General features: G+C 37.0%; 2 protein-coding genes across 2 annotated transcripts; one reads left to right on the top strand and one right to left on the bottom strand.

The window, feature by feature from the left end:
- Positions 1-26,224: 26,224 nt before the first annotated feature.
- CT83 (cancer/testis antigen 83) lies at positions 26,225-26,708 on the top strand. The gene is given in 3 exon segments (XM_027089536.1): positions 26,225-26,248; positions 26,464-26,488; positions 26,491-26,708. Coding segments are annotated over 3 exon segments (267 nt in total).
- Positions 26,709-29,114: 2,406 nt separating this feature from the next.
- Positions 29,115-52,825, bottom strand: SLC6A14 (solute carrier family 6 member 14). The gene is made up of 14 exons (XM_027089547.1): positions 52,650-52,825; positions 51,503-51,668; positions 48,001-48,132; positions 46,484-46,645; positions 45,543-45,681; positions 43,927-44,059; positions 42,198-42,338; positions 36,674-36,902; positions 34,831-34,956; positions 33,506-33,624; positions 32,858-32,957; positions 32,490-32,599; positions 30,384-30,551; positions 29,115-29,679 (listed from the first exon to the last, which is right to left on the bottom strand). Exons 1-14 carry the CDS (start codon positions 52,695-52,697, stop codon positions 29,533-29,535), a joined length of 1,920 nt encoding a protein of 639 aa, XP_026945348.1. The 5' UTR covers positions 52,698-52,825; the 3' UTR covers positions 29,115-29,532.
- Positions 52,826-72,089: the final 19,264 nt, after the last annotated feature.

Below are 72,089 nucleotides of genomic sequence, written 5' to 3'. Positions count from 1 at the left end.
CCTAAAAAGAAAAAGCCTTGAAAATTCTGCCTTCAATCACTTAAAATGCTGTCTTGAAATTGACATGCTGTTGAAAAAGACCAGGATTAAAGTCTCTGTGAAGAGAAAGGTCCAGCTATCCCAGCTGTTCCAAATGAGTCAAGCCCCCTGACAACTTGTCAGCTGAATGCAGCCACATGAGTGAGCCCAGGCAAGAACAGCAGGATAGCCCAGTCACTTCACATTCATTAAAATAATAAATAAAACCTTGCTGTTTTAAGTCACTAAATTTGGGGGCGGGGGTTACTTTTTACATAGTGTATTAGTTTTCTACTGCTATTTAAAAATTACTCCAAAATTTAGAAACTTAAAACAGCAAACATTTGTTACATTACACAGTTTCTGAGAGGCTGGAGTCTTGGAGCAGCTTAGCTGAGTGTTTCTGGTTCAAGGTCTCTCATGAGGTTGGAGTCAAGTTTTGGCCAGAGCTGGGATTGGAAAATCTGCTTCCAAACTCACTCACATGGTTGTTGGCAGGCCCCTGCTCCTTCTGGCTGTTAGCTAGAGGTTTCAGTTCCTCATTATGTGGGCCTCTCCATAGGCCAGCTCATAGCATGGCAGCTTGTTTTTCCTGGAGTGAGTGACCCTAGAGGGAGAGAGTACACAAGACGGAAGCCACAGTGTTTTTAACCTAATCTCAGAAGTGACATATCATCAGTTCTGCTGTATGCTATTGGTCACATAGGCTAACTTTGGTAGCATGTGGGAAGGTACTATCTAAGAATATCAGAAAGTGGGGATCATGTGGTGTCATCTCAGAGGCTGACTACCACACACAGCAGTAGAGAACTGAAACAGATTATCACAGAACTATTGTTGGTTTGTTCGCTGAGAATTACATTATGTTTCTCTTATAAAAAGTGATGGGCAGGGCTTCCCTGGTGGCGCAGTGGTTGAGAGTCCACCTGCCGATGCAGGGGACAAGGGTTCGTGCCCTGGTCTGGGAAGATCCCACATGCCGGGGAGCAACTGGGCCCGTGAGCCATGGCTGCTAAGCCTGCACGTCTGGAGCCTGTGCTCCGCAACGGGAGAGGCCACAATAGTGAGAGGCCCGCGTACCTCAAAAAAAAAAAAAAAAAAAGTGATGGGCATAGGGAGTACATTGTCTTATTCATGTAGGCTTGAAATTTTTCTCCTAAAATTTTCTTTTATTATTTTGTAATAACTTTATTTTTAAACTAATTTTTATTGGAGTATAGTTGATTTACAATGTTGTGCTAGTTTCTGCTGCACAGCAAAGTAAATCAGTTATACATATCCATATATCCACTCTTTTTTAGATTCTTTTCCCATATAGGCCATTGCAGAGCACTGAGTAGAGTTCCCTGTGCTATACAGTAGGTCCCCATTAGTCATCTATTTTATATATAGTAGTGTATATGTCATTCCAATCTCTCAATTTATCCCTCCCCCCGCTTCCCCCTTGGTAACCATAAGTTTGTTTTCTACATCTGTGACTCTATTTCTGTTTTGTAAATAAGTTTATTTGTCCCATTATTTTAGATTCCACATATAAACTCCTAAAATCTCAAAATCAACATTTACAATGTGCCAGAAATGGAATCCTTTCTAACTTTTTAAACTTGGGGAAATTTTTAGATATCAACTTAAAAATGTGTGGGAGTACCTACTTTTTTCAAATTTCTTTTAAGGGTTATGCAAGCAAAACATAAACAAAGACTGCCAACATAAGAAGACATTGAAGGTGACTTTTCTTTCTGCCTTTGAATAAGTATCTGCAGCCCAAAGCTGAGAAAGAAAGGACAGTTAAACTCTCCACATTTTAAGGAGGCCCTCCAAGGCCCAGTCCGTAACTGGGGCCAGATATCTCCCTTGGTTACTATAAAGAAGCTGCAGAATTGTCTCTGTGAGCCTAAAATACCTCTGCAGGCCACTGCCAAAATCTATAAGAGCAAAAGACTAATGAGAGGTAAGGCAAGTCAGCATTTAGTAAGCACCTTAATGGCAAGTTACAGCAGCTTTTTTCTCTCCTTTCCCTGAAGGTATAGGAGGATAAGTATCACACTCCTTGGCATAATGCTAGTTATGGCCTGCCTGTGACGCTGTTGTAGGAGTGTAGTGGAGGGTGGTGAGGGAGCTTATGGGAGAGCATGGCATGCACCTCCTTGAGAGTGTGTGGTATATGTAGACATAGCTATTGTTGCCTGTCTCTCTACTAGAAATGTCTGGAGGCAAGGAGTTTGCTAGTACAGCCAGAGCAAGGTGGGGATGTCGCGTGGTGTCCTTGGTAAGAAGGGGAGAATCCTCACACAGAACACTACCCAGTACTCAGTAGCACTGGAGTGTACAGAAAAGGACCTCAGCGGTTCCCTTGAATCCGCACGAAGGAGTATATGATACAGGAGGGACAGCTGCAGTGGGGCTACCTAGGCAGCCAAAAAGTGAGGAAACATCTCAATCAGAGAAGGGCTTGGGATGTGACTCTATAACATATCAGCCAAGTAGGAGGCTCACTGAGATTACACTGTACTCTGTACACTGCCCCAACCTCCACAAAACCAAAAGAAAAAACAACAAAAACGTCTGTGGTAAGCATTACCATTATTTACCAATATTCAAAGCCTTTTTATCTCTGTACACATGGAGCGATTGCCCATTGAAGCTGTGTGGTGTGGCCATGAGGTGTGAACTGCATTGACCAATGAAATGTGGGCAGAAGTAGCATGCATCACTTCTATATTGAAGGATTTAATTGCCAGTGTTTGGTGCTACAGCCTACTTTTGCCCACTGCAGTGATTGTGGAAGCATTTATTGATGAGATGCTATGTTGACTGAAGCATCCTGGAATGCTGAGACAACATATGGAGGCATATGAGCTGAAGAGTCACCTAGACTCCAGAAGACTTTGTAAGATTAATGAAAAAGGGGTTTTTTTTTGCAAGGCACTGAGATTTTAGAGTTGTTTATTACTGTAACAGAGCCTCAAAAATCCTGTTACTCCATCAATGACGACATATTAGCAAAAGTCACCAGCAGCTGACAGAAGACTAGTTATGTAAGATGATCCCTGCAATCTCTCTTATTCTTCCTTCTATCTCCCAATCCTATAGGAGTCTTTTTTGTTTTGTTTTTTTGCTTGGCTGTGTCGTGTCTTAGTTGTGGCACGTGGGATTTTTCATTGTGGCGGGATCTTTCTTTGTGGCGCGCAAGCTCTTCCTTGCAGCGTGCAGGCTTAGTTGCCCCCGCGGCATGTGGGATCTTAGTTCCCCCACCAGGGATCGAATCTGTGTTCCCTGCATTGGAAGGTAGATTCTTAACCCTGGACCACCAGGGAAGTCCCTCCTATAAGAGTTTTGCTTGAAGAGGAAGAGGTCGGGTTTCCTGTCAGTGGTGGAGAGATGTCTCCTGATATCATTCTGAGGAAAGAACTGAATCCAATATGAGATTCAATATTGGAGTATTCAAATTAGATAACTTATTAAAATAACTGAAATTGGCCAGTGACCAGAAAGCTATGGCATCTGGTCAAGGTAGTGTTAAGGTATTTGTCACCTATTATAGAAGGGATATCAGAAGTAGCATAGTTGGGAGCAATGATGAGAGAGAACAAAAGTTCCATAATTGTAACCCACCAAGATCAGACTGATTGCGAACAGTAAACCAGTTACATCTCCTACAAAATTCAAGAATACACTATATACAGAGAGAATGAAAAATAGTAGGTACCTTTCTGCTTCTACCATCTGAAGAATATGTACGATTTTTTTCCATTTCTTTTCCAAAAACAACATCCTTAGGATTCATAGCTTTCCCTTTCCTAATTTCACAAGTATTAAAACAATATATCCTCCAATGAAAACCTTTTCAGTTGAAACTCCACAGTGCCCACCAGTGTTTTTTACATCATGTCTAAGTAAATGTCTATGACATCTTTTACTAGAGGACAGGGAATCTCAGGATGCAGACTATCTATGGAATAGTCAAATTACAGGTACAAATCTCATCATTTATGCTCAATTGACTTAGTGTAAATACTTACTCAACATTTCCTGCTTTTAATACTTGGTTCTTGTTCGAGATTTCCCTTTCAGCCTCCTATGTGGGTTCACACTGTCCTCTCTTGATCATGTACTTCTATTTCTACGTGGCAGCCTAAGCTATTTATCTCATCTCCTACTTGAGGAAATGTTGTCCTTCCTGAGTATCTGCCTCTCACCACCCCCCCTCCACCCACCCCCCCCCCCATCATTTCAGAAAAACTCCTCAACTCAGGGGCATGCACAGCCTCAGTATGGAATATCCTTGAACTTGCCTCTTTCCTTTAAGATGCATCTCAGCTCCCTGAACTATCCCTTCTCTATACGTATGTGTATCTCTTGCCCCTCTTATCAATCCTTTCAACTAGGAATTCGACTCCCTCCCCGAGTCACACACACACACACATGCTCTGGTCCTATCCGAGCTGAGATTACTCTCAAAATGACATGTGATTTTAGGGCAAGGTTTTATGGATCCTAACAGATAATAAAAATCTCTCATTATAGCTAATAAAAAAATTGTACGGAACTTTTCAATTTGCTGAGTCATTTCACAGTGCAGTAGTTCTATTTATTTACAGGGATTAAAACATATTCTTGAATCTATGTACTCCTTGAAAAGACTCCAGCTGTAATATAAAATAAATCTAAACTAAGTATTCACTGCCAATACCCTGCCATTTTCTTTTAACACTAAATCTCTTCTTTCTTTTCTTTTTTTTTTTTTTGGCCATGCCTCACAGACCAGGAATCGGGGTGGGAGCATCAAGTCCTAACTGCCTGACCATCGGGGAATTCCCTAAAGCTCCTTATTTCTAGTTTATAAAATAATTCTAAATAGTTTGTAAATATTAATTGTGTTCTTGCAGTTTGAGTCAACTTACTTTCGGAATTACTTGTATAGCTTTTATAAAAAGTCATCGAGGGCTTCCCTGGTGGCGCAGTGGTTGAGAGTCCGCCTGCCGATGCAGGGGACTCAGGTTCGTGCCCCGGTCCGGGAAGATCCCACGTGCCGCAGAGCGGCTGGGCCCGTGAGCCATGGCCGCTGAGCCCGCACGTCTGGAGCCTGTGCTCTGCAACGGGAGAGGCCACGGCAGTGAGAGGCCCGCATACCGCAAAAAAAAAAAAAAAAAAGTCATTGAGTTTATAAATGGTAAATATAAACTATATTGTATCTTGTTTTTTCATTTGTCTTCCTTCCTTTTTAGAATTCTCTTCCTCCTCTGTTTTGGTGACCCAGGCATTTCTTCTCTACATCTTTGCTGCAATTCAAGGAGCTGCCACCAGGTGTATGACAGCACCAACGCTATTAGATGAAATTGGCTCAAGAGGTTCTATTGTCATGTGTGACGGAGGGAAATTAATACACATGACCTAGATTATGTTTTAAAATATATTTGATATAGTAACACAAAAGTATTAATGTACCAATCATATCCAATTATCTCACAATTGCTGAAGAAAATCAGCTGGTAAGTGCTTCATAGGGTTGGAAACCCAGGAAACCAACCTCCAAGAGATAAATAAGTAAAGACAATAAGGCAAAAATATATGATTTTACAAACATGCTATAGTAGACAAGTTCACTTATATGTTAAATAATGCCCCAGAGGGAACTGCCCCATCTTTTTTTGTTCGTTCGTGCTTACATATTGGTATTACCTATAATCAATGTTTTCTTAAATAAATACATAATTTTCCATTCAGAAGTGCACAATGTAATCCATAAATGCACTAAAATGAGCACACGGATTGTTACATGTGGCAATATGCCAAAAGCAACAGGACACCACTGCCTTCCCCTCTGCATAATGAAATGTCTGCACTTCCCTAAAATGTCATGTACCACATGTAGTATTTGACCATCTGACATGCAGATCTAGTGAAGGTGCCTGTGTCAACCTATAATACTAAATTTTGGTAAACTTTCATTTTTTGTTTTTTCTTAAATACACAATTTATTACTAACTTCCAGCACCCAAGTGAATCTTCTTGTACACTTGCTAGCATGCGTGTACCCACTTTTAAGACCATGGATTTAGAGCATGGATTTGCTCTGGCATATCTGGGTTCCAAATCTCTATTCCACCACTTACTAGCTGTGTAACCTCGGGAAGACACGATCTCACTGTCTCATTTTTCTCATCTGTAAAATGAAGATGTTAAAATGTTTATCACATAGAGTTATGAGAATTAAATGAGATAACGTGTGTAAAATAATTGCCACCAAACCCAGCACATAATTAATACACGATATATTTTATCCATTATTAGCAAGATTACTTCTGTAGGTTTGGAATCTCCAGAAATGTGTCATTGAAAAGTGATGGGAAATATCTACTACACGTTAGCTGGAATTGTCCTCAGAGGACAGCCATTTGGGATGGGACTCTCTCCCAAACTGGCCATGCTTAGGGAACCGATGAGTTCACAGTGAATAAATCTATTGGTCCGTGAAGAGAATACTTTCATTACTGCTTACTTTCTGAGATATCATCTACTTCTCTGGCCTGTCTATTGCCTGGTTGATGCTTCCCAGAGAGGTAAATTTATACTTGCTTGTTATTCTTCATCTATACTTTTTATTTGATACAGAAATTTTGAAGATTTGGCGAGGGTTAGGACAGTAAGTAAATGAATTTCAATCGTGTTTTCTTAGAAATTGTAATGGCTCACTCATCTTTTTTTTTTTTTTTTTAATAAACTTTCAAGTTGTGTTGCTCAGTAACACATACCGTGAATGAAATCTGTGTTAGCCTTGCAATTTAGTTTTTAGGTGCTAATGTTTATGTTGCCTATTCATGACTTTCCCCAGCGCATCACAGCAAAAATCACCCCATGGAGGAAAAACAACTCTTTCACACAAGATGTACAGTAAGTTATTCTACCATCTTACAGTTTATTATTGTCAAATGCTGTGTGTACTATTTTTTTTTTTTTTTTTTTTTTTTCGGTACGCGGGCCTCTCACTGTTGTGGCCTCCCCCGTTGCGGAGCACAGGCTCCGGACGCGCAGGCTCAGCGGCCATGGCTCACAGGTCCAGCCGCTCCGCGGCATGTGGGATCTTCCCGGACCGGGGCACGAACCCGTGTCAACCACTGCGCCACCAGGGAAGCCCCCTGTGTGTACTATTTTTGTACTGCTGATGATTCATTGGGCTGTAGACAAGAGTGAACTGAAAACTAGTATTTGAAGACTAGTGAATTTGATCATAAGAGGGGATTTCAGTCAATTTCTCCACTTTAAAACACCTATACCTCACAAATCAGGATTGCTATTCCTGTCCCTGCTTCATCTCTGCTAAAATCCCTGATACTGAATCATCACCAACGCTGCCTCAGGAGTCACTATGTCACTGTAAAAAGGTATTCTGTTGTTGTTGTTAACACAAAAATAATAAAAGAGGAAGAAGCTAAAAATCAGAAACATCTTAGAGAAAATGTCTCCTGAGAGAGAGAACCATTCAGGAATAACTAACCTGTTTGGTGGCCTCCGGCTTGGAAAAAAATTCTGCCTGCACTGCTTGAATAGTTTCACCTCATGTTATTAACACAAAGGAAGTCTGTTAATTAGTGATATTTTTGGATTAACACAAATTCTCTTTGAGCAATTTAAGCATCGATGCCAATAAAAAAGGGATCATTGATCATCCACGCATTAAAAGAGACAAAGCAGATTGTTTTCCTCTTAACATTGGGATATAAAATGAATTATCTGAAAGGAAATTATGGCAGTTTTATTAGAGGCAAACAAAATAGATACTGTTGGATCCTGCAGCATTTTAAGAAGCAGATCAGGCCTGTTTGGAATCCCACAGTAGTGGGCAGAGGGCTATGCAGGGCAGCCTGAGGGCATTGAGTTTTATGTGGCTCTGAAGACACTGGTATGTGCCCCAAATCAAAGACCAAACTTGCTTGTTTTAAAATTTTACCTTGAACTGATCATTCACCCTGGAAAGAGGGTAAAAAAATTTCTTATTTTTCCTCCCATATCTCATTCCTTTATTTCATGACCCAAAACCAGGACCTCACACTTAGTTTTGCGTTACAGTCCGGGCTTGGAAGTTGACCTGTGTATTTATTTTGGAAATTGTCTTTAAAGAAAAACGTATTACAAATTCTAAGCAACCAACATACAATGAAATATTGGAGCCCACCCATTTTCTTTAGTTGAGGACTACCTCAATTCCTATATCATGATTCTTTCTGGGAAGATATAAATACATTCCTTGCTGGTATTCTAAAAGCAGAATATTTAAGACTATTTTGTCCATTAGGAAAAGTGTATTAAAGCCATGTTAAAGTCAAAATTATTCTCTCCTCTGCCTACTGAAACGTTCCAAGAAGTGTATGCAGAATGGTTGAATATTCTTTTTAAATATTTGGTCCATTTGTCTCAAATTGTTAGTCGTCTTGTTCTCCCTTCTAATGAGTTGTAACCTGAGAGGCTGGGAGATTGAATCTGACCCCATTCTGGGGACAAGCTAAGGAAGCCTGCTGAGAGCTTGCAGTTCTGTGTATCATTTTGATGTTTGAGGTAAAATATCAAAATAAATTGGCTCCCAAAAGAAAGATATCAAATGCATACTAAAAAACTTGCCGTCTGCCATTCCCATCAAACTCTAAGCAATGCTGCAATAAAAGTGACTGATTTGTATTCCCTCATATCATCTTGCTTATTCTCTCTCTCTCCTCAGACCATCTGGTGGGTTTCTGCAGACAATACCCTGCCCAGTTACTGTGAATGGAGCATTGCTTGTTGGGGAAGAAAATCAATTATCAGTTTCTTTTTCTCTTTCAGTTGGAGGCTGGATTGCTCTGTTCCATTCAAGAAACCTTCCAGTGAACTATGTTGTAGCTTCCATTATATAAAGCTTTTATAAGGCTTAAGCTCTAACGCCTCAGCTTTCCTCATTCAATGCTGTCTTCATTCCATTTGTTCCTCTTGTACACTGCTGTGCAATATTTCTTCAACATTTTAGGTGCTTTCCTTATTTCTTTTCGTCTAGAAACACTAAATCATGTGCTAACATTTTATCACAAACTTCTCTTCTCTCCTTTGAAGCAATAACTACAAAAGATTCCTCCTCACCCCTACCCACACATACCAAGTTTTGTCAGGGTTTTTATGTGCATGGGTGGTAAGGGAGGTCTTAATGACCAAAGTGCACTGTCCCAACGGAGTCTCATATCATGTTCTGAACGGTATTCTCTTTGTTCACGACAAGAATGAGTGTGTAACCAACTTGGTTTATTAAATTCCAGCTGTCAGTCTATGCCTATGGACTGACCAGAGAGAATGGTTTCTCTGATAGCTGCCTTTGATCTAAGGGCTGGATTTCAAGAGATAGTTCCACCCTGAACATTGCAGCAGAGGGAAGAAACTGAATGACTGGGAAACTTGGAGATGGACCTGATATTTTCTCAGCAGAAAGCTTGCTATTTTACAGCTAAGTGCTTTTATCCCAGCCTGAACTGCTGCTCTCTAACTTCACTTTAAAAAGAAAGGAATCTATGCTTAATGGGTATGAATTTTTCTTTTAAGATGATGAAGTTCTAGAACTAGAGAGTAGTGTTGGTTGCACAACATTGTGAATGTACTAAACACCGTTGAATTTTACAATTTGAAATGGTGAATTTCATGTTGTATATTTCACAACAATTAAAAAAAGAAAAGAATCTGGAAAAAAAGAACAGGACAAAAATTACAAAGAAGACCAAGTCATCCTTGGTAAATCACAATTGCCCTTTTCCAACTCATCTGTCAACTTCCAGTCTACCTTTCCCTAATTGTATGATGATTCTTGCTATGCTCTGTCTACCCAGAGCTACATTTTTCTGCCTCTTTTAGGTCTGGTCTTGCTGAGTCAGTGCTACATGTCACTCAGATGACACCTGCATTATCTCCTCAACCTTGCCAATAATCACATAAGTTCTCATTCTGCTTACAGTTGGATGAAAATGTTCCTGCTGAAATTGTTCTGTGTTTCCCAGAAAGATATCAGTATGGAACACTGTAGTGGAAATCAGCAGAATTAGGACACAGCATGCTGTAAAGAAGCCTGGGGTTTAGGTGACTGGATAAAGATATATATATATCTTTATATTTATAGAAAGTATGTCTCATATATATGTCATATATGTATGATATATATAGAGAGACAAGTACTGTGGATTCTAAAAAACAAAACAAACAAAACAAAATGAAAACAAACTCACAGATACAGAGAACAAAAGGGTGGTTGCCAGAAGGGAGAGGGGTGGTGGGGTAAAATAGGTCAAGGGAATGAAGAAGTACAAACCTCCAGTTATAAAATAAACAAGCCACAGGGAGGTAATATACAGCATAAGGAATATGGTCAATAATATTGTAATAACTTTGTATGGGGCAGATGGTTACTAGACTTATCATGGTGATCATTTCATAATGTATGTAAATGTCAAGTCACTATATAGTACACCTGAAACTCATGTAATATTGTGCATCAACTATATTTCAATTTTAAAAATCGTACAAATGTTAATTTTGTTAGCTTTTTGACCTTTTTCATATAACTAATTATTTCTGGATAAGTGATTTCTGGATAAGGGAGAATACTGTAATTATAATATAAATAGAGGTAGCTTATTTTTGCCATTCTACCTGGTCTGTTGCCTTAATTTGCCAAATAATCATAATTATAAAATATTACTGGCTCTACAATGCAGCGCCTGGTTTATTTAATTCTAGTTTTGCTATTTAATTGAAAATAAAGCATTGTGGGGAAAAAATCATGGGGTTTGAAATCAAATAGATCAACACTCCACAACTTACTATATAGCATAGGAAAAGTGCATTATCCTCCTGGAGGGGTGGGATAGGGAGGGTGGGAGGGAGGGAGACGCAAGAGGGAAGACATATGGGAACATATGTTTATGTATGACTGATTCACTTTGTTATAAAGCAGAAACTAACACACCATTGTAAAGCAATTATACCCCAATAAAGATGTTAAAAAAAAAGTGCATTATCCTGAGCCTCAATATTTTGTCTATAAAAATGGGGTAGCATCTATCATGTAGTGGAGTTGTGACATTTAAATAGAAATATGTTTAAAGTGTTGTCACATACAAGACACATTCAATAAATATTATCCCTAATTGTCTAGTTCTGGCACTAACTAAATGTAGAATCTTCATCAAGTCTTTTAATCCTTTTAGCTTCCATTTCTTCTGAGTAAAATGAGGAAGAAGATCAATGGAGCATTATTATTCAAAAGTAAGACAGGGGGCTTCCCTGGTGGCGCAGGGGTTGAGAGTCCGCCTGCCGATGCAGGGGACACGGGTTCGTGCCCCGGTCCGGGAAGATCCCACATGCCGCGGAGCGGCTGGGCCCGTGGGCCATGGCCGCTGAGCCTGCGCATCCAGAGCCTGTGCTCCGCAACGGAGAGGCCACAACAGTGAGAGGCCCGCGTACCACACAAAAAAAAAGTAACACAGAAGATTGGGCAGATCTTGAACAAAAAAAGAACTTTATCTCTGTAAATTTCCTCTGGGTTATTTTTATTTTAGATCATGCAGGATGCAGTAGTGTACAGACCCAAATCCTTATGGTTTAATGGAGAGTGGGTTCATTATGTAATTTTGTTTTATTTTATAAAAAGGCAACCTGGAATTTCCAAAATTCACATAGAATCATATGCTATGACCTTGAATTATAAAAGCAAATCTGTGCTTTTATAATTGTGCACATACCTTTCTTACAATAACAAAACAGATAGATGGAGCTTCTAAAATGTTTGGAATTTTTCTTGTTCAAGTAAGCATACATAAACTCATCTAAAGAGTCTTTCATCAAAACTAGTTTACTCAATTTTTTGTCCCCCTAACTTGAGAGAAAATGCATAATTTTACCATTATGTATTATGAAATACTTGGAATAAAAATATGTGCGGTTACCATTTAATCCTTCATATGTAAATATTTTTGTACCAGTAATATATACTACTAATCTTAATGAGTTACTGAAAAGTTCATTTTTTTTGTGTCTATTCAACCACTCATGTAGAAAAATTGAATCAACTAAAAATGTACTGAGTTCCTATGATTTTCCAGGTATCGTGTTTCCCTGCCCTCATGGACTTGGTGGTCTAATAGGACACGTAGATATTAATCAAAGTGCCATGCAAATTAATATGAAATTACACTTTAAGACATGCTACAAGGAAAGGTACAGGGTGCTATGAAACTGTATAACAGGGAGATTAACCTAAAGTCATGGGTGTCAAGAAATGCTTTTTATTAGGTTATCTCTTCACAATGACACATAAGTGACACGTTAAGCATCAATTAATTTTTATATTCTAAGCTGGATAATGGTATTCCTGTTCATTCAGTCACCTAAACTTGAATTTCACAATCATCATTGATCTAACCTTCTTCCTGGACTTCTCTTACCCCCATTCAGTCCCTATATCCTATCCTTCAGAGCAATATCTCACACATCTTGGCTTTTCTTTATATTTCCATTGTTGCTGCCCAGTTATTGGCTATTGTCTTACAACTGGACTATTACCTCGGTGTTCAATCTTTGGTCCTGCCTGTACCCTTTCCACTCTCCACTCCCTTTTAATCATTGAGGCCAGAGTAATGTTTCTTAAATTACCTCAGTGTCTACCTTTGCAATCTGTCCCTAACTCCGTGATTTCAACACAGTGGGCCTCGGATCACCTGGGAGACCTTTTCCAATAGAAAACTTTCTGGGATCCCCATCCCAGACCTCTTGAATCAAAAACTCTTAGGATGGGGCCCAGGAATTTGATATTACCAAAAGCTCTCCAGAAGATTTTGATGTGTAGAATTGTTTGAAAACCATCTTCTCAACACACCTTCCCAGTCCTATCTCCTTCTGCTGCACTACACATAAACAAGACTATAGCAATTCCTTAAATACCATCTGCCTTTCCTGTTTATTTGTATATACTGTACTGTTCTCTCTGCTTAGAATGCATTCGCCTCACACGTCTGCCAATTACAATCCTTGTTTTTGAAGGTTTTATTCCAAGGCCACTTCCTCTATTGGGCTTTGGGACTTCTCCTAAGCTGGAATTGATTTCCCACTCTCTTGAGAGCTCCAGAAACATTTTGTTTATAGCACTTATGCATTGTATTAGAATGTCTTGTCTCCTCTACTAGACCATAATCGCATAAAGTCTTTTTCTAAGACAATCTGTAACCACCATAATGCTTAGCTTAGTTCTTTGGGTAAAGCAAGGGATACAGGGTATATTTGCTGAAAAAGTGAAACAAGTTTTACTATTCTGCAAAGAGTAAGATTACCTGTGAATATACTGCTATCAGAACATCTCCTCCTTAACTACAAAAGCTATTAAAATATACATTACCAACCAATGTTTTTCATAAAAGTAAATATAGCTATAGGTATTAGACATATGGATATATGAACTCATATGGCTTCAATATACACTATTTTCATTAATAAAAAAGTCCCAAGTCCTTTTTGTCATTCACTCAATTTTACCTCACAGTCTGACTTCTAATTCATCCATTTTTCAAACAACAAACGAGATGATATGCCTTCTCCAGAAGGAATGCTGCTGATGCCATGCTGTGAATCATTGAGAAAACAGCATTGGAGCAGAAACTTCTTGGCACTTCCTTCCAGAGGTCACAGCCAAAGTTTGGTTATTTTTAACTTGTGTTCTCATCCGATGAATTAATTCACGTTGTGGACTAAAATTCAAAAAAGAAAAAATAAATGACCATGCATTACAATTAGTGGAATAATTATTAAAACTTCAGAAAGATTTTGATTTATACAAAGACATAGATCTCATTGACTGGATGAAATCAAGTACCTTTTCATAAGTGGGCTCAAAGCCAATGGGTTTTCAGGAATAAGGCTTTAGAGTAGAATATGTCTTAGATTTATGTACCAGAAGTTATCAGGCATTTTATGCTTTGTAGGATGAACGTGAACTAACATGTAAATTTGCTCATGGTTCCAAGGCCTCTAGGATGTTTTACTAGCCTACAAGAAATTGTTCTTTTGAACTGATAAAGATTTAAATAAAAATGAAAATTGTCCCTGTAGCACTTGGAGCACTCTCTCTGTCATTCTCACTGTTTTTTCTTTTTCCTTCTTCAGTTTACTAATTCTCTTTGTCCTGAAGGATACATCCCTTTAGGGGTTGGGAAATAGGTTGCATGTCCCTTCTGCAACCCTCTTTCTGTCTTTTCTCCTTGGTATTTGTCTTCCTGCTCTCATCTGAATGTTCACTCCCTCTACTATGGTAATTGTCTTCTTTCCTGCCCAGACTTGAACCACTTTCTCATCTCAAAAGGTATCCCATTTCTCCAGAAGTCATTCAGATAAGTGCTTCTCAAACTTTAATGTGCATATGACTCACTGGTATCTTGTTATAATGCTAATTCTTATACAGTAGGGCTGGGTTGGGGCCTACAATTCTAACGAGCTCCTTGGTGAAGCCCACACGTGCTTGTTTGGGGACAGCACTCTGAATATCAAGGTTTTAGGGGACAGAAAAATTTTTTCATAATATTTTACTACCTAACAATGTCCTCAGAATTTTACCTTGTTCAGAAAAATGTACATTTTTAAATAAGCCTTCAATAGCCTGTATGTAAATATAATATGGAAATTTTAAATACTACGCCTATATCCATGGAAGAAATATTTAGGGATAATTACCATTGAATCCCTCAAATCATGTGACAAACTAGACAGATGCTTTGCTTATAACCACTCTCACCACTATTATTCAACATAGTTTTGGAAGTTTTAGCCACAGCAATCAGAGAAGAAAAAGAAATAAAAGGAATCTAATTTGTAAAAGAAGAAGTAAATGGTCACTGTTTGCAAATGACATGATACTATACATAGAGAATCCTAAAGAGGCTACCAGAAAACTACTAGAGTTAATCAATAAATTTGGTAAAGCAGCAGGATACAAAATTAATGCACAGAAATCTCTGGCATTCCTATATACTAAGGATGAAAAATCTGAAAGAGAAATTAAGGAAACACTCCCATTTACCATTTCAAAAAAAAAGAATAAAATACCTAGGAATAAACCTACCTAAGGAGACAAAAGACCTGTATGCAGAAAACTATAAGACACTGATGAAAGAAATTAAAGATGATACAAACAGACGGGGAGATATACCATGTTCTTGGATTGGAAGAATCAACATTGTGAAAATGACTCTACTACCCAAAGCAATCTACAGGTTCAATGCAATACTTATCAAACTACCAATGGCATTTTTCACAGAACTAGAACAAAAAATTTTCACAATTTGTATGGAAACACAAAAGAAAGACAAACAGAGCTGGAGGAATCAGGCTCCCAGACTTCAGACTATACTACAAAGCTACAGTAATCAAGACAGTATGGTACTGGCACAAAAACAGAAATATAGATCAGTGAAACAGGATAGAAAGCCCAGAGATAAACCCACACATATATGGTCACCTTATCTTTGATAAAGGAGGCAAGAATATACAATGGAGAAAAGACAACCTCTTCAATAAGTGGTGCTCGGAAAACTGGACAGCTACATGTAAAAGAATGAAATTAGAACACTTCCTAACACTGTACACAAAAATAAATCCAAATAGATTAAAGACCTAAATGTAAGTCCAGACATTATAAAACTCTTAGAGGAAAACCTAGGCAGAACACTCTATGACATAAATCACAGCAAGATCCTTTATGACCCACCTCCTAGAGAAATGGAAATAAAAATAAACACATGGGACCTAATGAAACTTCAAAGCTTTTGCACAGCAAAGGAAACCATAAACAAGATGAAAAGACAACCCTCAGAATGGGAGAAAATATTTGCAAACAAAGCAACTGGCAAAGGATTAATCTCCAAAATTTACAAGCAGCTCACGCAACTCAATATCAAAAAAACAAACAATCTAATCCAGAAATGGGCAGAAGACCAAAACAGACATTTCTCCAAAGAAGATAGACAGATTGCCAACAAACACATGAAAGAATGCTCAACATCACTAATCATTAGAGAAATGCAAATCCAAACTACAGTGAGGTATCACCTCACACCAGTCAGAATGGCCATCATCAAAAAATCTACAAACAATAAATGCTGGAGAGGGTGTGGAGAAAAAGGAACACTCTTGCACTGTTGGTGGGAATGTGAATTGATACAACCCCTATGGAGAACAGCATGGAGGTTCCTTTAAAAACTAAAAACAGAACTACCATATGACCCAGCAGTCCCACTACTGGGCATGTACCCTGAGAACACCATAATTAAAAAAGAGACATGTACCACAATGTTCATTGCAGCACTATTTACAATAGCCAGGTCATGGAAGCAACCTAAATGCCCATCGACAAAAGAATGGATGAAGAAGGTGTGGTACATATATACAATGGAGTATTACTCAGCCATAAAAAGAAATGAAATAGAGTTATTTGTAGTGAGGTGGATGGACCTGGAGACTGTCATACAGAGTGAAGTAAGTCAGAAAGGGAAAAACAAATATTGTATATTAACGCATATATTTGAAATCTAGAAATATGGTACAGATGAACTGGTGTGCAAGGCAGAAATAGAGACACAGATGTAGAGAACAAACACATGGACACCAAGGGGGAAAAGTGGGGGGGTGGGTGGTGGTGGTGGTGGTGGGATGAATAGGGAGATTGGGATTGACATATATGCACTAATATGTATAAAATAGATAACTAATAAGAACCTGCTGTATAAAACAAAATATTCTAAAAAAAATGGACAAAAAAACAAACAAAAAATACCCATATTTTAAACCACTTTTCACATTCAGTGTATCTTCCAATAGTTACCGGGCTAGATTAATGTGGAGACCAGAGGACAGCAGTTCCTTTCAAATTTATGTGACTTCGGTCAGGGCTTTCACCATATCTTCATTGGATCCACCTTAACCTCTTCTGTCCAGAGCAGGCTTTCATGGAAAAAATAATGAACTGTGCAAAACCTGTAGAATGTATGTGTCTAAAACATCATCTGACGTTTTGTAGAAACTGTGCCTTCCAGACAATAGAAACAGTGAGCTCTGATCCTCATCTTAGAACCTAAATACTACACTAAGACACCACAGAAAAAAATGTGGCCCGACCCCTACCCATGATGGCAAAGGCCAAATGGGGAACCTAGACATCTACACTCACAAGGCTGTAATAAAGCTCTCCAACACCCCTGATTAGGTGGCTCAGAGAAAGTCAAATAGAAAACAGGGACTTTCAACACCAATCCCTGCAACGAATCCCATTCCCATGGCATCAGTGGTTACTACATAGGGGTCCTGAGCTTACTTCCCACCCACCATTAATGAGATGCTGTATTCCCTCCCTGCTGAGGTTGTGTCAAAGGAGGTCTAGTGGAGAGTCAGGACTTTTACCATTACGGAGAGGCAGTGAAGTCACCCCTACCACGGTGTCAGTGGAGACCATGTGGGGAGCTGGAAGTCCACTCCTAACAGCAGAAATGAGTTCACCCTTCTTCAACACTCAGATGTCAATGGAAGCTAAGTTGGGAATCTTTACTTCTACTCAAACTGACAGTAATGAGGCAGCATCTCTTCTTTCACTGCCAGAGCATTGTCAGAGAAAAGAGAAAATCAGCAAAAAATCCTGAAGGTTTCAGTGCTATCCAGAATCTTATAATATGAAAATGTCCAAATTTCAATAGAAAGTCACTCATCATACTAAGAAGCTGGATGATCCCAAACAGAACAAGAATAGACAATCAGTAAATGCCAAGTCCAAGAGGATAGACAGAGATGTTGAATTAACTAAAAGGAAAAAATTGGCAACCCCATAAATGTATATCCAGCAAAAATACCCTTCAGTAATAAAGGGAAAATCAAGACATTCTCAAATGAGAGAAAAACTAAGAGAATTTCTTGCCAACAAACATACTGTAAAAGAATGGCTAAAAGGGTTCCTCTAAAACAAAGGGAAATGATAAAAGAAAGAACCTTGGAACATCAGGAAGTAAGAAAGAGCATGGCAAGCAAAAATATTGGTGAATACAATATGCTTTTCTTCTTCTCCTGAGTTTTCTAAATTATATTTGATGGTTTAAAAAAAAAAGTAAAACTGTTTGATGTGGTTTTAAATGTATGTAGAAGAAATATTTAAGACAACTATATTGCAAAACAGGGAGGGAAAAGGGACATAAAGGGAGGTACTAGTTCAATATTTCACTCAGAATGGTAAAATAAGGACACCAGTAGAAACCGCAATTAAGGGACATTCTACAAAATACCTGAGAGCCTAGAGGAGCATAAGGAGACATGATAGCTAAATGTATTGTACTTCCTGGATGTGATCCTAGAATAGAAAAAGAACATTAGATTAAAAAAAAACAAACTGAGGAAATCTGAATAAAATATGGAGTTTGGTTTAAAATAATGTACCAATATTTGTTCATTGATTGTGGCAGATTTACCATACTAATGTAAGATGTTAATAATAGGGGTACGGATATATGTGAACTCTTTGTACTAGCTTTGCAATTTTTCTATGAATGTATAGCTATTCTAAAGTTTAAAGTTTCATTTAAAAAATTACTAGGCCATAAAGAAAACCTATGCTAAATGACTGATTTCATTCTCCAAACACAATACAGTAATAGAACAATAGAAAAGCGACTGTAAATATCTAAAATGATTATAGAGATTATAGAAATAAATGAAAACCACGATGAAGGCACAGATTTGTAAAAAAAAAAGAACTTTTTTTCTTAATCAATGGTTCAAAGAAGAAATCATAAAGGAAATGGTTATATATTTAGAATTAAATAATCACAAAAATACTACACGTGAGAATTTACTATACAACTATAGTAATTAAAACAGCGTGATACTGATGGAACCTTTAGACTAATGAAACTGAAATGAAGCCAAGTGTATATGCATACATTTGTACATATATGAAAAATCAGCATATAATAGAGATGTTGTTAAAATTAGAATACAAGCTTTCCAATAAATGGTGTTGGTTCAATTGAGTATATATGAAGAAAAATAAAATTGGAACCCAACATCACATAATAATAAAAATCAATTCCAAGTGGATGTAAAAACCAAATATGAAAAAAAAACTATTGGAGAAAATATAGAGGATTATCTGTATGATTTGTGGGTGTCAATGGCTTTCTCATACAAGAACCCAAAGCTAAAACTATACAGTAAAATGTCAAAATTTGAGTATGCAAAAATTTAAATTTCCATATGACAAAAGACAAGGTAAAATTAGAAGATACAACTGGGAGAAGACATTTCCAACATGTATAACCAATACCAGGTTGGCGGGGGTCAAGAATCCACAAAAAACTCCTATATATTTGTTTTTTAAAAACACTTGTTAAAAGATGGTCAAAGAATATGGACAAGTAATTCACAGAGGAGGAATATGAATAGTCAATAAACATATGAAAGATCATATAGTACCTCTAGTCTTAATTTTTTGAAGCCCCTCCATATTGTTTCCCATAGTATCTGCACCAATTTACATTCTTATCAACAGTGCGTGAGGGTTCCCTTCTCTCCAATTATTGTCAGTATTTGTTGTTTCTTTGATGATAGCCATTCTGACAGATATGAGGTGATATCTCATTGTGGGTTTGATTTGCAATATGCACCCCTATGTTCACTGCAACATTATATACAATAGCCAAGATATGAAAACAACCATGAATGGATAAAGAAGAATGAGTATCCACATTTATCATCGAGGATTAGTTTCTTTAAAATTATTAGTGACTAATAAAATATTAGTCACATATCAACATATACACCTCACTTTAACTTTTATTTCTTTGATTGCTAATTAGACTGAGCATTATTATTATTATAATTTTTTGTCAATTGTTTTACTTCTTTTTTTATGTTCTTACCAATTTTCTACTAGAATATTCATCTGTGTTCTGAGATTTCCAGTCTCTTTCCATGTCGACATATTCCCGTTCTAACACCACATTGTTTTAAAAAGTGTTTCTTTAATACATTTTTATATAAGCAAGTATCTTCTCTTTATTTTTGTTCTTCAAAAATTTCTTGGCTGTCTTATATTTTAAAACTTCCAGATGAATGTTAAAAGCATTTTCTCAAGTTTCAAAAATCCTCTTGAGATTTTGATCTGAATTACAGTAAAATTACATCTGAATTTTTCAAAACTTGGCATGTTTATATTGTTTAGTCTTCCTATCCAGGAACATGTTATTCTTCTACATTTATGTAAATCTTGTATCTCTCCCAGTAAAGTTTTATAATTTCCTTCAGCCAATTTTTTTTCTGGGTATTTTGTATATTATATTGTCATTGTAAGTGGTCTTGTTTTCCTACTATATTTTCTAACTAGTTATTACCAGTATATAAGAAAGCTCTTTAATCTGTTCATTTACTTTGCATCCAGGCACTTTACTAAACTCATTAGATCTAAGATTTTTTATGTAGAATCTTTTAGATTTTCTATGCAGATATTTCTTACTGCATTCACTGGAATTTCTATAGCATTATTAAATGATTATAGTGATGGAGCACAGTTGTCTTTTTCTTGATGTTGATTATAATGTCTCCAGTGTGTCACTGTTACAGATGTTGTTGGTTATTGTTTTCATCTCAATATCCTAATATTAAGGACCTATTCTTTCATGCCCAGGTTTTTAAAAAATTAATGTTTAGTTTGTTAATCCAGAAATGGGTGTTGAAATTTAGTAAATGCCTCTTTTGGGCGTCTATTGAGATAGTCTTATAATATCGTCTTTTTTTTTTTACCTATGGAAATGATATACTAAGAGATTTCCTAATGTTGTCATCCTAACATTCTGAAATAAATTATATTTGGTGATATTATTTTTTAAATATTGTCCATATTTTATTTGCTTAGTGCTTTATTTTAGATTTTTTTCATTTTAAGAGAATCAGTCTTTAAATTCTCTGTGCTATATTTGGCAAGATTTTATGTCAGGGTTATGTTAGTTTCAAAAAATGCTTTATGGAGCCTTCCCTCTTTTGCCAAGATCTGACTTTTTAAATTACTGGCTAATTAAATATTACATGAAAATCTGAAAAAAAAAACATAAATAATCAGTCTGAGAATTTGAATATAGCTTCCCAATAGAATATAAGCTGCAAGGAGGATTTTTGTCTGTTTTGTTCACAGCTGTATCTCTACTGTTCTAGAACAGTACCTGGTATTCAGTAAACGTTTGTTGAATAAACGGAAAGTAATGAATAGTCTCCCGGACCTTTGGTAGAGTTGTTTAGAAGGTTTCCTTTTCCTGATTTATCCCGTGTTTTGCTCTATAAAGCTCTTCTAGGGCATCACTTACACACACACACATATACCACCCCTCAAAAAAAAACACTGGTTTATTTTAGGCAACTCAAGTATATGTATTACTAGAAAAATCATGTATTATACTTAAATTTCCCACTGACATTAAGAACAATTATTATATTTTCCATTATTACAAGTTATAAAAAGCTGCAAATTATATTTTAATAAAATTTTCAGGTTGGCATTTCAAAGTTTCAGTGACAAACATAATGAATTGTTAAAGTCTCAATTTGAGATGGACATTGTAGCTCATTCTGTTAGCAAAAAAGCTAAAAGCAATTTTTCTTCCAAGCCCCATAATACTTTCCAGAACATATTACAGTTCTAAAGGTCACTTAAAATAAGCTGTAAATGTCACTTAAAGTAAAACAATGCCACTGAAAATAAAATACCAGATTTAAGCATCATCAATCAGATTATATAATCTTTTTATTTTACCTATATTACAACATCAGAGGTGATATGGGGGTAGAGGAGCAAAAAATGTCTCAGGTTAGGGTTGATTATAACATACACAGCCTTTATCCTTTTTCTTTTCAAATAAAAGAAATATGGTCTAGTAATTTTGACTCAAATATGATTAATTTGAAAGGGCATGTTCTCAGCAAAATTCTATGGCAATTTATATGTAGTGAAGTCTGGATTATGGTGTCACAGATCAATGATCTGTGCTATATTTAACAAATACAACATACCACTTATTTATTTGGCCCTGGATAATATGGTGCAATTCCAAATGAAAGGAAGCTGTAATTGAAAAGTACAGAGCAACCAAAAAAATGAAATAAATCTACAATGCCCTCTGTTGATGAAATATGTGACTAGAGAATGCATGATCAGAAAGAAAAAATTCAGCATATGTTTCTTAGTTCATTTTTGTTTAGTTTCTCTAAAATATGTCCTAATTGAATTTCATAAAATAAATGTTTTATGTTCTTCTGTTTTTACAGCAATCAGCACAAAATTATGTCAGTTAATAGGAAAAAGTATCAACATATAAATGGTTAGTGCAGTAGGCCCAGTCACATGGCCTTGAATAGGTGTGATCTACTCGGAACTTGTTCTCGAAGAACAACAATTGGAAGGGAAGGACCATTTTTAGACAACTTCAATTAAAGCAAGGTGGAAGATGTAGATGGGTGGAATTCTGAACAAGCCAGATTGCTGTCTTCCCCCCCTCGTTTTCCCTAATCTTCAAATATCAGCCAAGTCCTTACAAATGATGGAGTTCATGTGTGTCTTATGGGTGCAAGGATGGTTGGTATCATGAGACAAATTCTAAATCCCCTCCTCTAGAAGATGTCACAGAGATTGATAGACATCCTTCAATAATTCCTCATCCTCTCTTTCTCAGTAGCATAACCATAAATTTTGATTGGGCTTATCAGTACCCAGAATAAATACTATATTTCTTGGCCTCCTTTGCAGCTAGATTTGGCCATGTATCTACATTCTGGCCAGTAAAATGAAAGTGGTAGTATCATGTGCAACTTTGGGGAAATGTCCTTAAAAGAAAGGAGGCACGTCCTTCTTCACGTTTTCCACCAGCCTGGTAACAGAACAGTTCAGCAACAACTTGGACCATGAGGAGGAAGATGTATGTTGAAGATGACAAAGCAACAGAGTATAACAAACCAGGGTTCCCAATACGTTTATGAATCTCCCGTGCCCACACTGAATTGCTTGTCTTTTAATCAACTCTTTTTGTTTAAGTTATTGTTGCAGTGAAATATTATTCAGCTTTAAAAGGAAGGAAATTCTGACAAGGGCTACAACATGGATGAACCTTGAAGACATTATGCTAAGTGAAATAAACCAGTCACAACACAACAAGTATTGTGTAATTCCACTTATATAAGGTACATAGTATAGTCAAATTCATAGAGACAGAGAGTAGAATGGTGGTTTCCAGGGCATGTGTGGAGGGGAAAATAGGAAGCTAGTGTTTAATGAGTACAGATTTTCAGTTGGGAAAGATGAAAAAGTTTTGGAGATTGATGGTGGTGATGGTTGCACAACAATGTGAATGTACCTACTGCCACAGAACTGTACACTTAAAATTGGTTAAAATGTTAAGTTCTATGTTTTATATACTTTATGCCAATTTTTAAAAAGCCAGAAAAAGTCACTGTTAACAACAGTCAAAGAGCATGATGAGAATATTTTCCAAAATCTTTGAGGTGCTCCCTTGGATACCAGTAAGATCAAAATTCAAAATTCTATTGTTAGAGACAATGTTACTGGGCTTCAGTCAATTTTATTTGAAGAAATAAGAAATTAAATGTTAAGATAACCACAATTACCTGCCAAAGGAACTGTTATCACCCAACTATTAAATATTTAAATCCTTCAATGCTCTATTCTTACTTCTCTTTCAGTTTGTACGCCCTACACTGACATGAGGGAATTTCTTACACATCTAGAGCTTCAATTGTCATTTATATGCAGATGCCTCCCAAATGTATGTTTTCACTTATTTCCCTGAGATCAATTATTTTACGTTTCAAAGTCTCCTCAAACTCAACATGTCCAACACCAAATTCATGATCAGCATCCCCATACTTGGTTATTTCCCATCCATTCAATTGAGTAGGCCATAAAGCCAGGACCTTCAGTCTCCTTTACATCTCATATCCTATTATAAGCTCCTGTGCCATCATGTACTTCTTGTTATCACTTATCTCATTAATACTTTTACAGGATTTCTGTGAGTATTTGATTGATTAATGTCTATCTCTCACACTAGAGTGCACATTCCAGGTGAGCAGAGACTTTATTTTTGCTCAAAGTCATATTCCCAGAATACAGCACAGTGCCCACCCTTTATGTGGGTGTTTAATAAATACGTGTTAAATAAATCTTTAAGCTCTGAACTCATAATTGGGAAATAAGTTTGACATGAAAACTGTATAAATGTAATTCCTCTCCTTCCTGTCTACATGAAGATTTGAGTTATTCCCCAAGCAGGGTTAGTGGATTACACTTTGACACTCATCTTGAGATCACTCTGGCTATTGCTTTTAATTCTGTGTTTTAGTTCAGTGCCATTTTGTACATTTACCTGAATTTCTTGAATGCTTCTAACTTGTCTAGTACAATGATTCCTGTATCTATCCCCTCTCACTATCTAATCCAAATATACTGTTCAATTCCTTGGGTGGAGAATAGTATATACTTGAGGCTCACAAGTGTAGGTAGAGGTCCTGGGGAAGGGGATGAGGGTAAGGGAATGGGAGAGTTTATCTCAGGACTCAAACTCTGTGGGTTCAAGTCGTGGTTTTGCTGCTAGTTTCAAATGAGTTTACTTAACATCTGAATCTGTTTCTGCATTTCCAAAAGTAGACACAGTATTAAAAATACCTATAGCACAAAATTATTGTGAGAACTATGTGGAGGAATGACCCTGGAATTACTTTTTAAACTGTACAGTGACACAAATGTACATTAACTATCCCAGTGTGAATAGGGTTGGAGTGAATCCTAAAATAGCAGCAGGGATAGGGAGGAGGTATTTGGCCAAGACTCACAATTTGCAGGTAACTACTTTTACAGCATTTCTACTTCGTTTTTTTGTTTTGTTTTGTTTTGTTTTTTTGCAGTACGCAGGCTCAGCGGCCATGGCTCATGGGCCCAGCCGCTCCGCGGCATGTGGGATCTTCCCGGAGCGGGGCGCGAACCCGCGTCCCCTGCATCGGCAGGCGGACTCTCAACCCCTGCGCCACCAGGGAAGCCCTAATTCGTTTTTGGACTTGTTTTTGAAATGAATAATGGAGTGGTTGCAGCAAAGATAAATTTATCTTAACAAAAAAAAAAGGGGGGGAACATTTTTAAAATATAGTATTTAACCAGTCAATTTAGAGTCTGTACTTCTACCATGTTTCAGCTTCCCGAAAACCCCAAACTCTCCCATCGTCTCTAACTCTGTAACCAGGTGGGTGGTTAGTAGGCACTGCCTGGTTTCCTGAAAGCCGGTGTTATGCCATCAGGTAGTGAGTAGCACCCCGCTGCGTGTGCTTAATTGTGAGGTCGCAAGCTCACTCCAGTATATAAGGCTGGACGCTGCCGCGCGTCCCAGTTGCATCAGGCGGTGTGGCGCGCTTAGCGTACTGGTCAGCGGCTTCCGTGGTCTGGGCAGCTAGCAGCCCCCTGTTTCCCAGGTGCCAGCTGAGTGCTTCGTTGCCCGCGAAGTGAAGAGGCCGTAGAGGAGCCATGAGCCTCCTGTTCCTGCTAGTGAGCTGCGTTCTGTTCGCCTTCAAGTTTGTCTTCTGGAAAACCCTGTTTCAGATAAAATGTACAAGAGCAATTGGAATTGATGAAGCTCGATGAATACATGGACTGGGGAGGGACCGTGTTTAAGAGAGTAGAAAGATAGTAAAATAAGAGTAAGGGGGAGGTCACCTCATTCCTTTTTCTTTTGAAAGGGCCCCAGATGTTGACTCTTTACCCACACACTTCTCTCATATTGACCAGTGGTTCCACAGGTGAAGTATGTTATAAAAAGCCCCAAGTCACTAAGTGATATGGTCAGCTTTTCACCCACTTGAAAAGTACAGCAGAAAGCACCCACTCCCCAGCACCACCTCCCATTTTAAGAATCTGTACTTTCTCTCTTCTTTGGCTTCTACTGCCACGTGTTTCTGTTTGCCTCTTCCTCCCTTGTATTTGCCTTTTCAGCCATCTTTATAAGAGCTTTTTGGGGCATTCACAAGTAATTAAGGTCAAAATGTGGGTTTCCTGGTAATATTTAAAGTTCCAAGTGAGGTGCCTTTAGACAGGAATCAGACAGGATCCAAGTATAGACCTACTGGAATGCCCAAGAAATGTAAGCCAAGGGTATGGCATTTGGGCATTAAAAGGCTACTTTAATTTTTTTTTTTTCTCAGTCTGTGTTTGGGAAGGGCATATTTCCAAATCAGTGTATTCATTCAACAGATTTTTAATCTTGGGGATGGACAATCAGTTCATTTTTGTAGACCAAGACTAAGGATGTTATTTGGCGGTATTTGGATATTAATAAACTACATATGTATAATTTCCTTCCCTTACAGAGAAACACTGGTGAAATGTCATCAAATCGACTTCTCTTGCACTGGTGAGATCATCCTCTTCTACTCAGTCAGCTAAGAGCAATACTGATAAGTGTCTTTCAGTCAACAGTCAATGGGATATTAATCTCCAAGACTCGATAGCCATGCAGAGGAAAATATTTGTAAACCTCAGCATCATGGAATACAATCTGGCTGAATTGGAACGATTCCTAGTTACTAAGGGTTTAAATCGTGCAGTAAGTTAACCGGAAATCCACTAACAAGCATACAGAATGAAATGACACTGGAGGCAATCATTAAAGGCACTTTGAGTGGATTCATTTGATTATATGTGTTTATACCAAATGAATTATTATTTAAAAGGAGAGGGGAGCGCTTCTCTGGTGGCGCAGTGGTTGAGAGTCCGCCTGCCAATGCAGGGGACAGGGGTTCATGCCCCGGTCCGGGAAGATCCCACATGCCGCGGAGCGGCTGGGCCCGTGAGCCATGGACGCTGAGCCTGCGCGTCCGGAGCCTGTGCTCCGCAACGGGAGAGGCCGCAACAGTGAGAGGCCCGCGTACCGGAAAAGAAAAAGGGGGGAGGGGATGCCAAGTCAGATACAAACTTCAGACATTTGTCAGTTTGCTCACTCACATTTAAAGAATTGATTATGTTTCTAATATATATTTCACTGGGAAAGGAATGAAAGCACAATAGAAAAAGAAACAGTTCGAGTTGTTTTCTTTTTAATAAGCTACACTAAAAAGAATATTGAGATACAGTGATTTTAATTTCACTCAGGTGTGAAAAACAGTTTTTTCTAATGGTTTACAATACAATACTGTGAATGTCTCCAAGTTTGCATTAAAGTAAATGGGATTTGATGGAACTCTTTCCATTATGCAGAATAGTCTTTCTTACCACTGTTGAATCTGTGTAATAATAATACTAAGAGCTATCATTGAACACCCTACAATGTGCCAGGCACTCTGTTAAGATCTGTACTTTACACGATTGTAAAGATAGTCACAGAAACTCTTAACTACTCTTTGTAGTCAGCTCTTGAAGTGGACTTCTTTTCCAGTACCCCCACTACCACCAATTAGATATTATCAGTATTTCATTAGAAGTGTGCCTAAATCTTCCCTGAACTACAAGAGTCACCGTAGAAAATTGCATGCATTTTTTTATTTGGTGAAAAATCCACACCTCAAATAACACCAAAATATAAGGGTAGAATGCATGTAATATAATATGGATTGAAGTTAACGTCTAAGCTGTAGTTATCTATTTCAAATAGTATTTTATAAAATCCAGTATAATTGAGGAATTAACAATCTGTTGACATTCACTAACAGCATTTGATCTACGCTCAAAGGAAACCCTCAAAATATCTAACACAAGTTCATCTTATATATGTACATAATTCACTGAGGTTGTTCAGTTACAGGCCTACCTATTTACCTACCTTCATGCCCCCTCCCCCCAAAATAAGTTACCAGTGTAAATTAAAGAAACACCTTAATCCGTTCCTCCTTTAATCTTCAATCAAAAGGAAGAGGAAAAGGAATTTAAAATGTATAAGAAATTAAGGCTTAAAATTATTCTTTTATTCCTCATTTGACAAGAACAAAAAGCCAGCAGTAGTATATGTGGTTCTTAAACTTTTCTGAGCCACAGATCACTTTTGATATTCTGGTGAAAACTATGTACTCTCACCCTAGAAAAATGCATACACACATACACGTAGAAAAATATTACATGTAATTTCAGCTTCATACATTCTCTGAAGCCCAGGTTAAGAACCTTAAGAATAAGTGAAAAGTTTCTTACATAGTTAGGTAATGTTCACCATCCTAGGCTGTGATAGTAAACCAGTTGTCAGTGATATATAATCAACGTATAAACCTATTAGTGGATGGATCTAGAGACTGTCATACAGAGTGAAGTAAGTCAGAAAGAGAAAAGCAAATATCGTATATTAATGCATATATGTGGAACCTAGAAAAACCTAGACACAGATGTGGAGGACAAACATATGTACACCGAGAGGGGAAAGTGTGGGGGTGGTGGTGGGATGAATTGTGAGACTGGGATTGACATGTATACACTAATATGTATAAAATGGATAACTAATAAGAACCTGCTGTATAAAAATTAAATTAAATTTTTAAAAAGTGGATGGAGAACTTAGAACTCCCATGAGTTGTCAAAAAAAATCTATTAGTGATATAATATGTTTTCATTATCTTTTGTAAGCAAACTGGGACATAGGACTTTCTAATTTGGCTGCCCTCATTCTTGACAAGTTTCACACGTTTATCTTCTGTAAGTATGTAAATAAGTTACCACCCATAAGTAGTAACTTATTCAGATAAGACAAAATCATTCTACTTGATCTATTAACTAGAAGTAATCAAAGCTTCTGGATTCCATTTTCTAGATTTATCACTTACTGGCCATGGGATCCTTAGTTTTCTGTCTTACTTCACTATTTGTAAACAAAGAATGTAACCACTAAGTTCACCTAGAAAAAGTGAGCCATGAATACATGAAGTTTTTAGACATATGAACCAAAAGTATTAAGCTACAGTCATCATATTATATACACAGTCCATTTTTTCATATATATGGCATTTCTAATTAAGTGAGGCTTTCAATTTTAACACTGTCTTTTAAACATATTGATTTATTTTCCCCAGCTTTATGGAAAGGAAGGATTATGTACTAAGAAAACGTAAGCAAAATTTAAAAACTTGTATAATAGAAAATGTAACTATTTTCTAAATAACCAGTTCAAAATAAAGCCTTCAATATACTAGAAAAATATTATTTTTAATATTTTATTGTGAAATAGAGGCAGCTATGTGTGTGTTAAGATAATCTTAAAAGAAATATAATAATCACATTGCTAAACATTAGTAGATTCACATTTTTATATTACATTCCTGCTTAAATGGGAAAAAAAGCTCATCATACTATTATGAACCTAGTATATATGTTTTTCTACTCAACATTCAAATAAATAAAAATTTCCTCTATTCTAAAATAATCACATTACACAACCACATATTTTTAAAAACTAGATCTCATTCTGGTTTTCTACTGCCACTAACAGTAGGTATTTCATGGTCAGTCTCTTTTTTAGGATCTACCATATTTTTATATCTTTCCCCACGATGTCTTTCCAGGTATGGCCCCCAGTTAGAAGCTGGTCTGCAGCAGCTTACAATGCGCTGAAAAGCAAAGAAAAAAAATGAAAATTTTAGAGTGTTAAGTCTCCTTGCTAACCAAAATGAAATAAGAACCATAGAAAAGTAAAAAATGATCATCTAAATTCTTAATATACTGTCTACCAAAAAAAAAATGATACTCAAATGTAACCAATTGTTAACAGAATTGTATTAACTACAAAGCCAAAATAATTGAGTATGTAAATGATTTCAAAAGAAAGTGTTTCGTGAACCCATTCAAGCAACAATATCACTTCATATACTTTCACTGAATTCTCAGACATTTCTATCCTGGCCTTAGGGTGAGGGTTAAGTGAGGATCTAAACCAGGTATGCCTGGGAAGTTTCAATAACCAAAGAAAGGGTCAAACCATTGATCTAGAGCCACAAAGCACTCACCTAGATCTTGAACCCAATCTGCCTGCTGAGCCTACCTTGTCATTGTCCTATTGAGATGTCATAATCAACTCCCCTGGGCCTCCATGGAAGAGGGATAATTCAGGGTCTAGACTGAGTTCAAGAAATTTACCAGAGTTTTTCCAGTTTTAACATGCTATTACAGTATGTATTATAACCACATGAAGTTTTAAAGGTGAAAATTATAGATATAAAGGAAAAAGGTCATTTGCTTTGTGTCATCTCAGTAGAACTCAGTACGGGTATAGATACCATAACTTTTAAAGTATAAATAATATTAACATGCTTACTTGAAGGATGGTTCCTTCAGCTTGAATTAATTTTGTAATAGCCATAATTGGAATCCAAATAATACAGAAAATAATCATACACCAGCCTAGAGCAACTCCCCAGTCAGGGTATGGAATTTTGCCATAATCAGGTCTATGAAATTGTACCAATGACCAGATCAAGATTGCCTGCGAAAGTAAAATATGAAAAGAAAATGGTAAAGATTAAACTTTATTGCACTAATGATTTCATTTGCACTAAGTATTAGCAATTTGATTCCATTCCTTAGAAATAACTTATCAAAAGCAATTAAAATGAAAATACATTCAAGCCAACTAAGATAATCAGGTAACTAGCCAGAAGATAAAATACTAAATGAACGAATCTAAATAACTTGTATTTGGCTCTGAATAGATTCTTCCAAAATTAGCACTTCCATATACTTATAAAAGATACAAATACTTGTACAACATGTATTTCAATAAAATACTGAAATACAACATTTATTTCACTTATAATAGCATGGTTTTATTCTGTTCTATAAGCTAGCCAGCATATCAATCAATTCAATGAGAATGTAAAGTACACTTTAGTGAACATGCTTTGCACCTTGCTTAGCAGTTGTTTCTATTATTTTCCACTACACAGAGCACCCCTTACTCCACACCCAAAACACACACGCATTCACACATTGGTACATAATTACCAAAGCACCCTTCACTTTCTTATTGAGAAAAAACAAGCTCAATATATGTTTGGGCAAAACAGTGACTCTTCAAGATGAAAACTAAGGCCAAGTTTTTTAAAAAGTATTTTAAAAACAACCTACTAGAATGTTGCAGCATTAAAACTAATTATTTAGAAATCTGTAAAGCAAACAAAACAAAATGAGCAAAAACTAAAAGACCATCTAGTAGTTCCTCTAAATTTACCTGTCTTGAATTTTATAGATATTCAAGTTTAATTTTAGAATTAAATAGATTAATTTCTTTCATTTCATTACAGTAATTTAAGTTTATTTCACAATTACCATAATTTTACGTAACTACAAGAGAATGGCTGAGGGTTAGTGGAATCTAGATGATAATGTATATCATTTAATATCTAATACTTTTGCATTTTAAAGTAAATCCAGTTGTCAAACCTAGTAATCAGTGAAAATTAGCTGGCTAAAAAGTCTAGTTAGATTTTCTAAGTTGGTAAAGGGCTTATATTATCATGGAGACTTGTGGAGACTTGTGAAATAAGGAGAACAATATTTAGTAGCACTGTGAAAATCCCAACCGCTCACTACTTGAACCTGACCTTATAATGTTAAAAACACGCTCTAAGACAAATTCTAGATCAAATTATGTAATGGCCTTTTCTAGGAAAACCTTTGAAGCGTGGGGGCAGTGAGAACCAAAGCATCCTCTGTAAGGCTTTGCCACTGCCCCACCCCCACCATTATTTCTAGTCTATAGAAATTCTCTGTCCCATTAAGTGTTTATTTTGGCATTCAGCCTTTTACTGAGCTTTTATTTAAAGATATCATGTCTATATGTCATGTTTCTCCAAGAAGGCATCTTTTGCTTTCCCTCAGCTCCTAAATAGCACCAATTTTTAACATAAACTATTGCCTCTATTGACACACATGAGTTTCTTTTAGTAATTTCAGATACTAAACACTTCCCATAAAAAAATATGCATTAACAACTGAGTGTTGTTTCTTAGCAATTAGTATATTTAGATTGAATTCCTTGAAGGCAGAGACTGGGTCTTCAGCAGAGAGGTTAAGAACATTGTAGATGGCTCAGCATATTTTTTAGGGAATGAGCAAATGACTGGTTTTTAAAAATTTAGCCTATTGATAATTTTTAAGTATCTAGGACCTTTAAGTCTATAGGAGCCTGGTTATTTTCTCAAATGGTAACTGTTTAAGCCTATGGCCTCAAAAATAATACTACAAAGAAAGGCATTGTAATTTAGGCAACTTGGAGGCACCAGTCATGAAGTAAAAGTTGAAAATTATTACTTTATGAAATTAATTTGCCTTACTGTATTCAGTGTGAATAATTCAAGTTTACCTTAAAAGTGTTTAAATATATATATTATTGATATCAAATTCATGGCATGTTAATACTTACCGTCAAAACCATAGGCGTAATGACAAACCAACAAGCTCTCCACCATAGCCAGAATATCCACCTTTTTGTTCCAATCATCATTTCTATATCTTCAATGAATCTGTTGCCTCCTAAAAACAACAAGGAGTGCATTCAGCCCTTATTTATACTTTCATGCATTAATCATTGTGGCCCCAAGTTATCTTTCCATGTCTAAACATTTTCCAATATTACAGCAATGAAGCATATATATACCTTTAACTACATTTTATTCATAATAAATTTTTGTCCAGTATATTATACTTAGCTATTACAGTAAACATAATAAGAAGGAATCAAACTAAGTCATTTTAGTAAAATGTGTAGATAATTCTATAGTCACTATTTACCATAAATCCACATGATTCCCATTAGTTCCAGTATAGCTGCAATCAAAATGCCCCATCCAGCACAGAAGTGGTCAATCAGATGAACCCAGTAAATTCCAGCCTACCAAAAACAATCAGTTACTTTTAAGTATATTTTTAATTATTTCTATGATTGATGAGGTACTCAAATTGAATCTACTAATTTGATTTTAACATATGCTCCTTGGTTTCACCTCTGCCAAAATGCGAAAAGGAATGTTTTCAAATGTAAACACAAACGTGGCTTTAAATATCTCAAACAGGATGTACCTTTTATTCTATACTAAGTCACTGTTAAAAAATAAGCATTTAGAATAGTTGATTATCAAAATGATATGCAGTGTGTGCTCTGTAGTAGCTGACAAGAAATACAGCCTATGTTTAAAGTATATAACTTTATTGTAATTGGGGAAATTGTCCATTATCGGGCTTTTTCCCCCTCTGCAAAATATACTTACTATTGAAATTGTGTTATAATGGGGAAAAAATCTGGGCTAAAAGTCAGAAAATCTTGATGCAAGTCAGACTTGGACTTGTCACTAAACATCCTCTTAAACCTTGGCTTCCTCATTTAGATTATAAAGTACATTCTAACTAATATTTTGTCTATGAAAAAATACTGTAGTATACCTGAGTCACACACACGAGGCCAAGGAGAAACAAAACCAAGCAGCAACCCGAAGTTATGAGAACCCTCATTTTCTTCATCGCTTTGGGAAATAAATCTTGAATCGTTGTTGTAATCGTTTCTTCAGAAGGGAAAAAATGACATGTCAACTCATTTGCCAATAATTTTAATCACAGAAATCAACTTCTATTAACCAAATTTACAAATATGTGTTGAGAATATACAGTGGGCCCTACTTCTTACTTTTAAAAATCCACGGGGTCCTTTCTCTTGGCAGTGACTACTCATCAGTTCTGATAAGAATCAAATGGAGCCCTATTTGTTGTTTCTAGTCTGTTTTATAAGGCTTTTCACTGGTAGCAATTATAAGGTAACAGGTTCCCGAGGGCTGAAGTAGTGTGAAAGAGGGTTATAGGGAAGGAAGAATTCTAGTAGAACTTTTAAATAAGGTAAATATTTGAATAAATAACATGGAGACAGAAAGGCCTTCTAGGTTTAAGAAATAAATGTGTTCGTGAAACAGGGTACTGGCTAAAAGTAGAAGGATATATGAGTAAAAGGATTAAGAAACATATTCGAGATTTTTGGAGGGCTTTGAAAGTCAACTAGAGGAAGCTGGACCTTATCCTGTAAACTATTTAAATGGTTTATGTAAGAGCACGATATGATGAAATTCAGAATTTTTAGGTGGGTACCCTAGGGAAAATCCCTATGTGTACACAGAACCATGTGCAAGAATAGTCATTGCAGCAGTGTGTGTAATTTTTAAAAATTGGAAATAATCCAAATGCCCATCATTATGGCAACAGATTGTGAATTAATTAGTGCTATATGTCTATGTATCAACATGGATTCATAACACATATGAAAAACAACTGTCAGAATGATATGTATGCTATGAAACTTCACATTTATGTGAAATTTTTAAAATTTATATGTTATTTATGGATACATATAAAATGTATACAAACATGGTCTGACTAACATACATAATCCATGGTGACGGTTGCTTCTAAGAAGGAAGAAATGTGAATTGTATTAGACAGAGAAACACAGGGGACTTCAAATTTATCTATAACAGTTTAGTTTTCTAAAAAATATCTGAAGCAAATATAAAATATTAATCTCTGCTCCTTTGGGGTGTCTGATACATGAGTACTTTGTATTTTTCCATATTTAAAACTTAAGTTAAAAAGAACTTTCAGTAAGATGATTTTGAGAGTAAAAGCTAGAGGGGGGCAACAAGGGTAAGAAAAGGATGTTTTTAAGTAGAGGAAACATGAGTAAAATATAAGAGGGATATGTTAACATTGGGAGTATTTCTTACCAATGGAAGCAAACTGAGAGTCGAGACCCAAAGTCAAAAGCATGAAGAAAAATAATATGGACCAAAATGGCCCACCTGGGAGTAGAGCTAGAGCTTCTGGATAAGCAATGAATGCCAAATCAAAACCTAAGAAAATAAATGGCATTTTAATTTAAAATTAGTTGCCAAGAAAATTCACATATTTGAACATTTTCAAGATAAGATACTAGAGGGCTTCCCTGTTGGCGCAGTGGTTGAGAGTCCGCCTGCCGATGCAGGGGACACGGGTTCGTGCCCCATTCCGGCAAGATCCCACATGCCGCGGAGCGGCTGGGCTCGTGATCCATGGCCGCTGAGCCTGCGCGTCCGGAGCCTGTGCCCCGCAACGGCAGAGGCCACAGCAGTGAGGGGCCCGCAAGAGATATGTTCATGGAATTAACTTTTTAGTCTTTATGGAATTAACTTTTTAGTCTTTAACTCTCTTTCCAAATGTTTACCCCAAATCACTATATGTAGTGCCATTTAATTTATTTTTTTCACTGTACATTTCACAGCCGTGTAGTGCCATTTTATTTTTTTATTGAAGTATAGTTGATTTACAGTATTATGTTACTTTCAGATATACAGCATAGTGATTCAGTATTTTTTGCAGATTATACTCCATTATAGGTTATTACAAGGTAATGGGTGTAATTTTAGTGCCCTTTTAATTATTATATGGATACCTGCAAAATTGTATGTAATGAAACTATAAATTGAATCTTATTTTCTATTTGTTTTTTTTGTTTTTATTTTTTACTTATTTTAAACATTTTATCAGGAAGGCACATTTTTTCTTTTTATACAGCAGGTTCTTATTAGTCATCAATTTTATACACATCAGTGTATACATGTCAATCCCAATCACTCAATTCATTCTATTTGATGTATGTTACCTTTAGAGACGCTTTATAAAAAAATTTCAGTCATGCTATATGATACTTAGTTTTAAGTATTTTAAGTTTCTCCAACCTCCCAGAGGACTGGCCTAGGAGTCAGGAGAATTAGCTTCTAGCCTAGGCTCTGTCACTTCCTAATGATTCGATCTTCTGCAAGACATAACATTTCTGTGCATCAATCCACTCCTCTGTAAATGAGGAGCTGGATACTAGATGATCTCCAAAGTCCTTTCTAGTCCTAACATTCTATTCTCATTCATCAATCTCTCCATCAAATGATACTAACCATAAATAGAAATTTAATAAGAAAGTCCTACTTAAAAGAACCCTAGAATTCTGTTCCTGAGAATCTTTAGCCAGATAATTAAGCATCCCTAGTTAATGTCTTTAAAGTTAGGAAGTTCACTAATCAGATTCCTTTAAAGCTGGACACAGCTGTATATTCAAAGTCAGTTGTGTTTCTATCTGTATGACATTTGTGCGTTTTAAAAATTCAGACCTAATAGTGTAATTTTACGTGGATTAATTTTTATATAGTCTCTCATATATTCATGTATACATATTAACACACACATGTATATATATGTATGTGTATATAGATATACATACACACAGATGAAGATAATGCATGTAAAGTGCATAGCATGATGCCTGATACTTGCAATTGTGCAGTAAGTAGTTCCTATTAAGGATTAAACAAAATTTGGAAAAAATATTCTTAAACAAGTGTTCTGTAATGTACTGTTGTTTCTCAGATCATCTAAGAATTATTAACTCATTAAAACAACCAAGTTATATAAGATGAAATGAGAAAGAAAACACAATACCCTAAATCTTGAGTGCTTTAATTGCTATAAAATATATCAGTGTTTCTTAAATGAGCTATATTGACTTAATCAAAGTTAATAATATATAGCATTACATACCTGATTTTACAACTTGAGAGACTTCCTTTCCAGATATATGAGCCATGTGTCCCAATATAGAAAATATAGCAAATCCAGCAAACACACTAGTGAGGCAATTTGCCAAACAAATTACAATGGCATCTAAGAAGCAGTTGTTATTGAACTTATTGTAAGATGACAGAGCAACTAAACCACCCCAAGCCACTGACAAGGAATAAAATATCTGTGTGGCAGCATCTTTCCAAACCTACAAGGAAAATAATATTTAAAAACACACTCTTAATTTTTCATTTATATAAAATATTTCATATATACAAATGAATAAATATTCATACAAGAACAAAATAAATACCCAAGTACCCACTACTCAGCTTAAGAAATAAAATGTTACTAGTCTATTTTTTTTTTATATAAATTCCAGGGACTTAATGTTTTTTTTTTTTTTGAAGATGTTGGGGGTAGGAGTTTATTAATTAATTTTTTTTTTTTGCTGTGTTGGGTCTTTGTTTCTCTGCGAGGGCTTTCTCTAGTTGTGGCAAACGGGGGCCACTCTTCATCTCGATGCGCGGGTCTCTCACTATCGCAGCCTCTCGTTGCAGAGCACAGGCTCCAGACGCGCAGGCTCAGTAGTTGTGGCTCATGGGCCTAGTCGCTCCGTGGCATGTGGGATCCTCCCAGACCAGGGCTCGAACCCGTGTCCCCTGCATTAGCAGGCAGATTCTCAACCACTGTGCCACCAGGGAAGCCCTGTTACTAGTCTATTAAAGCCTCCCTGTGCCCCTTCCTGATCATATCACTCTTCCAACCTCAGTGGTAACTGCTATCCTGACTTCTGTGTTTATCATTTCTTCAATGTTCTTTATATTTTTACTAACCTAAACAATATGGCATTTAGCTTTACATGTTTCTGAGTTTATAGAAAAGTTTTCTTAAAGCATGTAAACTTATACAACCTGCTTTTTCCATTCAGTAGTGTATGAGATTTATCCATTATCAATTTGAACCATATAAAATTTCAATTTTATAAGTCAAAAATGAAAGAATATAGGCAAATTCATATGGTTCAATTAAATGTATGTAGTTCTGAACATTTTTTTCCACTGCTGTATTGCCCCACTAAATATTGCCAAATTATGCTCCAAAGTAGTTGTATCACTTTGCACTCCCACCAGCTGGTATGAGAGTTCCCATTCCCCTACATCCTTGCCAACACTGGTCAGAATTTTGAATACTGTCCAAACTAGTGGCTGTGAAATGAGTTTTGATAACCCTAAGTACTTTATAAGGTTTAGCATGTTTTTATGTGTATATATTCCATAGTCTTTTCCTGTGAAATTCCTGTTCATATTTTTTGCCAGTTTTTTGTTTGGGTTATTCGCCTTACTTGATCTCGAGGAATTCTTTATGTAGTTCGGATTCTAATCCTTTATCTGTTATATATGTTAGTTTTTTTCTCCCAATTTGTGGCTTATATTTTTCACCTCTTAACATTGTGTCCTTTGATAAACCAAAGATTTTGTTTTAATGTAGCTGAAGGTATTCATCTTTGCTTTTATGTATTGTTCTTGATTTCTCTGACTTAAAAAAAGAATCCTTAGCCCAAGGTCATAAAGCTACTATCCTATATTTTCTTCTAAAAGACTTAAAGTTTTGCTTATATCCTTAAGTTTTCAGTTCATCTGAAATTGATACTATGCATATTAAATTAGGAATCCCAACACATTGCTTTCTTTCTTTTTTTTTTTTTTTTTTTTTTTTGCCCGTGCCGTGTGGCATGCGGCATGTGGGATGTGGGATCTTAGTTCCCTGACCAGGGATCAAACCCGTGTCCCCTGCATTGGGAGCGTGGAGTCTTATCCGCTGGACCACCAGGGAAGTCCCTCAACACATTGTTTTCTAAATGGAATATCAATTATCCGAAGATAATTGATATTATCAATTATGTCCAAAGATAATTGATATTTTCAATTATATCAATTGGATAGTCAATCCCTTTCCCACTCACCTGCATCCCCACTTCTGCCACATATCAAGTTCCATATGTTCATGAATCTGTTTCCGAGATTACTATTCTGTGCCACAGGTCTGTATGTCTATACCTAGGCTAACACCACATTATTTTTATACCTATAGCATTATAATATTGTTTCATATCTGGTAAGACAAGTCTTCCTCACTTCTTCAGAAACACCTTGCTTTTTTGCCTTTTCTCCTTTGCATAAATTTTAGAATAAATTTTCAAGTTCCATGGAAACTGTGCTGGGAATTTGATTGGAATTCTATTTACTCCACATATCAACTTGGGGACAATAAAAACATTAATTCTTAACAAGGGTGGTACTAGGCAGTTTTTGAAGAATGATGATACATTTAGGCATCCCCTCAATCATCCAGTACCCTCATTCCATGTTTTGATTAGAGCCCCACGTGGCTGGCCTCATCTCTCCATCTAATTCGACCCCTTTATCATTCCCCCTTTCACGATCTACCCCTCCTATGTCTCTGCTAAAGGACAATAAGAAATCTTAGAAACTAACCTAGGTAAATCCATTTTAATAGTAAAATTCTGTAGATATAACATTACCCCAAAGAAAAATCTAATTGTGAAGACTTCACATAATAGGGCTGGCATATATGTAGGCAAAAGTGTGGTTTTAGTCCTTCTGAAAACAGGACTGGTCAGTGGAAGGCAGGCCGTATAACATGGTGACTAACAGTTCTTGCTCTGGAGTCAAAAAGAATGAAGCCTAAATCCAGTACGTCTCACTTTCATTGAATTATTTAACATCTTCAAGCCTGTTTCATCATCTATAAAATGGAGATGATGATGATGCTAATAATAGTAGTAATAATTATGTGTCCTAGGAAGGATGTGAGAATTAAATGAGATAACATATGTAAAGCAATTAGTAGGATACTCAGTGATAGCTATTATTGTTTTTATGGAAAAGAAACATAAATTGATACTCGGTTTCTTTTGTGGAAGTTAAAAACAATAATTTTCTCCTTGAAAGATATGTAATCTATTTCCAATTTCAATTGAAATAAAGTTGTTAGGAGTGAAATAAATACTAGGTCTTCAGAATACAGCTTGATGTTAGATTATTATTACATCTTATTTCTCACATGATTTTGTTATATATAAGTGAAATATATATATAATATATATACTGGCAGGAAGCCAGTAGGAAGTAAAATGGATGGATAAATAGATGGATAGATAGACAGCTAGATCATGGTTATTTCCCTTATATATAACAAAATCATGTGAGAAAAAAATGCTCTCTTATTTCTTAGGCAGTTGTACATATTAAGAAATGAACAACATGTTTATGTTGGTCTCTCAGCTGCTTTGACTTGATACATTATGTATGCATATGTGAGTTGGGGGAAGGAGGCTGGAGGTCGTGTGGCAGGTCTGGGTTGTGTCAGAATGCTACTGCATACCATGATGTACCTAGGCTGCAAATAAAAGTGAAATATAGTTCCAAACATAGTTATAATCTCTATATCTACCCATCTCATAGCTATATACAAGATTATTAGTTGAGTGATTAGGAAACCTTAATTCAAGATGCAAAAGCAGGCTATGTAAATTTAATGAAGTGTGACTCTTCCTGGGTCTCAACTTCATCACTGTAAAATGACGGAGTTAGTAAAATAGTCACTGGAGACTCTAGCTATAAATTTCTATGGTTCTCTACTCTCCTACTCTCCTAGAGATATCAGTAGAGTTCAAATACTTAAAGAAAAGGAAAAAATATATACTTATGATTGCATGTTTAGAGTATGGATTGGAGCAGAATAAAAAGCATCTAAGAAAAAATTCTCATTGCCAGCAAACCCAAAGAAGGCATGAGGGTAGTGTTTGTGTTGGGGAGAGGAGGTAGGATGATTAAACTGTATGTTTCATAAGGAGCTTTAGGCTTAGCTCTGATGTTTTAAAGACAATAGAGACACCGAAACACAGACCAGTATAAAATAGTCATATAAAATTTTCAGGATAGTTTCACGGAGCTATAAAGCCCAGGTGATCTGAGGCTTGTAAAAGCCACTTAAAGGAATATCAAAGGGGCTTTTCAACTGTGCTCCAAGTTATGAGGTTTAAAGAAAATGGAGGGTCCACTTCTTAGGGAAAATGTTGCATCTACAATACAGTATTATATAACAGCAATAATTAAAATACTTGTGTGCTCATATTTTTATAACAGTTTACCATTTCAAAGAACATTAACATATTTTATCTTGTGTAATAACCTAACAGAGGGAAGATGATGAGTCCCAACTTCCATTTTATTTGCTTCTCATCCATTACCAAAAATGGTCTTCTAGTTGGAAAGAGATTAACAGACAAGATTAAAAGATATGAGGCCCAAGATAAATGAAGAAATCAACACAGGGGCCTACAGACACATCAAACTATGTTAATCTCCAACACATAAACAATAAAATTTCATAGTTCTAAAATAATTTAGGGTTTTATGGTTAATTATTGAGTGAAAATTGGACACACAGAAGGTAACTGAAGGCCAGAGATTGACCTCTCAATTTTCAAAAAGGTAAAGGATGGATTTCCATTACTAAAAACTGATAAATTTGACTTGCTTACCAGTAATATTCTACAACAGATAATTAAATATCTGGATTGTGAGTATTTAGAAAGTCACAATTGCTGGAAATTAGCATGAGTTCCACAAAGAATACCATAGCAAACTAAAACTAATATCCATTTTGGCTAACAGTACTAATATGGTAGATATTATAGTGTTTCTTGATTTTAATGTAATACCGTGGGGTTTTACCTGACCAGAAGCTTAATGTGTTCCAAGAATGTGACATGACTACTAAAACAGTGAAAGTGTTATTAGCCTGTATCAATAGAAGCATAGTATATAGAGTACACTTACTGACAATGCTGTCTGCAGTCAAAATTGTAAAAGATTTTATGTACCTATGATACACACAGCCATTGTCTGGAGATAGACTAATATTAAAAGGGGTTACCAATTCATATTCATGGTACATATTTATGTGTCTGGTACAAGTAACAGTTTTGTTTATGGAATGCTTCATCATTTCAAATTTATGTTTTAACTTCATAATATGAACTTTTGATATTAACTTTTGAAGACAATTAAAATTTATATTAGACCATTAAACCATCAGCTATAATCTTTAAACCTACTACGAGTTTATCTGATAAGTCACATAGCCCTAGTCATCAATTTGTGGGTATTCATGCATGAAATATTCTTTTTCAGATTAATAAGCCCCAAATCCTTTTGGTCAAATAGAATCAGTTTGAATAAAATGACTTTGAAAATCCTATTGCTAAAAATGATTGTCTCACTTCCAATAAGAGAGCATTAGTGTCATGTTAAATAGTTAAATCAGACATCCTAGGGGACGGAAACGCTAATAAACTTAAGTACATATTCTTTTGCAAGCTACTATGTTATGACACTCAATGGCAATCAAAGATTTTCAATATTGGCTTTTAAGTTTTACCTCCTCAGATAATTTGAAATCCAAATTGTCTTACCTCAGCTTCCCTAAGTTTTGTAAAATTTGACTGTGCTCCCATATAGTATGAAATGCCTTTTGATGCGCCATCCAGAGTTGCCCCTCGGATCAGCAGGATTAGCAAGACAACATAGGGGAAAATAGCTGTAAAATATACCACCTACCACGAAGAACAACCAAAAGTTAATGTTATCTCTTTAAATCATGGTGTACAATTATATACAAATAAAGTTATTAGCCAGTTGAAACTAGTAAAATAAAGTATCAAAGATTTCATTAGATTATTAATGTCTGATAATACTAATACCAATGTTGGCATAATTTTCTCTTCCTGTTCTCACCACTCTCAAATGATCCACTTTCAAAACACTCTGATGTATGAAGCAATATTTACCAGGTTTGTGTTGTAAATACACAATACATTAGCAATGGTAACTTGGAATCAAGATCGAGCGCTTTCCTAAATGTATCCTAATAAATGTCTGAGGGGACTGAATAGCACCTCTTGGTAAATTACTGCATTGATGTGGGAAGGGAAATGATTTTAAACCCTGCAATGATACTCAATCCCCAAGGAGAAGGAAAATCTCCTAGTAGGTGTCCAAATTCCATGAAAGTTGATTAAGTGAATACTGGACACTTGCTATTATTATCCTTAAAGCTACCATTAAGAGAGTTTGATAGCACACATATATACGTGTGAACTGCTTGTGTCCTAGATAATACATGGTTCCAGATGAGCAGACTGCCTTTGAGGCTGGCTTTTCATTAATGTGGATGATTTCTTTGGTCCATAGATGTCGTATGTTTGATAATATGCCCAAGGAGATGATTTAAACAAGTCATCCAGAGACCAATAAAAATTAATTGTGTGGGTAAATGGCTTTTAATGGATTCTTTCGATATTAACATCAAAAAGGAACCAAAGGTTTCAAAAATGTGCAATTGCAACATTATTTTGGAAAGTTTCCACTGACTTTGTGATGTTCACTGTATTTTTGTGATCTAACAGCATGTCTCATTACAATGTAACATTAAGTGACTGTGCTAGGTATTGTACCAGAACACAAAGATAGTATCCACAGTTATTCCTGTCCTCTGTCTTTAAGGAAATTTCAGTCTAGTAGTTACAAACACATACACATTTACTTTTCTGAGTACTGTACAACTGCTCACAGAGAAAATTTCATACTGTTCTCAGAAATTGCCACAATGCTCTCTGAAAGTTTAAAAGATAAAACAATGAAGTGGGAAATGTTTTTCAGAAGAGGACTCTGCTGAGACAAGGTTCTGAGTCAATTTTGGCAAGCTTTAAGAGAACAATGGTATAGTTTTTATCCTTCTCTCTCTAACAAGGGGAATCCTGACACTGTTACCCTATACAACATATATAACAAGGATCTAAACCTTCCAAACCAAACATTGCAATATATAATTCCATTCAAGATGCTTCTTTATTATAGTAGGACAGAAATACTCCCAAGCCTCAGAATGCTGTATCAGCTAGAAGGGCCCAAGTTTAGAGAAGTTTCACACATGTAGTACTAATTTTTGCTTGTTTTCTTTTATTTTTAATAATAGCAGTGTTCTTATGTATTTTCTTAGAGCGAGGCTGCCTACTTAGAAAGCTTTTCACACATTTGAATGTTCCCATCATCGAAAAAACATGCATTTGGTAATACCTGGCATTGAACTACAATGAAATTGGAAAACAGCTACATCACTGTCTAATGTGTTTTCTAAATTACCTTCCCAGAAGACTTGATTCCTTTAAATAGTGCTGTTCCAACTATGAGCCAGGCCAGAAGAAGACAAAGTGCTAAATACCACACAATGACTCCAGGCTCATCCAATCCACTTGACCGTTGGAGCGCCACTTTACTGAAAACACATAAGCCCTTTGATGAACACACAATCACTTGTCTTAATACACTGAATTTTTTAATATCTTTCATCCAGGGAGAAGCTTCATGAGTATTTTATTAATACATCACTGTTGTGTGACTCTTTTATTGATGCAGTTGTATGGAGGGGCAAAAATAGTTCAGTGAAAAATTAGGCTCTGAACTTTCTGGTCAACTGCAGCCAATCCAAAGTTCCAAACCCCAGAATAAAAGATCCACTCATTCCTTTAGCTATGATTTTCCCCTAATATTTCAAAGCTCCTGTATGGAAAGAAATTAACCTTACATCAGATTATTTCATTTTACTTATTACGGTATTTTTTCTCAAGTTCAAATGATGGAGAAAACATTTAAATTGTGTTAAATATTTTCTTATTCATCATACTTGTAGTTATCAAACCTAAATGGTCCCATTATTTATACCTTTTTCAAAGGTATAATTCCATGATTTCCACTAGGGACATATATGGATCTAGGATTTTAATTCTTAGCTTTATATTTGGAACATTTCAAGGTCCAAATTTTAAAAGGGTCACAAAGAGCAACAACATGGGGCTTCCCTGGTGGCGCAGTGGTTGAGAGTCTGCCTGCCAATGCAGGGGACACGGGTTCGAGCCCTGGTCTGGGAAGATCCCACATGCTGCGGAGCAACTAGGCCCGTGAGCCACAACTACTGAGCCTGCGCGTTTGGAGCCTGTGCTCTGCAACAAGAGAGGCCGCGATAGTGAGAGACCCGCGCACCGCGATGAAGAGTGGCCCCCGCTTGCCACAACTAGAGAAAGCCCTGGCACAGAAACGAAGACCCAACACAGCAAAAATAAATAAATAAGTTAATAAACTCCTACCCCCAACATCTTAAAAAAAAAAAAAAGAGCAACAACATGGAGCTGAGGAAGAGCTCATTACAGCAATAGTCAAAGAAGTTATGTAAGGGTAAAGGGTATGTATACAGTAAGGAGATTAAAGAGAGATCATTTAAAATTAATAAAAGCAAATATAACCCCAAACATCTATTTTTACCATATAATGACAATTATAAGCAAAATGGATAATGAAAAATCTCAGCCTTAAATAGCAATTTTCCCCCAATATTACTCATCACCCAACTGTTTATCATTAGAACTTGCTCATTATAGTCTAAAAGTTGCATATTTTTCCTTCAAAGCAATGCCCTAGCTTATAGCTAATAAGCACTGTATAAATCATCACTGACAACATTGTGCCCATTTAATAACTAACTTATAAACGACAATCTGTTAACTGTGAGCTAATTTTGCAGGCTACTACTACTCACACAGGCTAGGTAAACATTTGAGTCAAACGACGTATAATTTGCTCTGACTCCACCCCCCCCCTTTTTTTTCTACTTATATGAGTTAAGAAAGGAGCGGATCAATATTTTATTGTTATAAAAATTTTAATAACATCCGTTTAAGATGTAGATAATTTACTGTACTCACTTCCAATATTGTTCACTGGGAAGCTGCCCTGGCTGATAAACTTCACTTCCATTGATGCAGGTAAAATTGTTGGCGTCTAACCAGCTTTTATTCACTTGGAAGATTTCACCTAGCTTTATACTCACATTACAATGTGTCACTAAAAATTAGAAAAAAGAATACATACACAGACACATACTTAGTTTTAGAAGAGTACTTACCTGGAAAAAAAAAAGCTTTAATGATGAAATATTTAAAGTACTGTCTAAATTGTTACTTGGTGAAGGTGGAGTAGAAATCTTACAAATGGAATAAGCCATGCACATTCAGCATCTTAAATCCTCTCTACTACTAAGCTGGGGGTGAGTATGAAAATATCTGCCTTTTTAAATTGTGGTTATATTTATAGTAATAACAGCTATAGAGTAACAATCATTTCAGTTGGGACTTAGTGCTCTAAGGAACTTTTCATATGTGGACTTATTTAACTTATATAGATAAATGACACCTTTAAATTCCTAAGAAGTGTTAAATCTTTATCACTTTATCCTCCAATATACACAGGCAATCCCAGTGGTAATAGTCTACAATACTGATGCTACATTGTCCCAAAGATTAGCAACACTCAACCATCAACTGAAACACTACTACTATCATAAATAGTGCTTTTCTCTCTTACCACTTTCCCATTTTCTTCCTTTTCTTGCTGCCCACAACTTAGGCCTGCAAGAAGTACTCCAAGTAGTGGTTTAGCCTTACTGGGTGCCCTCAGAAATTAACATATTGCATTAATCAATTTTCAGGTTATACATGCTTTATTCTGCTTTTATCAATAACCTATGTCTCACTTAAAATTGAACCTAAATTGGTTAGAAAATGATTTACCCCTTTAATCTTCTTAGAAAATATAAAAGAATGATGTAGAGTTAATAATATTTTTTAAATAAATAAATGAATTTTACCTATAGGCGATCTGCTACAGGTTTTATCTGCCCAATAAGAACAGTTTTTCCATGGTAGTTCACGTTGAAAAGAAGCAAACATGTAGTAAAGACTATAGGCAATTATGACATTATAATAGATTGTCACAAAAATGGATATCAGGACCATTGTAATCCCCACACCTGGAAAAGAGAACAATTAAAATAAAAAACAAGTGAAATTTGTTTTCCTAATTCATAAAGCTGCATCTCAATTTCCACAAAATCTATTTTAAAATGAGAAAACTGTTTCAAACAATGTTTTCTATCTCTTTTTTTTTTTTTTTTGATGGGGGAGACAGTACTACTGTCTGAGTAGCTTTCTTCTCAAAATTATTTTGATGATTGACTTTCTGAGACAGTTTTTTAGTCGATCAGAAAAAGGTTCTAAGATCAAAGACCTGTATTAAGCCATCGAATTCACATAAGGGAAAACCATGTTCATTATTATTTCTTATTAAGTCTGTAAATTCTGGTCAGAGTGGATACTATTAAAAAAAACAAACTATTCAAAGCTCATATCCTATCGACTCGCTGACCAATACTTCCCTCTTCATCTACAAACCAACATTTAAAAAAAATCTTTATTATAATTGCTTTACAGTAGTGTATTATTTTCTGCTTTATAACAAAGTGAATCAACTATACATATACATATATCCCCATATTTCCTCCCTCTTGCGTCTCCCTCCCACCCCTCTAGGTGGTCACAAAGCACGGAGCTGATCTCCCTGTGCTATGTGGCTGCTTCCCACTAGCTAGCTATTTTACGTAAACTGGGACCAAGTGAGAGAGTGGTATGGACATATATAAACCAACATTTTGACAAGTAGAAGATAAATCCTCTGAATGAATGTCCTAAAAGGAGAGTGTACAGCATTTCTACAAGTGCATGTAAAGAAAATTCAATAACTCAGTAACCATCCAAATTTAAACTTCTGAAATTTCTTTAGCTCAGTGGTTTCAAAATACAGCAAGCATACTGAATGTAACTCCTATGTTAAGACTAGCTTTTGAGGTAGCTTCCTTAATATTCCAGCACTATATTCTATCCACCTCGCTATAAATATATTTTTGATGTTACACTGAAGCCTTTACGAGTAGTTTTCAGCAGCTAGCACATATCAAAATGATATCTAATCTTCAAACAGAAAGGCTATTGGATGTTTAATAACAATCAAAGCATTAAAAAAAACTTTCCTAGTGTCCTATTCCATTAGGAATGTTCAAGAACAAATAGTGACCTGCCCTTCAACTTTTCTGCCAAGATAATTCAAAAGGTGAAAACAGGAAAATAATGACACCTTAACAACTCTCTCATATCCTTCTTAACCCCTACCATACCTGCAGCCCAAGATAAAGAGAAATATAAAGTAACATTTGATTTCTAAATTCGACAGTGTCAAATAGTCAGAAAAGCAACGTATGCCCTTTTGCCTTTAATATGAGGACAGCTATATGCAGGAATAGACCAATAAGGAAAACATTTTAATACCAACCTTGAAACAATGGTAGAATCCTCCAAACTGAAACTGGACCTAAGCTAGCAAATTGTCCCAGTGAGCACTCTAGGAAGAACAAAGGTAAACCAGCCAGTGCTAGCATAATTGCATAAGGTATCAAGAAGGCACCTAGAAAACACAAAAAAAGAACCAAAGCACTATTATATGCCCAAATCCGGATGGCACTTTGGCAACTAGCACAACATTTTGAAAGCATTCTGATATAGTGGAGTCAGAGAGTACTGGGTTTAGGCTCCAAATTTACTACTGTCTGTGAGAAAATAGTTGATTCTCTAAATCTTGGATTCCTCATCCATGAAATGGGGATGCTAGTATTACCTAATGAGGTTATTGTGATTATTAAAAACAATAGCCCGTAAAAAGCAATCCAGAGAAGTTGAATGATCACAGGCTTTGGAGCCAGGTAGCCCTAGCTTTATATCCTGGCTCCATCATATACCAGTTATGTGACCTGGGGCAGATTACCTAACCTCTTAACCTTGGGTTCCTCATAAATGGGAAGAACAATGCCAACTCATCAGTTTGTGGTAAGGGTTAAATCACAGAGCCTATGTGAAAACACTTGGCGAAATGGGCAGGCACATAGTATATTTTCAAAGTTAAGTTCCCTCCTTTCTCCTTAAAAAATAAACAGTTTTTAAGACTTAGGGTTCAAATGTTAAATGTGGTTCAAAGCGGAAGTTACTACAGCTAAGTTCAGTATTCTCCAAATAGTCATAAGGGTCTTCACTCAACGTTAATAAGAAATATTATTTTTGGTAGAAGAATCTGAACAATTGAGATGCATTCAGAATTAACTTTCAATTTCATAAGGACTAATTCTCCTACATTTACATTATTCAGCCCCATTTTTGGTTTTTGTTTTAAACCTTTTATTATTTTACTTTTTTTCTGCCCGCTTTTAGGGCATAATACTATTCATTAGAACTATGACCAGATTTTTGGTAGAGGCAGGGACAGAATATTAAGCTTACTGTTCAAGTATTCTAGAAGTCTTAACAAAGTTTAATTAAAAAATGTGGAGATAAGTGAATAAAAATAGCCTTTGGATTATGTACATTTCATACAGCCATGTTACATTTTTTTCCTCATATATTTTTCCTATTATGCTACTGTAACATCATACCTGGGAATTACATTTTTTCTAACCCTAAAAATATATTCTACTAAAAATGGGAGACAACCGGGCTTCCCTGGTGGCGCAGTGGTTAAGAATCCTCCTGCCAGTGCAGGGGACACAGGTTCGAGCCCTGGTCCAGGAAGATACTACATGCCACGGAGCAACTAAGCCAGTGCGCCACAACTACTGAGCCTGCGCTCTAGAGCCCGCAAGTCACAACTACTGAGCCTGTGTGCCACAATTACTGAGCCCGCACGCCACAACTACTGAAGCCTGCATGCCTAGAGCCCGTGCTCCACAACAAAGAGAAGCCACCGCAATGAGAAGCCCACTCACCACGACGGAGAGTAGCCCCTGCTCGCCGCAACTAGAGAAAGCCCAAGCACAGCAACGAAGACCCAACACAGGCAAAAATTAATTAATTAATTTTTAAAAATTAGGAGACAATAAAGTACTTGTTACATACTAGTCACCAGAACATAGGGACAAATATGTTTTTATAGATGTTGCAATGTACATACCGTCATTACTATGATTAATAGAAGTTTAATTCCTACCAATGATAAATATGAAGAAAAAGTAATACAAAATATCCCTGTTTAAACACAACAATAAGCAACGCTTTGCTAGCCCAGTGTAAGTAGGTTTTTAGACACACACAAAAAAGGATTTTCCTCAATGCTGTATAAGGCTTTTCACCCATTATATTATTTCATTATTAATAACAACCATAACTGGTAAATTATCAGTCCAGTATAGTGGTCACCAATTGTTAGTCCTGCTGACCTAGACCCTAAGGTAGTCTGATACTCCTCTTTCATAAACTGTTAAAAAGCTCCTACAGATAAAAATGACTCCAGATTTTAACAAGTCTTTCAAGCCTGACCATAATTTAAAATCTAATCTATTAACATTTGACAAATTTGAATTTCATGTTCCTCTTTTACCCTTGGGTAAAAGAGAAAGAAGCAATTGAGAGAGACTAGATCATCCATTACCCAAATGATGTGATCTTTAAAAACTGAGAGCCAATATGATACATTAATTTTTAGAGGAAGTGGTGAAAGAGGTAATAGCATACAATAAATAATGCCATTTTATTTCAGCTAAGTTTAAGAATTCTCTATTAAATCCAGTTTAATATAGTTCCTGGAAATTTATAGTAAGTACTGGGCCTATGTATGATGTCAACTCACAGGGAATTTCCTATTCTAAACTTGAACTTAAGAAGTTGGAAAGGAGCCTGAGTGCTTCTCTTCACTACACGGACCTTAGGACATAGACACCAAAAGACTGTGATTCCTGAGTCATCTTCCAGCTCAAATTTATACCAAACCCATGATTAAACAATGTATGCTCTAGATAGGGTAATTTATGTCACCAACACTTAAAGTGTTTGATAAACAGAGCCCCTTTCTTAACTCTCTGAAGGCCAGTACGAATGTTTAATATAACCAATTAATAAGGAATATAAGATTGAAATATCACCACACAAAATCCTATTGTACCAAGAAGAATACTTATAGTGACATCGTTTCACTGGTAACCAATTATGAAATATAAGGGGATGTCACCTCTACACTTCTAACAGAACCTGTAATTACAAGTAAATAAAATATGGTAAGTAAAAAGTGGTTTCAACATTACTAGAAGATTGTGCAATTCATTTTGTTTCCTTTTGTGTGTCACTTCAGACTTATTTTTTTCTCCTGTTCTAATGGAGTCTTCCTTAGTGATCTATGAGGTATAAACTGCATTATTTTGCAGAAATTAAACACCTAGCCTTGATCTACATTCTATTGCATTTTCAAAGGACCTTCTACATGATCAATCCAATTTGAAATACATGTAACTGAATATTGCAGCTTAAAGTACAAAACATTTAATTACTTTTTAATCAACTCCTTCCACACTTAAATTTCCAAAATGTAATGCCTTATTTTATTTAAGCAAACAATTTATTTGAGCTTCTTATGAGAACGAGAATTCCCTGCCTTTTGCTTAGGTTCAGCTATAAATTAGGCAAAACACAACTTGAGTGTGAACAGATTATCCTAGGAAGGTGTAAATTAAGAAGACGAAGTCATAGTTGAAGATGACATGGGATTTCAGATCAGAAGCTCAGAAGTGCTAAATATACAACTTTTATCAAGTTTATATCTGAACATCTTGTGAAGCCAGCTTTCCAACGTGAGCTAGAAACTCATAGTCTAATAATAAAACGCAGTATGCTCATTTCCCATCCTCCCACTAACCCACATTACCATATACCTTTCCTCAGTTGTTATAATATCCTCAGAGGCCATTAAACACCGCACTTAAAACTGAAGAGGAAATAAATTGGGGGGGGGGGAATACCTCCGCCATTGTTGTAGGTCAAATATGGGAATCTCCACACATTCCCCAATCCCACTGCATATCCAACCATAGATAAAATGTAATCAGATTTTTTGGACCAGTTGCCACGGTCCTGATTCTCATCATTTCCACCAACATGGAAATTCTCAGATGAAGCCGTCACTTTCTAGAAAAGGGAAAATATCAACAGCTTGGTTTTTTTTTACTATTAAAAATTCCACAGACGCGTAATTTCACAAAACCACAGAGTGACAGTGAGACAGAGACAGAGACAGAGGGACAGAGAGAGATTGAGAGAATGAATCCTGAAAACCATAGCTAAGGAGGACACTTTCCAAGGCTGGGGAGATTTCTGAGGATGGCTGCTTTTACTTTACAACGTTTATCCCATGAAATGAAAAAAGCTCTGTAGGTGGATATTTTTACTACTTCTTCGGGTTAGATCATCCAAATTTTGGTGGAAAGGGTACATGTGGCACCCAGCATGATGGGCAAATGAAGGTGCGAAAATAAAATTTCAAATACAAAAGTCTTAAAGATGAATTAGGTAAAATCAACGCTCTTGAAATCAGAGGAGATATTTGAGAAAAAGGATGAAATATAGTTTCTATTAAAAAAAAATTCATAGACTCTTTTTCATACTGGCTGGTAGTTTTGATGTTTGGAGTTGTCAGGGAAGTTTAACTTCTCTCCATATCCTGGAGAGTAAAATCAGTGCTTTTCTGAAAGCCACAAAATAATATTCAGAGACAAATTCTTCTGTCCCACCAGGTGGAGCAATGCTCGCTCCACTTCAGAGGACAGGGGAGAGTTCTTCAGGTCAGATAAGGACAGTACATTTTCTCATTTCCCTCCCGCATATGGACACAGTCTGGAGAGGGACAGAAAACACAAGGTGGTGGGCACACCCAAGGCAGAGGATGAGGTGACCCTAAGACATCTAGCCACCAGAGTAAGAACTGTTCTATGTTTCCTCTACTCTATGTCCCCATCTACTCTATGGGGACATCTTGGGCACACATGAAGGCAGTTGAACAGAAATGTGGAAAACAGGGAACAGCTGCAGAGAGCAAAATCTGAGACTTGCCTCCCCTTAAGTTTTCCCTTCCCAAGCCCTCCACACCTCCCATAGCTCCCAGATTCCTACCTCCTTCCCTCTGCACTTGAAGAAGCTCGGGCACTTCAACTTGTCCATGGTTCACTGGCTCCCTGGGCTGCTCTGCCGGTCTCGCAGTCTGGCGGAGCTTGACTGGTGGCAGGTGCACACTCCCCCGTCGCTACCTGCCAGAGTGAGCCACCATGCCCAGGGGTGGGGCCATTTATGGAGGTAAGCTCTCTCCTCCCCCACCTGAGCACCCTGTCGTGTCAATTACTGGAAGGGACTAAAGTGAGGCTCCGGTTTTTCCCCTGGCAAGCTGGCATGTAGCAATCCCCTGCCCCGGGCCCCGGGAAAGGGCTGGGCTGTGAGAGAACAGAGCAGTCAGAGCCGAGATGACTGACAGCCTTTGACTCAGAGCCGCGCAGGTGCCTTCGCAATCTTGCCTCCTTTCTGGGGTTCCCTGATTCCTCGTAACCTCCTCTCTTAGTCTGGTCTCTGTCCTGAGGCCAAGTGCTGATCTCCACCGGGGCTGGAGGTGGGGAGGGCATGGTATGTGGGGTCCATTCCGTTCCCCAAGATTCTCCTGAACACACTGTACTGTCCTGGGCTCCGGGATTTCCCAAAGTTTTGCCACTCACTAGAAAGCACTTGATCCCCTGGGGCAAACACTGCTCCCAGAGGGAGAGCTCCTGAGCTGGGCACTTTGAAAAGTAGCCAGTTGAGATAAGATTACTCAGCTGGCTCTGCCTGAAAAGAGCAACTTTTGAGTCCATGTCTCGAGCACCTTTCTCAGCCTTCAGGACAACGTTGTCTTTTACAGGGATTGATTTCAAAGAGGCCAAACAAAACAAATTATTGAGCAGGTGTACGGGAAATTTTAAGCCTAACCAAAGACTTCACTTTGCAAGAAAGGCGAGGCCTAGAAAATAAACTCTGAGGAAGCATCCCAGCTTGGCCAGGGAGGAAAGTATTATTATAATGCTATTTACCAATGTAGCAGCTTTTCATCAGAAAACTCAAAGGATTTAAACTCGATCAGACAGATAAAGATGACGGCAGTTCTACGAAGCACAGTACAAATCACTGCACACGAGGAACCAGCCTACAGCCAAATCCTGTATCCTGTGTTGCAGGTCCTTTGTTCTTCCATTTGCAATACAAATATGCCCTGGGGAATCTGAGCAGGTAAGGCAGAGGAAAGTCCACGAGTGAAGTGGGAAGGTAGTAAGGAGAAAGTATCAGCAGGTTTCATCTAATTTTGTCCTGAACACAGCACAGGCTGGTGTGTGTGTGTGTGCGTCTGTGTGCGCGTGTGCATGTGCACGTGCATGGACCGATTAGCGTTATATGCTACTGGTGTGACCTAAAGGCTAAAATGAAGGAATTACATTAGCCTGTCTTGGACATAGAAGAGAAGAGAGGAAGGAAGACTTATAAACCTCTTTATGAAAGAATGAGCTAAAAAGCAAATCTAATAGCATTTACCAAACTATCAAAGTCCCATATCAAAGTTCTGTTTGCATGGGGCACTGGAAACAGATGGTAACCGTGGGAATAGAGACTAGGAATCTATCTATCCCAGGGGTAGGTGGTAAGCAGAGGAAACAACCAGCAATTTTCCCTGCCTGTTATACAGTAGAGAAGCTTCTAACAACTTTGAAAGTTTAGAGGTGTAAAATTTAAGATACAAGGTATTTTAGAGAATATATTTTTTGTTTACTTGCTTGCTTCGGGTATATTATTCCCATGGCCATGTGTGGCTTTCCATGACATGGCTTCTTCCTACCTTTTCAGTATCATCTCTTGCCATTCTCTGCCTCAAACTCTTGAGCTTGTGTGTCCTTTCCTGTGCATGCACATACATGTTGTTACTCACCTCTGTGCCTTTGCTCATGCTGTTACTTCTTCTGGAAATTCCTGCCTCCCTCATTTGGCTAACTACTACTCATCCTTTAAGACTCTGCTTAGGTGTTACCTCCTCCAGATCTTTCCACAATGGTTGCGCCTCTATTACTACAAACTGGGTTTAGATGCCTCTCCTCTGGATTCCTATGCTACTCAATACTCATTTTACATTGTGTGAAATTATTTGCTTACAGTCCTCTAGACTGCAAATTCTCTGAGGGCAGGGAAACTGTCTTAATCATTCCTGTATTTCCAACGCCTAGCACAAAACCCAACAGACACAGAGCAGGCACTCAGGAAATGTTTATTAGAAAATTTGACTCAGAAAAGGCCATTTAATAACTTCGTGGTCAAAGAAGGGAAAAGACAACTGGTCTAGAATCCATCCCCAAAAGATAATAAAATACCAGGAGCTCATTTTCTCTTCTTTGGGGGGCTGACTTATTAACTGATGAACAAACTGTGTTTGTGAATTCTTTTATTTATTTGGCACTTGAAAGAAGTGTGGAAATTGAGTGGGAATGTTAGCACAAGTTCGTGTGCCCGAAGCACAGTGAGGCCAAACAAACCGAAACATCGGAGTTTGGAGTAGAGAAAGGTTTATCGCAAGGCCACGCAAGGAGACGGGTGATTCATGCCCTAAAAAGCCCCCGAGCTCCCCTGAGTTTCAGCAAAGCATTTTTAAAAGCCAGGTGAGGGAGCGGGGGTCACGGGGTATGTGATCAGCTGATGCACAATTCTCTGATTGGCTGTTGGCGAGGTAACAGGACTGTGTCACAAGGGTTAACATTATCAGTCCTTAGGCCTGGGCCCATGTGCTCATGGTCATCAAATAGTTGATATCTTCCATTTGGTGGGGGGTTTTCACATCTGTAAAACAACTCAGGAAATGTGCATTAAATACTGTTATCTAGGTACTTCAGAGAGGAGCTAAAGCAGAGGATATGGGGGAAAGACCTGTCCCAGGAAGGCCCTGTAGGGTCCTGCTCAGTTACAGGCACGAGAGAGAGGAAACTACATAAACTCAGTCACAGGGTAGGAATGAGCATAGTATGGAAGAACATGAAACGAATCTGTTTGTTGGGGTTAGAAATAAAGTTGGAGAGAGAAAGCGTGACCATTCACGTGCCTTTAAATCCAGGCCTAAACCATGGTCTGGTAAACTATAGAAAAGTGATTGTAAACTTGGGAATCACACATAGCACACTCATTTTTGTTGTGCAAAAACACCTCAAAATTATGATGAATGACCTTGAAGCATCAAGTTGTGCAATGCTGGACTTTAAACTATGGGCCGTCTCCTCCAGGACACACATACCTCAGCCATGAATCTGCTTAGCCTAAAAAAAAAAATCATTGACAGAATTTTAAAGATTTATTTAGTAGTAAGTCATTAGCAACTAAAAATCAGCTCCTAACTATGACTTTGTCCAGGAAAAGAAACATTAAAATAAAAACCGATCCAGTAGTTATATCCCACATTCTTTCCCCTTCTTACTGAGATTAAATTTATGTCACTAGCCATGGAAGTCCCTTCGATCTTATTTTTAGTCACTAAGTATAAAAGTGTATCATTAACTAAGGCTTTCTTCTAGCTACTTGGATGTGAAAATTTTGCACAAATCAGAAGGCAGTTGAACAATCTCACAAACCCAGTGCCTTACTGAGTAACCACACTGTTTTCTAGACTTCAGCTGGAAGAACCCTATTAAACTTCACCAGCTGAAAGTATAAGAGAAGGAACCCTACTAGTCTACCTACAGGAAAAAGAAATATATTTCTGGAAAAATCCTCTCATAGTAAATGTGTGTTTATGAATTATCTCTTTAAAGTTTATAGTTTCAGACAACCACTTTATTCAAAAAAATCTGACTACACCCATAGTCAAAATATTAATAATTTCTGAAAAAGTTTCATTCAATCCTAGGAAGTAAAACATACTTAGGAAAGACAATTACATAGATTTCCTTGCTGCCAGCCAAAGAGGTAATGATTCTCTAGCTATGTCAACTAGTTAAAGGACAGAGAAAACGCTTACTAGTTTCCTACAGAATACTAAAGGATAACATGCCAGAGATCCTTGAAAGGAAACAAAGGCGCCTGATGCATAATTTCATACTGGTGCTTTCTAAACAGGAAAAGTGAATCTGTTAAATTTCAGGGTTTTTTTTTAACATTCGCCATAGCATATCATACAGCTTTTCTTAAGTATTATGTGTACAAATCATAGGTGTACAACTTGATGAGTTTTCACAAATATAACACTCCCATGCACCAAGTTCAAGAAACAACAGTGCCAGAAGCCCAGAAGACCCCTCCTTACCTTCCTCCCGTTTAACCGCTATCTTGAATTTTAACGCGGTAAATTAGTTTTGCCAGTTTTTGAACTTTTCATAAGTGGAATATTATGGCATATACACCCTATACTTGACTTCGTTTGGCTCAGCATTATGTTTTGGAGACCCAACTGTACCGTAATATAGATCTGTATTTCATCTATTGTCATTCTGTATAGTATTCCAATGTGTGAATATACCACAATTTATTTATCTGTTTTACTGATGACATGTGGTCTGTTTCTGGGTTGGGGCTGTTTTGAAGAGTGCAGCTATGAACTTTCCTGCAACATTGTCTTCTGTACGTGTTTCTATTAGGTATAGAGCTAGAGTGAATTTTCTGGATCACAAGGTATACCCTGTTCAGCTTCAGTAGATGTTGCCAAAGAGTTTTCCTAAGTGATTTTCCAATTTACATTCCTACCAGCACTACCCATAGATTTTTTTAAACATCTTTATTGGAGTTTAATTGGAGTTAATTTAATTGGAGTTTACAGTGGTGTGTTAGTTTCTGCTTTATAACAAAGTGAATCAGCTATACATATACATATATCCCCATATCTCCTCCCTCTTGCGTCTCCCTCCCACCCTCCCTATCCCACCCCTCTAGGTGGTCACAAAGCAATGAGCTGATCTCCCCGTGCTATGTGGCTGCTTCCCACTAGCTATCGATTTTACATTTTACCCATAGATTTTTAAAGGTCACATGGAATAGAATGGGCTGTGGAAGGAGCAGAAGGAAGATGGAAGGAAGAGGGTGCTTGGTGGGAAAAGAGAAGAAATAATTATTTACTGAGTGGGGTACTGTGTTAAGTGATCTATATTTATGATCTCATTTAGTTCTCATAGAACCCCTTTGAGGTAGAAACGAGTATAACCCCCATTTTACAAATGAAGAAACAGAGGCTGAAAGAAGCTACACAACTAGTAAATGACAAGTCTGATATTTGAACCCAGACTTTATGACTCTAAATACTGTTCTCTCGGACCACTTTACTATGAGAACATGAGGACAAGATGTTAGAAAATGCTTTATCTGTGGCATTCCTGCTGCATAGGGCTTGGTATTCCATCAGCATTAACGACGATATGGAGTAATTAGGCACCAATTGACCCTCCATATCCAGTAGAACAGTACACATAAGCGAAACTCTGCTTAATTTCATCTTCAGTGAGATTGAATAAGCTTATCTGTATTCCCTCCTTGAAGGAGAAGTCACAACTTAGACAACATCTCTGCTTCTTTCCCAGCGGAGTTTCACATTGTCAATTTTCAAGGGTCATCACTGAGAGATTCGGATTCAACTGACTCACAGTGAGGATGATTAGTACTGGGTGTTCAGGGTGAGGGCTGGATTTCAGTAGTGAGAACTTCAAAACAAAGAGGGACACCCATTGTTCTCTAAGGTGTAACAAACACATAGGATTTAGAGCCTACGGAACATTTAGGTGCTTCACTAACCATCCCATACAATGCAGATTTTTCTTCAAAATATCATTTACCAAAGCACTTTTTTTGTTTGCGTTATGCGGGCCTTTCACTGTTGTGGCCTCTCCCGTTGCGGAGCACAGGCTCCAGACGCGCAGGCTTAGCGGCCATGGCTCATGGGCCCAGCCTCTCCGCGGCATGTGGGATCTTCCCGGACTGGGCCACGAACCCGTGTCCCCTGCAACGGCAGGCGGACTCTCAACCACTGCGCCACCAGGGAAGCCCTACCAAAGCACTTTTTAATATAAGAGATATCTGAATCACACTAGGCAATGGAGCTAATGTGGATTTTTTTTTAAATAAATCAAGAATGTTCTCTCCCAGGACAGAGACGGTCTTCCTTCAGTACACCAATATTTTTTTTTTCTATCACCCTGGAACTTTGATTATGTACCCACTAGAGGTACTCTTTAAATTGTTAGTAACAATGAATAAACATTTTAATTTGACTTAGTTATCTGATACTATTGTAATGATGCATTAAAGGAGAGAAGTATTTAGTTTTCACCCTTGATACACTGGTACTTCTTTTAAAATCGTTGCTGTAAAGCATGCATACTGCTAGTTTGCATTTACAATAATAAACTGTATCAGAACTATGTGCTATAGCACTTAAATATCAAGTCCTTTAGAAATCCAGGTGCCTAATCTTTTGCTTTCCCACCTAAGGAAATCATTCATCTCATATGAGCCACAGAATAACTAATCTTGTTGACTTCTTAAATAAAATCAAGCATTAAAAAAAAAATCGTTTCAGGGCTTCCGTGGTGGCGCAGTGGTTGAGAGTCCGCCTGCCGATGCAGGGGACACGGGTTCGTGGCCCGGTCCGGGAAGATCCCACATGCCGCGGAGCGGCTAGGCCCATGCGCCATGGCTGCTGAGCCTGCGCGTCCAGAGCCTGTACTCCGCAACGGGAGAGGCCACAACAGTGAGAGGCCCACGTACAGCAAAAAAAAAAAAAGAATCGTTTCAGTATGAAACTTAACTGAAATCCACCTGCTAGGGTCCTTTAAGAAGATAAAATCAACTAAAGAACAGTCATGATAACACTATCTATGTTGATGTGCAGGAATTCTCAATCTTTTATTCTAATTAATAAAGGTCAAATTGGGAGTTGACACTACAACATATTCTAAAGAACTGGAAAAAGAAGGGCTCTGAACAAAACCGATCCTGTGTATACAGTATAGGATTTATTTCTTCTTGCTTGGCTGAAGTCCTTAAAATTAAAAGTGATGTGCAGTAGAATGTCTAATATGTGAATAATATAATGCATTCTTTCTTCCTTCACCAGGCACAGCGATGTTCTAGCTTCTTTTGCTAAAACTGACATCTGAGGCCTCCTTCATCTTGCACTTTCTTTTATTGCTGAATTTCATGGCAACTGATTTGTTTGTGTTTTATTACTGTCAAACAGTACCGTTACTATCAACAATAATGTTATCGCCTCTAACAACAATAACAATAACCAGAACAACAGTAATAATATCAGCTACTCTTTGAATAGCTGCCACATGCCACACACTTTATGCTATTTTCAATCCTCACAACAACTCTACCAAACAGGTACTATTCTTATTTTTATTTTTACAGATTAATAAACAGGCACTGAGAGGTGAGATAATTTGTCCAAGGTCATAGGGCTGGAAAATGCAGGGGCTGATATTCAAACCCAGTTCTGTTAACAAAACCTAAGTAACAAAACCAGAAATCATACTACAAGGCTTCTCCTTCCCACCTCAGCCTTTCTTGATTATTCTATAACTTCTTTTCCTCCTCTCAGCATTCCTCCCTTTTGTTGTTTATTTTTATTTCTCCTTCCTTTACACTATATCATGCCTAACCCAGTCCTTCTTACAAATTGTTTTCCCTTTCTTGGCAGTCTCCCCTCCTTCTATCCCTCCCCTCTCAGTCAGTCTCTCTTTAAAACACAACAAAGGGTCATTAGTATTCATCGCCAGCCTGAACAGATAATACCTTAAACCTGCCAGATATCTCACTTCTCCAAGCTGGGGATCTCTTTTGGGAGAGGAGTGGTGATTCAGTGTGTAAGCCAATTGGATCAGTTCCATGAACTTCCTACAACCAGAGATCAGTTTATGAAACCAGTACCAAGACCTCTGCCAATACACATAGGAGGGAGGGCTTGTTAATAAAATGGAGTTCAGCTCCATAATCGGTACTCTTACAGTTGTTAACAGCTGTGGGGTACAGCAACCAGTCACTGGTGGTCAGGATTTCAGGCTGCCCATGACCCCGTGTTATTGGGATGCTGTTGTTTTCAGGCTTAGGAGTGCTGATACGCCTGTCTTGTAATTACATGACACCAGTTAATGCCTCAGTGTGGGTTACAGACTGGTTCATTTCTTTAGCTCTTTTGTGTCTAGAAATGAAAGAGCTATATGATTAAGACTGACTGGGAAATATTATTGAAAATGCAGGAAAAATTAAAAAACCACCTCTTATGTAATACCTTTTCATTGAATCATTTTACCAATTTGAGTTGCTTATTCCAATGAGGTATGCTAAGTGAAATAGGTGCAATGTGTATTAGTCCCATTTTTCTAAATTGTTAAGAGAAAATCACTCACATTGCTGTCTCATAACTTCTTGATGCAAAAAAAAAATCTATGGAGCTAGAAAAAATGGCAACATTCTATGATATAAGTATTAAATCTTATTACCTATTCTGACTAGGATGTCCTTTAGGAAATAGAAAAAATACTTATATTGATACCCAGTATATTGAACAGTGGTGGGTACACGTGTAACTTTTTTCTGATTATTGCCTTTAACCACAGTGTGTTGAATCTGTGTGCCCTGACCCTTAAAAACACCTCAAGAATAAAACTGTCACTATTTGCAGATGACAGGATATTTTCTCTAATCATCAGGGAAAGGCAAATTAAAACCACAATGAGATATCACCTCGCACCTGTTAGAATGTCTATTATCAAAAAGACAAGAAATAACAAGTGTTGGCAAAGATGTGGAGAAAAGGGAGCCCTTGTACATTGTTGATGCAACCACCATGGAGAACAGTATGGAGGCTCCTCAAGAAATTAAAAATAGAGCTACCATATGACCCAGCAATTCTTCTGGGTATTGATCTGAAGAAAATAAAAACATTAACTCGAGAAGATATATGCACCCCTATATTCATTGCAGCACTATTTACAATAGCCAAGATATGAAAACAACCTAAATGTCCATCGATGGATGAATGGATAAATATTATACGTGTACATATATATGGAATATTATTCAGTCATATGAAAGAATGAAATCTTGCCATTTGCAATAATATGGATGGACCTTAAAGGCATTATGCTAAGTGAAATAAGTCAAGCAGAGAAAGACAAATACCACATAATATCACTTATACGGGGAATCTAAAACAAAAACAAACAAATAAAATAAGCTCATGGATACAGAGAACAAATTGGTGGTTGCCAGAGGCAGGGGTTGAGGATGCTGGGCAAAATGGGTGGTCAAAAGTTATAAATGTCCAGCCATAAAATGAGTAAGTTATGGGGATGTAATGTACAACATGGTGATTATAGTTAATAATACTGTATTGCATATTTGAAGGTGGTTAAGAGAGTAGATCTTAAAAGTATTCACCACAAGAAAAAGTTGGTAACTATGCCAGGTGACAGATGTTAGGTAGACTTATTGTGGTGATCATTTTGCAATATATACAAATATTGGATCATTATGTGGCACATCTGAAACTAACATAATGTTATATGTCAATTATATCTCAAAAAATAAATTTAAAAAAGAGGAAAACTATAACACTTCGCACATATAACTTTTTACATATAACTTCTCGTATGATCCTCCCAATAACACTATGAAATAGGTAGCAAATGTATCATTGACCCCATTTTACAAAAGAATCGAAAACACAAAGGAGCATAGGATTCTCCCAAGATACTGTGTTTTCAAAGGACACCTATGTGAGTGGCAGAGCCAGGAATGAACTCTGGTTCCCTGCTTCCCAGACCTGTGCTCTTTGCTGGAGCCCCACTCTAACCCTCACTTTAGGGGCTCTGACTTATCCTTGCAACTAAACTGACCTTTGGGACCTAAGTAATGAAATCTTCTTGGACAGGGTTGGTCCAAGACAGAGAAGCCTTATTCAGTGTGTCATCCTACTATATTAAAGCAACATTCTGGTAAAGAAAGGGCCACTTGGCGCATATACTGCACTAGGTGCTTTGGGGAAGCTGTGGGTAAGGAGCTTGCAGTCCTTCTCAGGAGGGTGTTAGAGAGTTGAACAAGAAAATGACTCATCAAGTGCTAAATTGTGAGTACAGACTTAAGTGCTTGGTTGATTGGACTAGCTGGAGAGAGTGTCACAGGAGACTTAGGATAAGCCTTGACTGATAAGGCTTAGGGTTTATGGGACAAGATTAACTAATCAGGCAGGAATGAGCATAAAGCAGCATAATACAGGTCTGACTAAAGCAAACAATTTTGTGTGGCTCAATGCAGTGGGATTACCAGACTGCAAGGTTCATAAAGAGGGGACCTCATCTTGTTCAGCGCTGGATCCCTGGTGCCTTGAAGAAGGCTTGGAGCATAGCAGGCTCAATAAATATGTTTTGCTTGTTGAGCCTGAGAACAGAGATGCCTGAATCTGGATTCCACCTTGCAGGTAAGAGGGAGCCTTTGGAGTTATCAATAATAGAATCACTTGAGCACTTCACAAAGTGCCTCTAGAAATATTTCACATTTTCTTTTGTATCCAGGCTTCATCCTACATCCTCATTCTATCTAAGAATATCTCAAAGTAGATAAGGGCAAAACAACAGTCCCAGTCCATGAAATGAGGCTAAGGAATGACCAAAGTAGTATTCATTTTTAGTTTTTTGGCTGTCGTCAGAATCAAATTTATTATAATAGTTGTGTAATTTCTTGTGGCTTGAAAATCTAGATTTAAGTTTATTTGCACAGTTGATAAGACTATAAATTGGTATAAATTTTCGGAGGGCAGTTGGCAACATGTATCAAAAATTTGAAAAATGTTCATACCCTTTGACCTGGTACTTCTTAATGCTAGGAATGTAGTCTAAGGAAACAAAGATACAAACAAAAATTTAGCATAATCGAGAAAAACTAGTAACGCACCAAATAACTAAATATTTTGTGAATGTTTCAGTTAATTTTATATAATTCAACCAAGAAAATTTCTGTTGTAGAATAATTACATACAAAAATGTAAACATGTACTCAAATAGACTGGAAAAAGTCTGGAAGAAATTATGCTAAAATATTAGGGAGGGGATTCTCCAGGTGATGAGATAATAATTTATATTGCCAATTATCACATATATTTTTTATAATCAGAGAAAAACTATACTTTCTGAATTTATTTTTAAAATCTATCTTCTCATCCTTTCTGCAGAGGCAAAAGAAAAATAAATGAAAGGGGACAGAGAAATGGAAGTGACAATAGATTCAATGTAATGGAGGAACATATCAATAGGTATTATGAACTATGCCTAGGTACCCTAAGCCCATTGTTGGAGTAATCCTGCAAATTACTCCCTTATCTTAACATTCTTGCCCCAGTATGACTGTTCATGCAAATAACAACAGAAAAAAGGTTAAAGAAAGAGTTCAATTCAGATGGTTGTCTGCTTTCTAATGTCCCAGGGAGGGGAGAGTGGTATATGTAGCTCTAAGCCTGGGTATCTCTTTGAATTCTAGTCTAAACCTCTATTCTGCTTCCTGTCCTTAAAGTTGGTGTAAAATTTAAAACAAAAAATGAAGGAAATGGAATCTAGCAACTTTGACAGTGTTTACTTCCTCCCAACTTTGCAGTAACTGGGAGTATTAAGAAATATGACTGCTAACCTAAAAGATGCAGTTCCCTGCTGGCTTTCTGCTGACATCATCGGAGGTAATGCCTGGATAGCAGAAGGGAGGGTGGGTCTTTTCTGAACTCCATGCCCCTATGGCCCACAGGCTTTCCTCTTTCCTTCTTCCTTGCCTCCCTCCTCTGCCCCATGTCCACTTCTCACACATGCTCAGTCAGCCAGTTGGAGCGAAAAAACTACTGACAGAGCATGGTAATTTCAAGGTATAAACTCTCCACAGGTTAGGCAAATTGCAGGTACACAGGCTTATTATTTAAATTAGCTCGGCACAGCTTACATGTTAATTAGGCCCTTAAAGAGGCTGTTGGTCTAGATTTTTCTCCAAAGCTGGACAGCTCATTCCTTTGGTCCTCTACTTTCCTGACAGACCAGCAGTTCCACCCCTCAGGGCTGAGGTAGAACTGCACCTTTTTTAAGTACTCCAAAATTATATAGCATATAGTATTTATTTTACCTATTGAGTATAAAAGCAATATTTTTGTTGTAAAAAATCACAAAATAAGAAAAGTATAAAAAAAACAAAAATCATCCATAATACCTCCACCCAGATACAACCACTGTTGTTCAGGCATATACTTTGTATCTATGTAAATACTTATAGGGACTTCCCTGGTGGTCCAGCAGTTAAGACTCTGCAGCTCCCAATGCAGGGGGCCCAGGTTCGATCCCTGGTCAGGGAACTAGATCCTGCATGCCGCAACTAAAGATCCTGCATGCGGCAATGAAGATCCTGCGTGCCACAACTAAGACCCGGTACAGCCAAATAAATAAATAAATAAATATTTTAAAAAATGTATTTATAAGTATATATGTATATTTATATAAACAAAATAAATCAGTTTCATTTTGTAAAAAAATGTTTTACACCCCTTTTTTTTGCACCTAGTGTTATATTTTGAGCATCTTCTTGGGTCAACATTTAAAAAAATGGCTTCATAGCATCCCTTTCTCATGGGTATGACAATTTATTTGACCTATTCTTGGTGATTTATAATTTTTTAAGTTTTCATTGCTATAAATAATGTTTAGATAATCATATTTGCCTATAAACTCTTAAGGATTATTTCCTCAGGATAGTGTGATTTGAAATCAGAAATTACTTTAAGGTTTAAGACATATTTCTAAATTACCATCCAAAATTGTACCAATTCACATTACCTCCGGAAGTCTATCAGAGAACCTTGGCAATTCTTGGCACATGACAATTATGGGCCAATACTTTCAGTATGGTTTGGGAACCCTGACTCAGTCCCAGGTATGCAAGGGTCTTACCTATTTATTTGCATCCCACATTTACTGCAATTTCCTACCTATAATCAGAAAGACTCTCTATGGACCTTTACGGAGAATCACTTTTTTTTTTTTTTTTTTTTAAGTTTTAGGAGGATGTATTTTATTTTTTGTCTTTTGTTTTTAAATTTATTTATTTATTTATTATTTTTGGCTGTGTTGGGTCTTTGTCGCAGCAAGCGGGGGCCACCCTTCGTTGTGATGCACGGGCTTCTCATTGCGGTGGCTTCTCTTGTTGCGGAGCACGGGCTCTAGGATCGCGGTCTTTAGTAGTTGTGGCACACGGGCTCTAGAGCGCAAGCTCAGTAGTTGTGGTGCACGGGCTTAGTTGCTCTGCAGCATGTGGGATACTCCTGGACCAGGGTTCAAACCTGTGTCTCCTGCATTGGCAGGCGGATTCTTAACCACTGTGCCACCAGGAAAGTTCCTGGAAAAATCACTTTTTAATATGACCTTGAAGTCAAATTAGTGGTGGTTTTGTTATCTATCTCTTAGTTACATTTCTCTGTGAATTCCACTTACATCCTAAATCTCATCAGAATGTAATAAAAATTACAGGACAAATGTCCATGTGAAAATTTTACTGGCAGCTAATGTGATTTCAGATGACGAAACAAGCCACTAAATAAATATAAAGTGTAATTCCCTAATGTTTTGTGTATTGATTTTAATTAACTTCAGTCAATTCCTGTGAACGTTATAGAAGAGAAGCCTAACATTTCATGAGGGGTACCATGTGGCAGGGAGTGTGTGCTTCTCACCTTACATGAATAATCTCATTTAATCTTCACAAAGCTCTTAGGTGAAGTTCTCACTGTGCTGTTTTACCGATAAGAAAACTGAGGCTTAGAGAGTCTAAGTAACTCTATTCCAACCACTAGGAAACGACAGAACCACATATGAGGCCCAGGTCTATCTGACACCACAGCTGGAACTCTTTCCACTTCCCCATGTGACATTGTCAAAGGTAAGTTGAAACAGAAATATCACTTCCTATGATCAATAATTTTCACCTTTTTGCTACTTTTTACATTACTTTTACTATGTTTGATTCTATTTCCATCCAAAACCCTTCTACCGTAAACTAGTACTACCCCAGGAATATTCTGAAAATGAATCAATAAGTGATTGCAGAGCCCATTAGAAGGCTAAATACAGCCACCCAATAACACAACACACCTATATAAAGTATATGACATTGAAGCTGCTGTAAGAATGACTTTGGCTCCAATTTTAATGTTGTCTATTAGTTTATCTGTAGATGTGCACTTTCTTATTTCACAATATTGGGAGAGAATATTTATCCTCAGATACCTTCATTGTAAGTCTTGCAGACGTCTACAAATGCCACACAGAATTTAATCTGTAGGTCAAGGTACAAGTTACTAAATATGAGGTCAGAACTAATCTAATGTATGAATCAACTTCTTTCAGAGCATCTCTCTCCCTCCTCTTCCCTTAAAAGGAACGGCTTGCATTTCAAGTGTTTGTTTCTTGTTTCTTTGAATAAATTATTAACTACTTGTATGAGAATCCTATAAATGTTTGGGAAACAATCTCTGAGACGATTCTTTTGTCCACAGGAGCCATCCTGAGTACGTTAAAGCTGTTGGAATTTACAAGATAGCGCCCAGTTACAGAACTGGTATTGTCCTAGATATGCTCATACTAACAAGCCTTGTAAGGCAATTTATGATTATCCCTCCAAGTCAGGGTTTCTCAACCTCAACACTATTGACATTTGGGGCCAGATGGTTCTCTTTTGTTGGGAGGGATTCCTGTGCTCATAGTATGTTCAGCCGCATCCCTGACTTCTACCCAGTAGGTGCCAGAAGCAGCACTCCCCCTGCTGCAAGTTGTGATCATCAAAAATGTCTCCAGACACTTTCAAAAGTGCCTGAGGGTTGGGCTTCCCTGGTGGCGCAGTGGTTGAGAGTCTGCCTGCCGATGAAGGGGGCACGGGTTCGTGCCCCGATCCGGGAAGATCCCACATGCTGCGGAGCAACTGGGCCCGTGAGCCATGGCCGCTGAGCCTGTGCTCTGCAACGGGAGAGGCCACAACCGTGAGAGACCCGCGTACCGCGGGGAAAAAAAATAAAAAAAAGTACCTGAGGGTGGAAGGTAGTAGACAAAATCTCTCCCAGTTGAGAACCGCTGCTCTCACTACAATGTCCTTAACTTCTTTGTAGTGAGGTGCTACTTCTGATTTCCACTCAGAGCTTGAGATTAAGGTAAAGAAAAAAGAAATGGCTATAGAGAGGAAAATGCTTGAGTTGGGGAGATGTGGTCAAGAGGGTAGGGTATATCTACAAGGACATAAAATATTAACCTCTTCCCTACTGGATTGTTTCAAAAAAGAATCAAGAAAGTTATATTTGCACTAATAGATAACACATATATTTGGGAAATGTATTGGAATAGTTAAGAATTTAGTCTGTGCAACAGTATGAATCTTTATGGGAATCCCAGCTCTGCCACTTCCTATCTGAATGACCTTGGACAAGTTTCTTAAGCATCCTATGTCTCAGTTTCCTCATTTGTAAAATGTGGACAACAATATAGCACTTTTTTCACTGGATCGTTGTGACGATTCAATAATAGATTGAAATAAAGTGCCTATTAGGGCAAAACAAGGAAAGCACCCCAAAAAGGTAACTCCTTTTAGGTAAGCAACATAAAAAGACTCTTGGAAAGTTGTTTGGGGGCTTCCCTGGTGGTACAGTGGCTAAGACTCTGCGCTTCCACTGCAGGGGGCACGGGTTTGATCCCTGCTTGGGGAACTAAGATCCCACATGCCACAGCCAAGAAAAAAAAAAGAAAGTTGTTTGACTAGTTCTTTTTCCACCTTGATGTTTTGATTTTGGAAATACAAAAAAAAAAAAAAAAGTACTATACCTATTTTTGTGAGCTAACCCATAGAAACTTTCTTGAACAATTTCTCTAATAATCTTCCTGCTTAAATGGAATTTTAGCTTTCTTATTTTTAACAAGGAAATGATTTCCTGAACTTTTAATCCATGTATGATTATTAAAGAATAGGCTAGAACAACAGCGGAACCACCGAAGCTGCCCAAAGGACCTGCACTTCTTATGCACACATGCACCCGGAACTAGAGAGTCTCGGCCACTCTGGCACCACTACAAGGATTATTCCAAGTTTGTGAAGTAAGAGACAGTGCAGCAGAGGCTGGCTGGATTTTGGCCAGTAAAATCATGTTAGACCTGTTTGGTTCATGTGTGATTGAATTGGCTTGTGACAAAACATTTAACTATGAGGCCAAAACTTTGACCTTTCCTGATGACTAAGAAAAATTTACCAATTGAATTGAAAACATCGAAGACCAAGCTTATGTACCTCTCCCTTAAATCACAACAAATTTAATATCTAAGGTCCAACTACAAAGTAGGCAGCTATGCCTTTGAAGAAAAAATGAAGAGGGAAATTGATTTCAATGCACATAGAGATTTAGCAGTCAGAAATTCTGTTATAAATATCTCCTATATCTTTCAACCCCTCCCTTAGATACCAAGTCTAAGATCCCTTAAGAGCCATGAAAATAATGTGAAAAATGTTCTGTTCTTGTCAGCCTCCCTAAATCTCCTTTAAGTTTCAGCGTCAATATTAACTCAGCCACTACCTCAGTGCTTCAAGAAAGAGAAGTTTTTACCAGCAGAGAGAGATCTACACTGAGACTTTGACAATGGCCTCTTGCACAGACCTTGAAACCTAAAAGCTTCTGCTGACTGGTGTCATGATTGTAACTAAGGAGAACCTGAGATATTTCTCTAGCATTTGCCTGTCTTGTCAGCCTGATTCAAATCTGTTCAACTTCAAGACATAGTATAGACATAGTATAGAAACTCAGGGACTGGACCATATTTTTCCAATGTCCCTGTGTTTCTTTCTACATTACTCCTACCCCCGATAAATAAAAGTGCAAAGCAGAAAATCAAAATCATCAATAATCCCATCCACCAAAATGTAACATTTTGGTACATAAATAATTTGAAACTTTTTCTATGGAGATAACGTATTTTTTAAAAAAGCAAATAAAGGATCACCTGATAAATTCTTTTAACGAGTGTTTTTCCTTACCTATTATATATATATATTATTTTGAAGAGCAACATAGTTACAGAAAAATGTACAAGTTGTAAGTATACAGTTACCTGATTTTTCACAAACTGAACATGCCCCATGTAATCATCACCAGGTAAAGAAACAAAATATTACTGGTTTTCCGGTGCTTTGTGCCTCCTCCCAGCCACACTACCCATGCCAAAGGTAAAACACTACCCTGACCTCTTCCACCATTCACTACTTTTATGTTTCTGAACTCTTTGTAAATGGAATTATAGACTATGCACTTGTTTTTGTATCTAGCTTCCTTCATGTTTTATTATAAGATTCATCCAAGTCGTTGCATGTGGCAATAATCACTCACCCTTATTATTGTACAGAAGTCCATTGTGTGAGCGTACAACGTTATTTATTCATTCCATACTTGAACATTTGGAATGTTTCCAATTCTTGGCTATTATGAATAGTGCTACTTCAGAGTATTCTTGTACATATCTTCGGTGCATTTTATGTTCACATTTCTCTAAACATAATTAAAAGTGCAATTGCTGGGTCATAGGCTATGTTAGCCATTTTCCAAAGTTGTGTAAGTTTACACTCCCACCAGCAATTCATGGGCATCCTAGTTGCTTTACGTCCTTACCAAAACTTGTTATTATCTGTCTTTTCCATTTTAGCTCTGCAAATGGATGCCTATTTGTGTCTCAACCTGTTTTCAATTTGCAATTCTCTGATGATTGATGATGCTGAGTAGCTTTTCATAAATTCATTGGACATCCTTTTTTGTGAAGTCTGGTCAAGTATTTTACCCTTTTGTTTATTGGGTTGTCTGCCATTGTTGATATGTAGAATTCTTTAGATATTCTGGTTACACCAACTTTGTTGGTTATATGAATTATAAAACATCTCCCAACCTGTAGCTTGTTTTTTCATTCTCTTAATGATGCTTTCGATTAACACAAGTTCTTAATTTAGTGTCCAATTTTACAGCATCATCTTTTGTTAATAGTCTTTTTGTGTCCTGTTTAAGAAATCTTTGCCCAAAGTCAGTAAGATATTGTCCTGTTTTTGCTAGAAACTTTATTGTTTTATCTTTCTCATTTAGATTGGCAGTCCATCTGGAATTGATTTGTATATGGCGATATATGGAGGTGAGATTTCCTTTTTTTCTATATCTAACCAAATAGGCTATGAATCTAGCACCATTTATTGAGAAGGTCATCTTTTTCTGATGCACTGCAGTACCGCTTTTGTCATACATGGAGTAACCATATATGTGCAAATGGGTTTCCAAACTCTATTCTGCTCCATTGCTCTATTTATGTAATTTTGTGCCAACATCATGTTTCTTAACGCTTGTAACTTTATAATGTCTTATTATCTGGCAGTCCGTGTCCTCCATCTTTATTCTCTTTGTCTTGATTATTCTTGGTCCTTTCCATTTCCATAAAAACTTTAGAATAAGCATTTCAATTCCCACAAAACACCCGCTGCAGTTTTAATTGAGCCTGCTACAGAATTTATAGATCAATTTGGAAAAATGGATATCTTTACAATAGTGAGTCTTCGAAACTATGTGCCTGGTATATACCTCCATTTATTTAGGTCTTTTTAATATCTTTCAGTGAATCTTTGTAGTTTACTGTGCATTGATCTGACATAGATTTCATTTGATTTCTCCTAGATATTTGCTATTTTTATGGTATTTTAAATGCTATATTTTAAATGTTCATTTTCTATGATTGTTTCTGGCATATAAATACAGTTATATATTTGATCTTGTAGTCAATGGCCTTAATAATTCACTTATTAATTGCAATAGCTTGTTAATAGAGTCTTGGATTTTCTACATACACAATTTCATCTGTGAATAATGACAGCTTTCTTTCTTTCCAATACTTACACCATTTTTTCCCTATCTTGTTGCATTGGCTAAGACCTCTGGTACAATGATAAATGCACATCCGTATCTCATCCCCAATCTTGGTGTGTACTGGGAGAGAGCTTTTCAATATTTTATTGTTAAACATGTTTGCTGTAGGCTTTTGATATATACTCCTTATCAGACTAAACAATTTCTCCTCTCTTCCTAGTTTTCTATGTTTTATTTTTTAATCTTGAATGGATTTTATCAAACGTCTAGAGAGATAAAATATGAATTTCTCCTTGATTCTGTTACAGCAAATTACATCCATTGATTTGAAAATGTTAAACCACTCTTGCATTTCTGAAATAAAAACCTATTTGGGATATATTATCTTTTTAAATATAACGCTGCATTTTATTGGATAATATGTTAGGATTTTCCATTATACAAAATTTTATGGGGCTTCCCTGGTGGCGCAGTGGTTAAGAATCCACCTGCCAATGCAGGGGACACGGGTTTGAGCCCTGGTTCAGGAAGAACCCACATGCCATGGAGCAACTAAGCTTGTGCGCCACAACTACTGAGCCTGTGCTCTAGAGCCCACGAGCCACAACTACTAAGCCCACGTGCCA

The sequence above is a fragment of the Aethalodelphis obliquidens genome, unplaced genomic scaffold (assembly GCF_003676395.1).
Source record: "Aethalodelphis obliquidens isolate GAN/ISIS:26980383/991018 unplaced genomic scaffold, ASM367639v1 scaffold66, whole genome shotgun sequence".
Classification (NCBI taxonomy): Eukaryota; Metazoa; Chordata; class Mammalia; order Artiodactyla; family Delphinidae; genus Aethalodelphis; species Aethalodelphis obliquidens.
Note: the sequence above shows the minus strand (reverse complement) of the source record. Positions and strands in the feature narration are given on the sequence as shown.

Bases quoted from the DNA above. Each gene is read 5' to 3' on its own strand.
- SLC6A14 (XM_027089547.1), bottom strand. From the start codon at position 52,697: ATGGACAAGTTGAAGTGCCCGAGCTTCTTCAAGTGCAGAGGGAAGGAG. The intron at 45,682-46,483 runs GTAAAATTCATT...TCTAATTTTTAG, and splicing joins CTGTAGCAGATCGCCTATAG to TGACACATTGTAATGTGAGT. The intron at 44,060-45,542 runs GTGAGTACAGTA...ATGTGTTTTCAG, and splicing joins CCCAGTGAACAATATTGGAA to TAAAGTGGCGCTCCAACGGT.